This window comes from Perca fluviatilis, chromosome 12, assembly GCF_010015445.1.
Source record: "Perca fluviatilis chromosome 12, GENO_Pfluv_1.0, whole genome shotgun sequence".
Lineage (NCBI taxonomy): Eukaryota > Metazoa > Chordata > Actinopteri > Perciformes > Percidae > Perca > Perca fluviatilis.
The window spans coordinates 5,847,092-5,919,180 of record NC_053123.1 but is presented as its reverse complement, the minus strand read 5'-3'; positions in this window follow the sequence as shown (position 1 = coordinate 5,919,180).

Sequence of the window (72,089 nt, the reverse complement as noted above, 5' to 3'; positions counted from 1 at the left end):
ATGATTGTAAAGATTTACAAATAATATGTTTACAGCATTTCCTCTCTTACTGGGACGTTTTGGGACTGATTGGTGGGATTGCTGTGGACGAAGTACACACAGAGATACACTGGTAAGAGCTAATGAGGTTTAACCATGTTTCAGCTAAATTAAATAGCTCACGGTACTGGATTGTGTGAACAGTTAACTTCTGTTAATATTAGATGTGGCGTTTTCTTTTGCCGGGTGCAGATGTTCCACCAAAACAAGTGTTGCTGCGTCTGGAGCTTAGCGCTGCCCAAGGCGATTTGGATTGGTTTAAAGAAATGCAAACATCCCAGAGCGTTTTAGTTTTTTTTCTCCTATCCCAGAATGTATGTGTGGTGTAGCCAGACCTTACTCCACAGCGTTGTGGACATAGGTCTGGCAATGCGAGACTAACACAAACGGTACAAGATGAACTGGCACAGGTCTGAGGAATAGGAGCAGGTATATAAGTATACACAGACACAGGGGAGACATTTGATTACAGGTGCAGCACATTAGGGGAGGGGCAGTAATCACAAATGGCTCTAAGGCAGAAAAAGACCAGGAAGTGAAGTGACCTGAGACAAGGCAAAATGGTGATTATCAAAATAAAACAGGAAGTTGCATAACGTACAGAATACCACATGAAAAAAACATCCTTATGCGCAGAATCAGAATCAGAAAAGGTTTTATTGTCACAATAAGTACACTTATGTGGAATTTGCCTTGATGAAAGGTGCATACAGGAGCTAGACAAGTCCAGTGTCACAATATATCTCACACCAAAAACACACTGGCTGTTACAGGCCTCTTTTTTTTCATTTATTCTTTTACTTTTGGTCGGACTCAGAGACATTTGAAATTAATTATGTAAAAACCATAGTTATTTGGAAAGCTGCAGGAGGCTCGTGCAGCCCTCGTTTCTCTGACTCTCTACAATAGAGCCACAATAGCCGCATTCACAGGAAACACGCCGGGCTGAAATTAAACTGAATGAACATTTAAGGCACATAATGCATACAGTCAGTATTGTTCGACACTCTCTGCTTCTTATTTAACTAAATACCAGCAGTCATGATTTGCATGTTGCTTACCAAACACATAAACTACTGATTTTATTATGACAATGTCAGCAATATCTGCCAAACATGCTACACTCTCATATGTGCCAATATACAAACTTGTGTGCATGTGTGATGTACTTGCTCTGTGCATATTGTATGTATTTTTAATTGCATGTCAAAGTAGGTGTATGTTCGAATGTGCTGTAAATTGTGTGTTTGTGTGGCCAGGTGTATTTGTGTTTTACATCCTTTGCATTCCCCGTAGATGGAAAATAACGAACACCAGAGAATGCAGCTTGTAATCTTTCTTGTTCCCCTTCGCCAAGTCGTCGACTCTACGTATACACAAGAGGAGCGCGTGATACACAAACACTCCTCGGCATACAAACAGTCCCCTTTCCAAGGACACACAGAAAGGTGTTGTTGTGTATATCTGTTGAGACCAGACAGCACGGCTCCAGCAATGAACCTGTTAGCACTCTGCATTCATTTAAACTGTGGAATAAAACTCTGTCCGCTGTGGAGCCAATAACGTGCATGGATGTATGAGAAAGACCAGGGCCGGCCTGTGGTATTGGCATTATAGGCCAATGCTAGGGGCGCCAACACTTCAAATGAGTAAAGAAAAGTTAATAATAATAAAAAAAAAACAGCCAAAAATGTTTAAAAAAAAGCGTCAAAAACGATTAAAGAAAGGCAACAAACACCTCAACAAAGTGCCAAAAAATGTTAGAAAAAGCGTCAAAATAAGACAAGAACCTTGAAAAACGACAAAAAGATCGAAGTAAGCGACAGACTGAAGTGCCAAAAAAAAAAAAAAAAAAGGAGGCCTGTGGGGAAAAAAAACATTGAAATCTTGCCTAGAGCACCAAATTGGTTAGGGCTGGCTCTGAGAAAGACACAAGTGCGTGTGAATATGAGTGTGCAGGATAGAGAGGAAGGAAGGAAGGAAGGAAGGAAGGAAGGAAGGAAGGAAGGAAGGAAGGAAGGAAGGAAGGAAGGAAGGAAGGAAGGAAGGAAGAGATTTGACCAGATTTACAGAAATAATGGACGAGGTTAGTTTTATGCTGCGTGAAAGCAGTGGATCTCTCTGCTGCGAGGAGCTGCTAAACCTAAAATTATTTCATTTATCTGGGTTTCACTTGGGCGCTTTAATATCTTATTATGGCATAAATGCTGTTTCAGTCTTTAGCTCATGGTCAGGAATAAAAATATTGAGTTTTTGAGGCCTGACTATGGTTGAAACTTGAATGAACCGTATTGAATAGCAGTGCAAAATATGAGCTACTGACAGCTCTGCTACAAAAACACTGATATCAGTATCAGCCTTGAAACATTTGAAATCCACATTACTGGACTCAAACTCATTTGGTAAATGACTGGGAAGAGAAGTCGGTGGTGAAAGCTGTATACGGGTGCATTGGCTCAATGAAAGCAAACCTTTAAATCGCTTAAATAAAATAAATAAAATAAAATATAATCTCTTGGTCATTTGGAAGCGTGCACAAAGCTTTTCATTTACTAAATAGTGAGAAATATTCAACTCGCTCCCGCTTGGATTGCATCTCCCTGCAGTTGACAGTGTTGCTATAGAGGCATTGTCAACACGGCGGTGAACTTTTTGGTGATGAGCGCCCTGCGGGTTTCCATTAACGTGAAATCGCCTCGATGTGACCATGAGAAGACCTGCATGGTCTTGTAACGTTAGACGGTGGGAAGGCTTATCTGAGCGCTGCAATGGAAACTCTGCAGATGGAGATAAGCTGGCTGTTAAGTGTAAAACCGTACACAAGTGGTAGTCTTTTTATAGTCTATTACTGTAATGTATGGTTGGCCTAAAGCATTTCCAAAACAAAAGCCCATTTTTTTTTGTTCCAGTTTCTCCTCACCATGCCAACGCCACGAATGATTTACTTGAGGCTACATATTTCTCTATCTTATTCCTCATGCTTGTAATTGACAGGCCACTTTATGCAATTAATCTGGCAAAAGAAATGTCTTTTTGTTAATGTGTGTGTGTGTGTGTGTGTGTGTGTGTGTGTGTGTGTGTGTGTGTGTGCGCCTGGAGGCGGCAGGCCGGGTCAAAAGTGACTAATCATACTTACAAATATTTGAGTTTGTACATCAAGTGCTCCTCATGTATTCTTTAAACACTTCCAAACAATGTCTTCAATTTGTCAGTTTAGGTATTAAGCTAACGCTCTTATCCATAATGTCCAACCCTAAGATCAACATTAGAGCTCCTCCGCCATAAATTAAACTAAATTCCTCTACTGACAACATTCCAAGAGAGCACGGAGTGCAAAACAGCTATACAGTCACACTGTTAAACAAAACCAAACATTCTCATTACTCGTCAGTATTTGAGAAACTGAAATTAAGAGCTAAACAAAAATAAAATATCAAAATTGAGCAGACATGACCTCTAGTTTATTCTACGTAACAGAGCTGTTTTGTTAGAATAGCTGACAGCAAATGTCAAGGTGGAAGTTGAGAACAAGCAGTCAATTGCATTTATATAAAAATATCAAATGAATGTACATTATTCAAATGTCTACGGTCTAGGGAAAAAGAAAACAAGGTTCCTGTCATTCCTTTTCATGTCATGCCCTTTTCAGTGCCAGCTGCTGCATGGTACGCTAACAGCTCAGGGGTAAGACTTTGATACCGGGCAGCCCAGGTATGTGCCAACCTTTGGGTATGAATGGCATTTTGGATGGTAGGAGCCTCTAGCAGGCCAGAGGCCGAACCTTAGTACCAGGACTCTGAGAGCAGATCAAGCAGATTAACATACGAGCACGATATGCAAGGCTCAGTGTGCGTGCGTGGGAGTAAGTTAAAGCCGGGCACAGGGAGACAGTTTGGCAGGTGGCAAGTCAATCGAAATAACATTATGGACCAAGAATTTAGAAGAAACATGATTAAGCGTGAGGTTGTACTTGAGCACAGCGGTGCTTTGACCTTAATGCTTATGCTAGCATGGAAACATGCTCACAATGGCAGGCTCACAATGCTAACATTCATCAAGCGCACAGCAGCAAAGGAGTAACGCCAGAAACACACTGCACACGGCTCGCGCGTGGTGGTGGTCACTAGTTGCAGTCTTCTCCTGAACAGAGGTTTCGTAACTGAGGAAAGGCTACCGACTTTGCTATTTCTACGGACCAGAAGAAGAAGAAAAAGGTAAACAATGGCGAAAAGAAGAAGAGAAGCACTTTGAATACTTCAGAATGTCTGCACAATGATTCGATGACCTACTTCATCGGATCAAGCCTTTCATTCGCCATAAAAGAACTCATCTTAACCCTAGTTTACAAGAGAGACTTGGGCTGTGCCTTATCCGGCATACTTCTGTCAGTACACCGCTAATGTGCACTGACCACTCACTGCCGTAGTGCCCACTTTCAATGGTTAGTATTGTCCCAAAAGGAACACTTATGTTAAAACACTTACTGGAAATGACGAGCGGCAGGCTCGGCTCGCCGCCTCTCAAAATCTAACGAAAATCTATTAAACTGACCTTTGTCGATCAAAAAAACAGACAGATTCAGCAACTGTATGGCCTATTTCCTCGCTTAAAATGTTTTCAAAAACACGTTTCGGTGAACTATTTTTAAATAAAATACTAGCCATTATGCTCTGTTGTGAAATCCGGGATAAGCCAGACCCACGTGACGCGTTCGTCCAATCAGCTTCCGGTCGACGTCCCTGTTCCCTCCCCTTTCCGCTTTGTAGTCAAGATGGCGCCCGTTTAGTGCGCGTAGCGTCCATCGTTCCACACTGAACTTTTTGACCGTTTTTGGGGGTCATCCGGGTACTTTCAGTGCGCTGACTTTTTGCGTTATCTACACTAGATACTTAAAACTAAGTGTTTGAAGTGTGCAAGTAGGCGGTTTGAGACACAGCCTTGCAGTCACTCCGAGAGTCCTGGCATCCGGTTGCCCTCGAACTAGTCCATGCTTCCTGTTTTCTGTGCTTTGTCGCCATTTTGACGCACAATGGGAACGGCGACTGTAAAGAGGCCCTGAAGCGGAGCTATTTTAATTTCGGCGCCCATGTTATCCAATCTGTCCGGGCCCACATCGGCTGCGATGAGGAGCGGAGCGGCCGCGCCGGCCCGCGCACTGCAGCGATCGTTTTGTCGTCTTCTCCATTTAATCCCGCGAGCCACGAGCGAATATGTCAAGCCAGGTAGGTAATCACATACAGGAACTTTCTAAAATGAAATAAAAATTCAAATTGAAACACCCAAGTTTATTGTGATTTGGGCTGTCTACAGCGAGACACGCGATCAGTCGAAGGGAAAGAGACTGACGCACGGACAGACAGACACACACACACACACACACACAAAACCAAACGCTCTACAGACGTTCTGTAAAGTGGGCGTGGAGAAATGTGCGGCTGGTATGAACAGCCAGGCGCGTGATTGGGCACGAATGTACACTTCACAGCGCCTCCCCGGCAGTGCGTTCCTGGTGTAACACTTTTCTAATAAGAAAGTAACGACATAAATAAAAAACAAATACAATTTTTTATATTTAGTGTGTGTTGATGATCAATTGACTATATTTTACTGGGTGCATTTGTATGCTTACTTTGTCACTTACAAGTCAGGTAGCCTATGGTTATTGCAGAAGGTTTATCTTGGGCGTGGGGGCAGGGCATTCAGCTGTTTTGAGCACCCACCGGCACAAACATGAATTGTCACCTGTGTGCAGACTACAAACATATTGGAGTCATTTTCCTGTTTTGCTAAGGGAGCAGCCATCTGTTTTACTGACTGGGTGTCATTTTTGTAGTTTTTGACATCATTCGTAGGCATTACTTTAACATTTTACTTGGCCAGTTTAAATGATGAGATATGAGGATACAATGACATCAATAGAGAGCCAATGGGGCAATCACATGAGTACTCACACGGGTGTATAACTTGACCCTTTTTATCCACTTTTCCCCTTTTATGTTCCCTTAAATGGATTTAAGATGTTTTAAATCATGTTAATCGGCACTGACTGAGTATAATATATATTGTGTGTCAGCTTGTTCCAGCTATTCATTGAAGCTATATTTTACACTGAAATATTTAAAGAGGCTGTACTCAAAAGCTACAGAGCATGTGTTTATAATGATTGATCCACCAGCAGATCAGTGGGGTTCAAGAGGTTACAGCTGGCCAGTTGTATCTAAACTAAAGCTTAGATCGGGCCCAAAAAATCAAGCATTTGTTAATACGTGGGCCGTTATAACTGACGTTCTCAACTACAATTCCGAGTTGTTTGAACTACAGAAATCGGTTTAGAATTTTCTTAATGAATAATGCAACAAGGACGAAGCATGTAGACTAAACTGCGTTGTTGGTTTATTCAGAATGGAATGGATCGCAAATGGATCCGAATGAAGAAACGACCTCAACCCTGGCTCCCTCAGCCGAACAGTGTGGGTAACAGATCAAGGTAGCAACATAGTCAAAGCCCTGGAACCATTTAGGAGACCATCTTGTCTCGATCACCTAATTAATACTGTCCTTCGCCATGGTCTGCATGCTGACGCACTGGCCGACAACGCGCCGGATATAGGAGAGACCATATCTGCTGCTAAAGGACTCGTGAGATATCTGAAACAATCTGGCCTGGTTGCGCAATTATCGAATACAGTGCTACAGATGGGGGAGAGGCGTAGCTTTCTACCCACCCAAATAGGCTAATAAAGTGATGATTAAAAAAAACACAAATGCTTGATCAAGGGCCCGGCCGGTCAAGTTCGGGCTCCTGCTCGGGCAGAGAATCTAAACTCTAATCTAAACCACCTATCTGCAGGCCACAATTGAGGTGAATATATAACTGTAATGTCTTGTATCCCTTAAACTCTGTGAGCACAACCATGGCAAGCGTTACACAGTCGGTCAAAGTAGAATCAGTACATCGCTGTGAAAAACAGTTTGGTTAAAAATGTAACTATCACTATCCTTCACACCCCCAACCGGCCCCGTCAGACACCGCCTACCAAGAGTCTGGGTCTGCTGAGGTTTCTTCCTAAAAGGGAGTTTTTCCTCGCCACTGTCGCGATAGCCACTGCTAATGCTTGCTCTTGATGGAATTACTGTAATTGTTGGGGTTTTGGAAATTATAGAGTGTGGTCTAGACCTACTCTATCTGTAAAGTGTCTCGAGATAACTTTTGTTATGATTTGATACTATAAATAAAATTGAATTGAATTGAATTGAATCCTTGGCTTGTAGGTGGAGGGGTTAGACCTGGGAGCTGCAGGCCAGGATTCTGAGGGATTTGCCAAACAAGCACTCGTTTTTATTTTTACAATGGGTAACGTGGTCAGTTCGCCCCAGGTTTACACAGTTTACTGACAAATCGACCACAGACTCATATTTCAAAGGGTCAAGTGATTGAGTGAGTGAAACACAGATCATCCAACAGCCTGTTATATTGAAGAAGAAAAAAATCAACAGCAATACAACTGGTATGTTTGTAATTTAAAATACATGTGCATCAGTGATGGTATAATTGAAACAGGCTGTGAACTACACTGTCATAAAACATTAATGTACCCCCTAGGGCTAATTATTGGACCTCAATGTAACTATGTGTACCCTTTTGATGGCAAAAAAAGTACATGTTCCGAAGCCAATGTCGAGGTAACAACAGCTGATAACGTCATCTCAGAACCTGAACGGGAAAGGCCTCTCTTCCTCCGGACAGCCGCCTGAATCGAGTCCGGAGAGCAGCGTGAAAGCAAGCGCTCACTCTGCAGCTACTTCTGGAGACCGAAATGTCCCCTGAAGTACATTGCACATTGATTGACTAAAAAAACAAAAACGACTGCTAGACTTGAAGAATCTCAGTTGACTGAGGGCTCTCAGACTGCTCTCAGACTACCATATTGTTGACAGCAGTTTTTTCCTGTCCTAAATTACAGAGTGCTTCCCATCAGCCACAGTGATAACTTTGCTGCAGCTTGCTGTCATTTTTCTCAGTGAAGCCTTACAACTGGGATGACGGGACATGTTTTGTAAAAGCAGTGTGCAGACTGCAGCGTCTCAACTGAACAAAAAAAGTTTGACAAAGCTGCATATCAGAAATTACACCCCGATTGTTGGTGTAAACTGCAAACTGCAGACATAAAACTTTGCCTCTGGATGTGAGTTTTCCAGTTTTTTGATTAGAGAGTGGGTTTGAGTTTTGATTTGGTCAAGGCTCTGGTTGTGACTGCAATGCTACGGAGAATCCCAAATGGGCCCGAGTGGACACAGAGGCTTTTGCAGAGTATGTAATTACATAGTAAATTATTCAGTGGGTCCAAACCAAAACATAAAGGCATTCATTTTCAAAACCAGCTTACAAGGAAGCCTCTGGCAGTGCAGAGCCACACTGTTTAAAAAAAAGAAAAGGTCTGTAGAAGGTCTCCTTTTTTTTTTCGCTGGAACCTTGTACCTGGAAGTGGTTTGTTGTTTTTGTAAAGAAGAAGGATGAAGTTTTGCATTTCTTTATTCACTTGGCCACAGTGAAATATTTTCAACAAATGAAATAAACACTTCATATGTGCAGGAGGGAACAGTGAGCCTTATCTTGGCTTTAGGAATCAAAACAAGGGTGTGAAACATTTCTTAACGCAGCAATATGTCACCGTAAAAGTGACAGCAGAAAGTCATGCTGTGTCATAAATTGCGCTGCGCACTTCTGTAATTACACTTGCTATTTTGAGTACATAGTGCGTTCACACTGACCAAGTGTGGCCAACTGCAGAGTACCCGGATGGTGCACTCAAAGTAGTCAAAATGTTGAGTGTGTAACGCTCATAGACAGTATATAAACCGGACCAACAGACCCCGTGTCTCTGGACGGAGATCAGTGAAGGATATTAGAAGCACTTTTCCGGTGATGGCTGAGCGTTACTGCACAGCCTCCAACTGAGAGAGATGACGTAGATGTGACGTGAGCAACCTGTCTGAAAGTGTGAAGTCTTCTGGTAGCTGTTCCAAGAGAAATCTCAATCATTCCCAATCTTACAGAGACGGACAGCGTAGGTATATGTAAGGAGATAACATGGGCACAGGCTAATTATTGCTAACTAACATGCTAGTTAACATTAGTAATTAAACTTCAACAGCTAATGTAAGTCGAAACTGCCTGCGAGCTTCTCCTGTACTATACGGTAATTCCTCTACTATGCGACAGTAAATTGCGTGGTTATGACACAATCGTTAGCCTATTTTTACAAAAACGTCTGCTACCAAGCCATCACATGAGGTACAAGGTAGTGGAGCCTTTTATACATTGTCGTGTTTCTTAAGAAATAAACAATAGACAAATAGAGTCTTTAAACGCTTCAGATGTAAAGTTATTCGCTGTCAATGTGACGTCAAAATGAATGGGAGTCAATGGGATGCTAACGGGAGGTGATCGTTTGGTAGCATCAAAACAGGAGGTTCGAGTTCTGAATGGAGGCTTACCGTCTTGGTAACGCTGGACACTACTCGCACCGGAGCACGAACATATTTCCAAACTTGTGAATGTGGCGGGCGAGGAAGCTGCAGGGGTTATCACTGAAACAGCGAAACACTGACTGTACATGTTTTTTTTTTCCCGATAAGTACCACTTTACTGCCGTCAGTTAGTGAGAAAACAAGCTGGGCGGACGACAGTAGTTGGGAGTAACGCTCCGCCCAGCTGCAACGTACCATTAAACAGGAAGAAGAAGAGTCATTTCCGGTCAGTGCATGATGGCCGTGTGCGATTTGAGACAACACTACCCTGTCGAAATTTACGCAATACACCAAAGTGAGTACATAGTGTCCACAGTGTACTACATGTAAGTGTACTAATTAAGACACACTATCAGTGATGACAGAAAGCAAAAGAGAGAGAAAGAGATACTGTATATTGTGTGAGTCTGATGGGATTGGCAATGAATTAAATCTGTGTAAGCAGATCCAAGCAGAGTGTTTGTTCAGGCAGAGTATCCATGTGTGTCTATGTGTCTGAAGGATGTTATTCAAAGCACAATTGACTGCTGCAGTGAGTTCAGCATTCCTCTTCGAGTTGAACACGCTCTTCCTCACGCAATAATTAAGGCATGATGAAGTTGCTGGGTTTCAAGACTGCCAAAATATGACACGCGATTTGAGATTCATATGACTATTGGTCCGTGGTTATACTTCTAATTACTGACTTTTGAGATGACATCTACTGCTCCAATCATTTTTTTTTTCCCCTGTGCAATATCGCTTTGCTTAAATTTATTAAACATCTGACCAAAAAAAAAAAAATGATAAAAGGGGATTGCTGCTTGCAGAGGTTAAACTCAATACGGTTTTAACGTGGAAAAAAAGCCTACTGGTTCTGACTGACTTACTTTTGTTAGGCTTGTGGGCCTTCCTTTATAGTTATGGTGAGGACATGTGGAAAGATAACAGTTTAGGTTTATGTGGCAGGCTCCGGGGCGGATTGATTTTTTTTTACCGTACTGTCCATTCTACAATGATTTATGAGAAGTACTCTTTGATAAAATACCAACTCAGGTAGGAATGTTACAGGATAGCGCTAGAATTAAATGGCTTTACAACCACATATTTGCAATATCTAATTATATTCATAAAGCCTGGAATAGAAGAAAACATACAACTTATGCACAGTAGCGGGCTCATAGAGGGGATCTTGCGGAGCATCATTTTGCCTATTGTATGAAGGTCCAGTCTCTCTCTCTCTCTCTCTGTCTCTCTCTGTCTCTCTTTCCTTCTCGCTCTTGCTCTTTCTCTTTAGTTTTTCTGCCCGTAGTACTTATTTGGATAGGGTACCCAACTGGTACTTATCAGGTTTTTTGGGTTGAATTGTATACTTTATATTTGTACCCTTTATGTACGTATTTTGTTTTGTGTCAACAACAGGAAAGTCATTATTTAAAATGTGTCTGAATAGTCCTATAATGGTAATTGTAAGCAGCCAGACATGAAAATAAACCATTCATTCATTTGTCGGAAGGTTCAGGGAGATATCCCAGTGGGCCAGTACCGTTCCATCTCTGACTCATACAAGCACACACCCGCACTCTTTAATGCCCATGAAACTGTAAGAAAATTTAAAACGTTGTTTCTCATGTTTCTCACATTTGTTGATATAATTCCGGTTATTTTTTCCTTGTCTATTTTAAATGCCATTGGCTAGTAATGTCCACATTGCTAGTAAGATACTATACTGTTATGTCAGTTTTATGCATGTATCGTAGAAAATGAGATCACTCTGACAATATGGTTTTGTATTGCTGAGGAGCGGAGGTGCAGAACAATAGACCAGAACCCAATTAATGGAATATTGTCTTCTGCAAGAGTAAATAAATTCTGGACAACTGTCAGTTGTAGTTGTCTCCTTCCATAGCCTGTCCACATCCGTTACACCCACACCAAGTCTACAGTAGGGGAGTAAATGAATGGCCAACCCCACTTTATTCTAAAGTGTGGACAGTGCGTGTCCTGGTTAAATTCAGCAGTATTTCACACACCAATGATATTCCGTTCATATATTACTCAACTGTTTTCTCAATTACGCTGTGGTGACTGTCAAAACAGGCCTCTTGGGCCATGTAAAATATGAGACTGAAAATAAATAAAAACTAAATTGAAAACTAAAACGATATTACCTGATTTAAAAACTACTAAAATAGTGAATGCAAATGTATCCCAGTTGCAGTTTTTTAGCTATAAGGCAGCATGAATTTGTTTCAACTCTCGTGACACTGAACCACAGTAACATCGGACTTGACATTTCAGGAGATGGGGCTGTGCCATAATTGCTTCAAATCGGACACTAAAGTAGTACAATGATTCAACATTCTCCATTCATGTAGTTTGCATGTATATATGGCTACATACGGCTGAGACAGTATACCTGGCCCCAACTAAAAAAACAAAAAATTATGAAAACTAAATATATAAAAAGTAAAACTAAACTAAAACTAGCCAACACACTCTGAAAAGTAACTAAGCTAAACTAGAATAAAATAAAAAACTAATTGAAAATTCAGCCTGTTTAGCCATTGCTCTGTATCAGATAAATGGCAGCAGGCTTCACAGTCTACCTTCCAAAGTAAGAAAGAGTGCTAAACAAGGTTGTGGAGACCAGACTTACTGCAAAAGCTCATGTTGTACATAGCAGAGTATCTGTTTGTAATGATTGTCTTTAGGTTACAGACTGCAGAGACCCATTAACTTAGAAGTAATTTTTTCCATAAACTGTTTTTCAGCCTATTTCCAATTGTCAATTGGAAATGTTTGTGTTGGTTTGGAGTGATGTCAAATACAAAGCTTTGTTGTATGTGTTTGTGGTTTTATTGAAACTGCTCAATCTTTTCTTCAACTTTCCAAAAACAAATATAAAACATTAAAATGTATTAACAATCATATTAAAAAATCTTAAATCTTTGTGCTCCTGTAGCAGTTGTGTAGTATGTGTATGCAACAGTCAAGCCTTCTCCTGACCACCCCACATTGACCCCACTCAGCATTTCTTTCATGAGCTGAAAGGGAGTCCCACTCTGCTCTTAGCAATGCATGGTATTGCACTCATTAGCTTTAAGGTTGACTTGAGAATTTCCCCCCCAAAAAACAGGATAAAGTATGTAAATTACTCCCTGTGGGCCACATGTCTCAGATCTGTCAACATGTAGTCTGACTCACCGGATGTAGGCATTGGCTGCCTATTTCAGCATCCGGAGCTTAGCACCGTCCATGACGATTGTGATTGGTTTAAAAAATAATCTAGACAAGCAAGAAAGTTTTTTCCCCCTATATCAGAATGTTAACTCGAGCAGCCAGGCTTTCTTTTTTCCAGTGCTGTGGAGATAGATCTGGCAATATGAGACTACGGAATAAGTAAAAGTACTAATAACACAGTGTAAAAATACTCCATTACATACGTTGGCACTGAAGTGCAAACCAAAACAGCAAATCCCACAACATGCCAGCAAAACCCACAACAGTAAATCCCACAACATGCCAGCAAAACCTACAACAGCAAATCCCACAACATGCCAGCAAAACCTACAACAGCAAATCCCACAACATGCCAGCAAAACCTACAACAGCAAATCCCACAACATGCCAGCAAAACCCACAACAGTAAATCCCACAACATGCCAGCAAAACCCACGACAGCAAATCCCACAACATGCCAGCAAAACCCACGACAGCAAATCCCACAACATGCCAGCAAAACCCACAACAGCAAATCCCACAACATGCCAGCAAAACCCACAACAGCAAATCCCACGACAGCAAAACCCACAACACGACAGCAAATCCCATGACAGCAAATCCCAAAACGCAACAGCAAAACCCACAACACAACAGCAAAACCCACAACAGCAAATCCCACGACAGCAAATCCCATGACAGCAAATCCCAAAACGCAACAGCAAAACCCACAACACGACAGCAAATCCCATGACAGCAAATCCCAAAACGCAACAGCAAAACCCACAACACAACAGCAAATCCCACGACAGCAAAACCCACAACACGACGTGGTGGTTTGCACTTCTGGGCCACCGTAATTACAAGTAAAAGTCATGAATTCAAAAGTGGCAGAGTATCAGTATTATAAGATTGTTAAAACTAATGCATCAGTGCATACGTAGCATTTAACTTTTGTACCGTTGCTAGTCCAGGTAGAGCTAGTTAACTTATCGGCTTGTCGGTTTGTTTGTCTGTCTGTCAGCAGGATTAGGGTAAAACTCCTGGCCCGAGTTTCATGAAAATTGGGGGAAGGGTGTAGCATTGGCCAAGGAAGAACCCATTCCATTTTGGAGAATAACTGAATCACGCAGCAGACACAAATTATTTCTCACTTTCGTTAACATTGCAAGATAGGGCATTTGGGCTGCATTCATGAGTTCAAATGAGTTCCTGTCTGGTAAAATTGACATTGAGTTAACATTGTGAGATAGGGCATGCCTTGACAGAGGTCTGCGCTGTCCAAGTGCCTTTATACACAGTTAGGTAGTTTAGTCCCGTGGTTCCCAACATAGGTTTATTGCCCCTCCAAAGGGTCACACGATAAATCTGAAGGGTCGTGAGATGATTAATGGGAAGGGGGGAAATGGGACATGTCTCGTTGCTGGAACTGCAAACAATCATAGACTCATAGACATCTGAAACAGGAAAATGGGGCTGCAAGCAGTCACTGCTTTTTCTATTGTACTTATTAAGCTTATATGTGTTTTAATGTGCAATCTTAATTTTAAAAAGTAACTACAGCTGTCAGATAAATGCAGTGGAGTACAAGTATACAGTCACATAAAATATAAATACTCCAAAAAGAAAAGTACAAGTTTTTTTTTAAACTTCTGAAAAGGAAATGAAAAAAAGAAAACAATACATACTGCAGGTTCAAATGATCCCAACTGTCATTCTTGGTGAAACATGTGAGCTTTATGCACCTTAATAATCATTCTTTCATGTGTTTCCACTCAGAGAGAGAGAGAGAGAGAGAAGTGGCCTCATATGTTAAGATTTATGCAGTGTTGTCTGATGTTGTTATCATGCATTTATGTGCTTTGTTACACAGAACGTTGTGGCAACCCTGCTTTTGAAAGCACTTCATAAATTACAACACTGACTGGACCAGACATCTCTTCTTTCGCTGCTATGTGAACGGCTGGAGATAAACTTGAGTAGGCGCAATCAGTCCAACAAATAAAGTGGCTCCATCTGGTTTTGTGAAGGCTCTGGTGTTGACATTATTAAGTCAGAAAAACCTCCAGTGTGGTGGAGCTATTTTGGACTCTCCACAGTGCATCTGCTCTACTTCAGCTTAAAAAGCGATGCAATAGATTTGTCACAAGACACCAAACATTTATCATACGTCATCTCTGAGTCCCTAATTAGTGGTTAGTATCATTCCACCTTAATTAATGCATAATATGAGAGTTTAGAACACTCAACCAAACTACCAAAGTAATTGTGAGTGGGGCCAATACTCTAATTCAAACATTACAGCAATTTTAATATGGTGGAAGCCAAATAGACGTCTCTAAAGAAATATTATTAGGTATGGTCAGAAACCACACCAGATCCAGTATGTCTCCTTGTTTGCAACAGTGGTAGTTGAGCTCAATAAACGTACCAGTCTATTCCCTTGACAATGCAATCGAACGGCGTAAAACGAAAACAATTTGAAAAACCAAAGACCATAATGAGAGGTAGGATGACTGTCTTTCAGTTTCTGGTACAGCAATGAAACGAGATACGGACATATCGTATCGAAGGATGGTGCTTTAACCTGGTAAAGTATTTATCCTCCACTACTTACTTAAAGTATATTGAAAAGAGTCATGAAATAGTATGTTGAAAAAAGGTAATAAAAAATCCATAAAAGGAAAAAAGTCATAGTAGAGTATGTCGACAAAAGGGATAAAAAAAGTCATAGAATATTATTTTGAAATAGTCACAGTATAGAATGTTGAAAAGAGTCAGTATATATTAAAAAAAAGTATGTATGTATGTTGTTCATCAGTATGTTGAAAAAAGTGGTAAGACTGTCATAAAAGTGATGAAAAAATAACAGTATAGTTCATCAAAAAAGTTCTAAAACGTCACAGTATAGTATGTCGAAAAAGTTATGGTATAGTGTGACGAAAAAAGTTCTAAAAAGTATGTATGTATAGTATGTCGAAAATAGCCATAGTATATTGTGTTGATAAAAGTGATAGATAGAATGTTTTGCTCATTTAACTTATTTGTACATTTCTTTGATATTTTGTTTGGTTTATTGTTGAAAGGTCTGAAATAAATTTCTTCATTCATTCATTCTTTTTTTTTCATTCGTTCATTCATTCATAATATAGTAGGTCGAAAATAGCTATAGTATAGTATGTCGAAAAAGGTGATAAAAAATCATAGTATAGCGTGTCGATAAAAGTGACAAATTTATAGTACAGTATGTCAAAAATAGCCATAGTTGAGTATGTTGATAAAAGTGATAAAAAGTCATAGTATACAATGTTGAAAAAAGTCATAGTATAGTATGTCGAAAAGTCATAGTATAGCATGTCGATACAAGTGACAAAAAAGTCATAGTATAGTATGTCAAAAATAGCCATAGTATAACATGTCAAAAACAATGAAAAAAAAGCCATAGTATAGTATGTAGAAAATAGTCATAGTGTATAATATGTCGAAACAAGTGATAAAAAAGTCATAGTATAGTATGTCAAAAATAGCCATAGTATAGCATGTCGAAAAAAGTGATAAAATGTCATAGTATACCATGTAGAAAATAGAGATAGTATAGTATGTTGAAATAACTGATAAAAAAGTCTTAGTATAGTATGTCGATAGTGATAAAAAGTCAAAGTATAGCATGTTGAAAAGTCATAGTATAGTATGTAGAAAATAGCCATAGCATAGCATGTCGAAACAAGTGATACAAAAGTCAGAATCAGAATCAGAATCAGAAAAAGCTTTATTGCCAAGTACGTTTTTTTACACATATAAGGAATTTGTTTTGGTGTTGCAGGTGCATGTCACAAATTCTCTAAATATAAGAAGTATTACTATATAAACAATATAAGTATAAATATACTGTATATACACAGTATGTATTAAAAAGAGCAGTACAGCAGAGTAAGTACAGTGGCATGTAGAGCCAGTGGTGGGGTGTGGAGAGTGTCAGGGTGGGTTCCGGGCCTTGTTGATAAGGCTAGTGGCGGATGGGAAAAACTGTTCTTGTGGTGTGAGGTTTTGGTCCTGATGGACCTCAGCCTCCTACTCAGAGGGGAGTGACTCAATGAGTTTGTGGCCGGGGTGGGAGGGATCAGCCACAATCTTTCCAGCGCGCTTCAGAGTCCTGGTGGCGTACAGGTCCTGGAGTAAGTAAGTAAGTAAGTAAGTAAGTAAAATTTATTTGTACAGCGCTTTTCACAGACAAGGTCACAAAGTGCTTCACAATGTGCATAGACATTGTTAATAAAAATAATAAAACAGTCAATAATATAAAATACAAATACAACAAATGCAATTATCAAATAAATAAAAGACATAGGCTACCCAAAGGCTAGCCTAAACAAGTGAGTCTTCACTTGTCCCTTAAAAAAGTCCACATTCTCAGCAAACCTAATGCTGGTTGGTAGAGCATTCCAGAGTGTAGGTGCCATGGCTTCAAAAGCTCTATCCCCACGTGTCTTCAGACGAGTGCGTGGCGTGGATAGCAGATTTTGATTGACAGACCTGAGAGACCGGGACGGGGTATGTAAGTGAATTATGTTGGCAAGATAGTCAGGGGCCTGACCATGTAGAGCCCTATAGGTTATGGTGAGAATTTTGAATTGGATCCTGTAGGTTACAGGAAGCCAGTGAAGGGGGTGATATGGTTGTGCCTGTTTGATCTAGTAAGAAGCCTAGCAGAACTATATATTATATCCAAACAAGCCTTAGTGATGAAGTTGAAGATTATATATAATATTTATTTAAAAAAAAAAAACACTTAGCGGTCTGACATTTCCCTCTGGAAACAGCCGGTTTCCCCAAGAGTGGCGAGGACCTGTATTTGGACCGGGATGGACCAGGATGGCACGGTTCCAACGTATTGCCCTACTGGACCCAATTCAGTACATAGATCCAAGAGCACAGCTTTAAGGAATCTATATCAGCATATTAGCCAGCTATCGTCATGGTCCCTGAAGTCTCTTTCTCTCCTGATTCTTCCATTAGTGTAGTCCTCCTGCAGGGCCAGCAGTGCCATCATGCAGCATTATGCATGGGTTCATCGCAGTATTTATGTTTACAACAATTTGTGATTGTTAACATCTTGCTAAAATCACAGCATCAATTAGTGGTATATCCCATCCTGAGATACAATTTGAAGACGAAAGAAAGTGTAATAGGCAAACTATTCTTCATGCAGGTTTTGTCACAGTATTAAAGTTTGGACCGATAACGAGGACATTAAGGGTAACGATTGTGCGAGAGCTTAATGGCTGTATTTACAGACTTTGACATTTGATGATATATGCACTGTTTTAAAGACAGATATTTAGTTATTTACACTGTGTTCTGCCATTATCTAATGCTAGGGTATTTGATGCTATCCTGTATTCCATGCAGTCGGGCCATCCCCTCCTTCTGCGCTCTGTAGCAGACAATGTGACGGCGAGACAGCACCGATTAAACATTAAGAACAAATTTTTATTGAAGATTTGAGTTGGAGGTGTTTATAGAACAAGAATCACTCAGTACAAGCGCAAATAACACTGCTGGAGTTCATCTTCATGGTAACGTGGATGATATGGAATGAAAGAATGTGTGTGAGGCATCAATACTTGAAAATATTACGAGTAATTGTTATTCCCATTTACTTTCTGCAGTCTGACTTTAGTTCACCACCTCACCATCTGCATCGCCAATTCCTAGTTTGTCTCCAAAATGTGTGTATGCATGGGTCAGAGTTTACGTGAAGGACCGCACATTCTCCCGTCAAGTTTGTTTGCATGCACATTTTCAGCCCCATTTTGTGCGTACACCACGTTTATAAATGACATCCCAGGTGCCGGAGGATGTAGTGGAGGGCCAGGTTGACTGCATTGTCTACAGACCTATTGGCTCTGTAGGCAAACTGCAGGGGGTCCAGGAGGGGTCGGTGATGTCTTTGACGTGTGAAAGCACAAGGCGCTCAAAGGACTTCATAACCGCAGAGGTAAGGCGACGGGTCTAAAGTTGTTACCTGTGGTCCTTGACTTCTTGGGAACAGGGATGATAGTAGAGGACTTGAAGCAGGCTGGCACGTGACATGTCGTCAGTGAGGTAGCATTGTAAGTAGCAGAGGATGGTTTTGCTCTATCAACCTCTGGGTTTTGGGCCCACAACGCTTCCGCTGCGCCACTCTGCTCTGCGTCATAGTATATCATGTCGAAAAAAGTCATAGTATAGCATGTCGAAAAAAGTGTTAAAAATTTCATAGTATAGTATGTTGGAAATGGCCACAGCATAGTATGTCGATAAAGGTAAAAAAAAGTCATATTATAGCATGTCGAAAATAGCCATATTTATAGCATATCGAAAAAAGTGATAAAATGTCATTGTATAGTATGGTGAAAAAAGTGATAAAAAAGTCATAGTATAGTATGTCGAAAATAGCCATAGTATAGTATGTCGAAAAAGGTGATAAAAAGTCATTGTATAGTATGTTGAAAAGTATGAGTATAGTATGTCTGAAAAAGTCATAGTATAACATGTCGAAAAGTCATAGTATAGTATGTCTAAAAAAGTCATGAGATAGCATTTCGAAAAGTCATGTATGTTGAAAAAAGTTATGAAAAGTCATAGTATAACATGTTGAGAAAAATTATGAAAAGTCATAGTATAGCATGTCGAAAAAAGTGATAAAAAGTCATAGTATAGTATGTAGAAAATAGCCTTAGTATAGTATGTCGAAAAAGGTGATAAAAAGTCATTGTATAGTATGTCGAAAAAAGTCATAGTATAGTATGTCAAAAAGTCATAGTATAGTATGTAGAAAAAAGTCATAGTATAGTATGTAGAAAATAGACATAGTATAGCATGTCTTAAAGTCATAGTATAGTATGTTGAAAAAAATTATGAAAAGTCATAGTATAGCATGTCAAAAAAAAGTCATAATATAGTATGCTGAAAAAAGTCATTATGTAGTATATAAAAAATGTATGAAACATATACAAAGTCCACAAAAGAAAGAATCGCCCAGACTGAGGATTGAACCTTGTCAGACTCTATCTACTTGGGTCCTACTATGCCTACTTCATGCAGCTGTGCTAACCACTGAGGTACCACACAAGCAATTAGTGGAGGTTGAAAACAGTCACAGTATAGTATGTTGAAAAAAGTGATAAAAAAGTCATAGTATAGTATGTCGAAAGTAGCCTTAGTATAGTATGTCGAAAAAGGTGATAAAAAGTAATTATAATAATAATAATAGTATGTAGAAAAAAGTCATAGTATAACATGTCTAAAAATGTCATACTATAGCATGTCGAAAAGTCAGAGTATAGTATGTAGAAAATAGTCATAGTATAGCATGTCGAAAAAAGTGATAAAAAAGTGATAGTATAATATGTAGAAAAAAGTCATAGTATAGTATGTAGAAAATAGTCATAGTATAGTATGACGAAAAAAGTGATACAAAAGTCATAGTATAGTATGTAGAAAATAGTCATAGTATAGTATGTCGAAAAAGGTGATAAAAAGTAATAGTATGTCCTTGGCCGCTCTCTTTTTCCCTCTCACTCACTTTCACACACACGCTTGTTTACATGCCGGTTTTCTCTGTAACACAGGCTTTGTTTCGGTTATATTGCCTTATTGTATTTAACAGTGACATTGTTGAGATAAACGTTTTCTTGTTTTCTATTTTTACAGATCCTTGTGGTGTGAGGATGCTGTGGAAATGTAAGTATTGTGAGTTTGTGTGAAAAAAGGGGTAACCTTTTAAAACATTATCGGTTTAAACACGGAAACTATGGTAGAACTGTCCCATTTCCCTGCTTACACCAACAATGTGTGTGCACATTCAACTCCATTAATGCACTTAAGGTCCACTTAGCAAAGATTCACCAGAAAACCCAGGGTGAGTGAAACTGCCCAAGTAACCTTTCACTGTCAGTCATGTGATTTTTCTGCACGCTGCACAGAAGCCGTCTTTCTCACCTGCGCAGTACACATTTACTCTTGTCCTCTTTAATAAAACATTGTTATTTTTAATTTGGGGCATGATGTTTTTTTAATTTAAACAACATTTCAAATCATATACTACTTTGCAGATGGCTTAGCTGCCTTGTATAGTTCATTTGCTCTAAGTTCACTTTGTTTTTGTTCTCTGTATTTTTCAGGTGTTCATGGAGTTCAGCAGGATTGTGGGCAAGAACCTCTAGCAGGAATTCTATGAGAGCATCGATCGGCACAGTCCTCGTCTCCTAGAGTTATTTCGATCCAAGAGAGGTAATGTTGGACAGTTGTTGACACATATTTCACAACAGACCAATGTAGGTCCATACACATTATGTACTTGGCATTGTTTTTCACAGGTTTTGTAAAAACATCATATCACAATGCTACTCTATTAGTTGTATAATTCAATCCAAATATTGCTTGGTTTGTTTAAGCTTTCTTATAGATCATTATTTATTTTTCCTTTTTTTAGCTATCTAACTTGTAGTACTATGTTTAATTCCCAAAAGACTACAGAGCCAACTGTGATCTGGACACCAGTGCTCAGAGGGCTTCCTATCATCCATGGGGGACAACCCCACAAATTTCTTCAAATAAAAGCAAGTAAGTAAGTAAGCCTTGCTTTCTTATAATTTTCACCTTTATTTATTTTTCACCATGACACTCTCATATTGATTAAAGTTGTTTTTCAAATGAGAAATCTAATGTAATGATTGTGCTCTTCTGTTATTCTATATTTAGGAATCGGATGATGATGGTTCTTTTCGTGACCTTGACGTTGGGATACTTCTCATTCCCCGTGAGCGGAAGTGCTGGCCCATTCCCAGCATTCCGCATCTCGTCAACCTCAGTTTGAAAATCATCATTGAGGGAGAAGTCGTGATGGACAACATTCAAGATCTGCCAAAAGCAATGTGCATCTTGGTTCGCGCGCTCCGTAATGCACCCACCTAACACCCTCAAGACTCAAAAAGCTCACATTTCAGGTCATCCAACATGTCAGGCCACACTGACCTCAATCCGAAGCTACAGACTTTGAAAAACCAGCTCGCAATGTACATTTGAGTGGGGGTTTCTTGTGAATTTTGTTTTGTATATGGATTTACCACTTTAATCTCAGGGGACATCCATGTTTTTTTCTTGTAAATTTGTGATACATTCAACACCCAAACAACACAGACACGGACAACACCCACACACACACAACACCCACAAACACATACAACACCCACAAACAACACAGACACGGACAACACCTGGACACACGGACAACACCCACACACAACACACGGACAACACCCACACACAAACAACACACACGGACAACACCCACACGGACAATACCCACGGACAATACACACACAGACAACACCCACACACAACACACACGGACAACACCCACACGGACACACCACACACGTACAACACAGACACGGACAACACCCACACACACAACACACGGACACACCACACACGTACAACACAGACACGGACAACACCCACACACACAACACACACGGACACACCACACACGTACAACACAGACACGGACAACACACACACAACACACACGGACACACCACACACGTACCACACAGACACGGACAACACACACACACACAAGACACACACAACACTCACACAATTGTTTCAATGATTTGAAATGACTTTTTTCAGATTAATCATTTTAGGTTAGACGTGTTGATGTTGACCTGTTTTGCCATTTTTCTTAAAAATAAAATGCATTGGAGCATTTAGAGGTGTTTCTTTTTTTCCATCCAATTTATTTGAAACAATGTTTTATACCATATTTAATTTAATTAAATTAGAGGAAAATATAGTAATTGTAATAAATGATGAGTAGCAATAACAAGTCATAATAGCTAGTTTTATCTAATGATTTGAGTACACACTACTAATAAATATAAATACTAAACTTAAGGTTCCATGTTAATACAACTCGACATATTTAATTTTAGCTTGTGTAAAAACTAAAGTGGGATAGGGCAACGGGTTTCCACGCAATTTGCGAGTAAAGTCAACTAATTCAGGTTTACAGTGTAGTATAGCATGTCTAAAAATGTCATACTATAGCATGTTGAAAAGTCAGAGTATAGTATGTCTAAAAAAGTCATAGCATAGCATGTCGAAACGTCATAGTATAGTATGTTGAAAAAAGTCATAGTATAGGATGTAGAAAATAGTCATGGTATAGCATGTCGAAAAAAGTTATAAAAAAGTCATAGTATAATATGTAGAAAAAAGTCATAGTATTGTATGTAGAAAATAGTCATAGTATAGCATGACGAAAAAAGTGATACAAAAGTCATAGTATAGTATGTAGAAAATAGTCATAGTATAGTATGTCGAAAAAGGTGATAAAAAGTCATTGTATAGTATGTCTAAAAAAGTCATAGTATAGCATGTCGAAAAAAACTCATAGTATAGTATGTCGAAAAAAGTCATAGTATAACATGTCGAAAAGTCATAGTATAGTATTTTGAAAAAAGTCATAGTATATCATGTAGAAAATAGACATTGTACAGCATGTCGAAAAGTCAGAGTATAGTATGTCTAAAAAAGTCTATAGTGTCTCAAAATGTCATAGTATAGTATGTCGAAAAGTAATAGCATAGTATGTTGAAAAAAGTTATGAAAAGTCATAGTATAGTATGTTGAAAAAAAATTATGAAAAGTCATAGTATAGCATGTCGAAAAAAGTGATAAAAAAGTCATAGTATAGTATGTACAAAATAGCCTTAGTATAGTATGTCGAAAAAGGTGATAACAAGTCATAGTATAGTATGTCGAAAAAAGTCATATTATAGTATGTTGAAAAGTCATAGTATAGCATGTCGAAAAAAGTGATAAAAAAAGTCATAGTATAAGTATGTCGAAAATAGCTTTAGTATAGTATGTCGAAAAACGTGATAAAAAGTCATAGTATAGTATGTCTAAAAAAGTCATAGTATAACATGTCGAAAAGTCATAGTATAGTATGTTGAAAAAAGTCATAGTATATCATGTAGAAAATAGACATAGTATAGGATGTCGAAAAAAGAGATAAAAAAGTCATAGTATAGTTTGTACAAAATAGCCTTAATATAGTATGTCGAAAAAGGTGATAAGTCATAGTATAGTATGTCGAAAAAAGTCATAGTATAATATGTAGAAAAAAGTCATAGTATAGTATGTACAAAATAGCCTTAGTATAGTATGACGAAAAAAGTGATACAAAAGTCATAGTATAAGTGTGTCGAAAATAGCAATAGTATAGTATGTCGAAAAAGGTGATAAAAAGTCATAGTATAGCATGTCGAAAAGTCATAGTATAGCATGTCGAAAAGTCATAGTATAGTGTCTAAAAAAGTCATAGTATAGTATGTCGAAGGCAGCTCTAGCGCATAGTATAGTATGGGACGGAAAAGTGATAAAATAAAAAGTCATAGTATAGTATGTCGAAAAAAGTCATAGTATAAGTATGTTGAAAGTAGCCATAGTATAGTATGTCGAAAAAGGTGATAAAAAGTCATAGTATAGTGTCTAAAAAAGTCATAGTATAGTATGTCGAAAATAGCCATATGTCGAAAAGTAATATGTTGAAAAAAGTTATGAAAAGTCATAGTATAGTATGTTGAAAAAAAATTATGAAAATTCATAGTATAGCATGTCGAAAAAAGTGATAAAAAAGTCATAGTATAAGTATGTCAAAAATAGCCTTAGTATAGTATGTCGAAAAAGGTGATAAAAATACTATACTATGACTTTTTTAGACATTATACTATGACTTTTCGACATGCTATACTATGACTTTTTGACATGCTATACTATGACATAGTATTGTATGTCGAAAAAGGTGATAAAAATTCATAGTATAGTATGTCGAAAAAAGTCATAGTATAGTATGTCGAAAAGTCATAGTACAGTGTAATGGGAAAATTACATTTAAGCACAATTCCTTATATTTTTATGTTTTATTTCTACTTTAATTCTCTCACAAATGCTGAAAGAGTCTATCTCATTCCCACATGCAGATTTTGATTCTAAACTTTGTGAGACATGCAGTCTGGAACATTATGTGAGCACTGTTAGCCTGAACCGATAAAGGTACAAGGTCACCCTAAAACTATCTCATGTTTTCCCATGCCAGTTAAGATGTAACTGGGGGTGAAAGTCGATTACGGGGAGGAGGAGGTGAGATGACTCCAAGATGTCTCTTGTATTCCTCTGATTGTCTTCATGTGTATCAGATTGCCTGTCAAAATTGTAAGCGTCATAATAATCCAAGTGCGTATGTGCTGTCACTCTGAAGATGCATATAAGCCTGGTGTTCTTGTTCACTCATTTGAGAAACTGACTCCACACTGGGCTGCGGCCTTTTGTGAAATCATGTTGATCCTATTTGCAAATATATCTTTTTTAATAAAATACAAAAACCCAACTTGGTTTTAGTCTCAGTCTGTCTTATTTGTTTCAATTTACTAAACTGTCAAACTCTACCCCCTGCTGCAAAGGAAACTTCCACGACAATAGTAGGTTGAAAAAAATTATGAAAAGTCATAGTATAGCATGTCGAAAAAGTGATAAAAAAGTGATAGTATATTATGTAGAAAATAGCCATAGTATAGTGTGTCGAAAAAAGTGATTTTTTTGCAGCTGTGCTAACCATTGGGCTACCACTCCAGCAAACAATGGATGTTGAAAACATATAGTATAGTATGTAGAAAATAGACATCGTATAGTATGTTGAAAAGGTGACAAAAAGTCATTGTATAGTATGTCGAAAAAAGTCATTGTATAGCATGTCGAAAAGTCAGAGTATAGTATGTCTAAAAAAGTCTATAGTGTCTCAAAATGTCATAGTATAGCATGTCGAAAAGTAATAGCATAGTATGTTGAAAAAAATTATGAAAAGTCATAGTATAGTATGTTGAAAAAAAATTATGAAAAGTCATAGTATAGCATGTCGAAAAAAGTGATAAAAAAGTCATAGTATAATATGTAGAAAAAAGTCATAGTATAGTATGTACAAAATAGCTTTAGTATAGTATGTCGAAAAAGGTGATAACAAGTCATAGTATAGTATGTCGAAAAAAGTGATATTATAGTATGTCAAAAAGTCATAGTATAGCATGTTGAAAAAAATTATGAAAAGTCATAGTATAGCATGTCGAAAAAAGTGATAAAAAGTCATAGTATAGTATGTCTAAAAAAGTCATAGTATAAAATGTCGAAAAAAGTCATAATATAGTATGTTGAAAAAAATCATTATATAGTATATAAAAAATTGATGAAACATATGCAAAGTCCACAAAAGAAAGAATCGCCCAGACTGAGGATTGAACCTTGTCAGACTCTATCTACTTGGGTCCTACTCTGCCTACTTCATGCAGCTGTGCTAACCACTGAGGTACCACACCGGCAATTAGTGGAGGTTGAAAACAGTCACAGTATAGTATGTTGAAAAAAGTGATAAAAAAGTCATAGTATAGTATGTTGAAAAAAGTGATAAAAAGTCATAATATAGTATGTTGAAAAAAGTGAAAAAAAAGTCATAGTATGTCGAAAGTAGCCATAGTATAGTATGTTGAAAAAGGTGATAAAAAGTAATTGTATAGTATGTCGAAAACAGTCATAGTATAGTATGTTGAAAAAAGTCATAGTATAGTATGTAGAAAATAGTCATAGTATAGCATGTCGAAAAAAGTGATAAAAAAGTCATAGTATAATATGTAGAAAAAAGTCATAGTATAGTATGTACAAAATAGCCTTAGTATAGTATGACGAAAAAAGTGATACAAAAGTCATAGTATAAGTGTGTCGAAAATAGCAATAGTATAGTATGTCGAAAAAGGTGATAAAAAGTCATAGTATAGCATGTCGAAAAGTCATAGTATAGCATGTCGAAAAGACATAGTATAGTGTCTAAAAAAGTCATAGTATAGTATGTCGAAAGTAGCCATAGTATAGTATGTCGAAAAAGGTGATAAAAAGTCCTAGTATAGTATGTCGAAAAAAGTCATAGTATAACTTGTTGAAAAGTCATAGTATAGTATGTAGAAAATAGCCATAATATGTCGAAAAAAGTGATAAAAAAGTCATAGTATAGTATGTCAAAAAAAGTCATAATATAGTATGTCCAAAAAAGTGATAAAAAAGTCATAGTATAGTATGTCAAAAAACAGTCATAGTATAGTATGTCGAAAAAAGTGACAAAAAAGTCATAGTATAGTATGTCGAAAAAAGTCATAGTATAAGTATGTCGAAAGTAGCCATAGTATAGTATGTCAAAAAAGGTGATAAAAAGTCATAGTATAGTATGTCGAAAATAGCCATAATATGTCGAAAAGTAATATGTTGAAAAAAGTTATGAAAAGTCATAGTATAGTATGTTGAAAAAAATTATGAAAATTCATAGTATAGCATATCGAAAAAAGTGATAAAAAAGTCATAGTATAAGTATGTCAAAAATAGCCTTAGTATAGTATGTCGAAAAAGGTGATAAAAAGTCATTGTATAGTATGTTGAAAAAAGTCATATTATAGTATGTCGAAAAGTCATAGTATACTATGTTGAAAAAAGTAATTATAGTATCTAAAAAAATTATAATAAAGTCATGGTATAGTATGTCAAAGAAAGTCTAGCATCAAACTCAACATGAAAAAAAAATGCCCAGACTGAGGATTGAACCTTGTGCGTTACTCTCCTTGTGTCCTACCCGCTACTTTCTGCATTAACATTTGATTTTCGTAACACAATAAATATTGATATGTATGTCATAGCATAGTATGTTGAAAAAAAGTGATAAAAAAGTCATATAGAGCATGCCGAAAAGTGATAGTATAGTATGTCGAAAATAGCCATAGTATAGTATGCCGGAAAAAGTAATAGTATAGCATATGGAAAAGTCATAGTATGGCACATCGTTAAATCGTATCGTATAGTATGTCAACAAAAGTGATAAAAAGTCATAGTATATTATGTCGAAAAAAGTTATAGTTAGAATATTTTGCTTATTTAACTTGTTTGTACATTTCTTTGCTGTTTTGTTTGGTTCATTTTTAATGTCTGAAATAAATTTCTTCATTCATTCATTCATTCATTCATCCATTCATTCATAGTATAGTATGTCGAAAAAAGAGATAAAAAAGTCATAGTATAGTATGTCTAAAAAAGTCATAGTATAACATGTCGAAAAGTCATAGTATAGTATGTTGAAAAAAGTCATAGTATATCATGTAGAAAATAGACATAGTATAGGATGTCGAAAAAAGAGATAAAAAAGTCATAGTATAGTATGTAGAAAATAGCCATAGTATAGTATGTCGAAAAAAGTGATAAAAAAGTCATAGTATAGTATGTCAAAAAACAGTCATAGTATAGTATGTCAAAAAAAAGTGATAAAAAGTCATAGTATAGTATGTCAAAAAAAATCATAGTATAGTATGTTGAAAAAAATCATTATATAGTATATAAGAAATTCATGAAACATATGCAAAGTCCACAAAAGAAAGCATCGCCCAGACTGAGGATTGAACCTTGTCATCTACTTGGGTCCTACTCTGCCTACTTCATGCAGCTGTGCTAACCACTGAGGTACCACACCGGCAATTAGTGGAGGTTGAAAACAGTCACAGTATAGTATGTTGAAAAAAGTGATAAAAAGTCATAATATAGTATGTTGAAAAAAGTGATAAAAAAGTCATAGTATAGTATGTCAAAAGTAGCAATAGTATAGTATGTCGAAAAAGGTGATAAAAAGTAATTGTATAGTATGTCGAAAAGTCATAGTATAGTGTCTAAAAAAGTCATAGTATAGTATGTCGAAAGTAGCCATAGTATAGTATGTCGAAAAAGGTGATAAAAAGTCCTAGTATAGTATGTCGAAAAAAGTCATAGTATAACATGTCGAAAAGTCATAGTATAGTATGTAGAAAATAGCCATAATATGTCGAAAAAAGTGATAAAAAAGTGATAATATAGTATGTCAAAAAAAGTCATAGTATAGTATGTCAAAAAAAGTCATAGTATAGTATGTCGAAAAAAGTGATAAAAAAGTGATAATATAGTATGTCGAAAAAAGTCATAGTATAGTATGTCGAAAAAGGTGATAAAAAGTCATGTATGTCTAAAAAAGTCATAGTATAGTGTCTAAAAAAGTCATGTATAGTATGTAGAAAATAGCCATAATATGTCGAAAAATAGCTATAGTATAGTATGTCGAAAAAGGTGATAAAAAGTCATAGTATAGCATGTTGAAAAGTCATAGTATAGTATGTCTAAAAAAGTCATAGAATAGCATGTCGGAAAGTCAAAGTATAGTAGGTTGAAAAAAATTATGAAAAGTCATAGTATAAGTATGTCGAAAAAGGTGATAAAAAGTCAGAGTATAGTATGTCGAAAAAGGTCATAGTATAACATGTCAAAAAGTCATAGTATAGTGTCTAAAAATGTCATAGTATAGTATGTCGAAAAAAGTCATAGTATAGTATGTTGAAAGAAGTCATTACACAGCATATAAGCAAATGATGATAAAGTCATGGGATAGTATGTCAAAGAAAGTCTGGAAACAGATGCAAACTCCACATGAAAAAATAAATGCCCAGACTGGGGACTGAACCTTGTCAGACTCTGCCTTATTGGGTCCTAGTCTGCTTACTTTTTGCAGCTGTGCTAACCATTGGGCTACCACACCACCAAACAAGTGATGTTGAAAACAGTCATAGCATAATATGTTGAAAAAGAGAGAGAAAAAAAAAAAATCATACTACAGAATTTCAAAAATAACCATAGCATAGTATTTCAATACAAGTGATAAAAAGTCATAGTATAGCATGTCGAAAAAAGTGATAAAAAAGTCATTGTATAGTATGTTGAAAAGTATGAGTATAGTATGTCTAAAAATGTCATAGTATAGTATGTCGAAAAGTCATAGTATAGTATGTCGAAAAGCCATAGTATAGTATGTCGAAAAAGGTGATAAAAAGTCATAGTATAGTATGTTGAAAAACTTCATGCAGCTGTGCTAACCACTGAGGTACCACACCAGCAATTAGTGGAGGTTGAAAACAGTCATAGTATAGTATGTTGAAAAAAGTGATAAAAAGTCATAGTATAGTATGTTGAAAAAAGTGATAAAAAGTCATAGTATAGTATGTCGAAAGTAGCCATAGTATAGTATGTCGAAAAAGGTGATAAAAAGTAATTGTATAGTATGTAGAAAAAAGTCATAGTATAGTATGTCGAAAAAAGTCATTACACAGTATATAAGCAAATGATGATAAAGTCATGGGATAGTATGTCAAAGAAAGTCTGGAAACAGATGCAAACTCCACATGAAAAAATAAATGCCCAGACTGGGGACTGAACCTTGTCAGACTCTGCCTTATTGGGTCCTAGTCTGCCTACTTTTTGCAGCTGTGCTAACCATTGGGCTACCACACCAGCAAACAATTGATGTTGAAAACAGTCATAGTATAAAATGTTGAAAAAGACATAAAAAAAAACATACTATAGAATTTCGAAAATAGCCATAGTATAGTTTTTCAATACAAGTGATAAAAAGTCATAGTTTAGCATGTTGAAAATAGCCGTAGTATATTGTGTTGATAAAAGTGATAAAAGGTTATAGTATAGTATGTTGAAAAAAGCCATAGTTAGAATATTTTGCTTATTTAACTTCTTTGTAAATTTCTTTGATGTTTTGTTTGATTTATTTTTGATATGTCTGAAATAAATTTCTTCATTCATTCATTCATTCATTCATTCATTCATAGTACAGTATGTCGAAAAAACGTCATAGTATAGCATGTCAAAAATAATAATTGTATAACATGTTGAAAAGTCATAGTATAGTATGTCGAAAATGGCCACAGTATAGTATGTCGATAAAAGTGATAAAAAAGTCAAAGTTTAGCATGTCCAAAAGTCATAGCATAGCATGTCAAAAAAAGTCATAGGATAGTATGTAGCAAATAGCCACAGTATAGTATTGCGATAAAAGTTATAAAAAGTCATACTATACTATGTTGAAAAAAGTAATTATAGTATCTAAAAAAATTATAATAAAGTCATGGTATAGTATGTCAAAGAAAGTCTGCAAACTCAACATGAAAAAGAAATGCCCAGACTGAGGATTGAACCTTGTCAGACTCTGCCTTATTGGGTCCTACCCTGCCTACTTTCTACAGGTGTGCTAACCATTGAGGTACCACACCAGTAAATAATGAATGTTGATATGTATGTCATAGCATAGTATGTTGAAAAAAGTGATAAAAAAAGTCATATAGAGCATGCCGAAAAGTGATAGTATAGTATGTCGAAAATAGCCATAGTATAGTATGCCGGAAAAAGTAATAGTATAGCATATGGAAAAGTCATAGTATGGCACATCGTTAAATCGTATCGTATAGTATGTCAACAAAAGTGATAAAAAGTCATAGTATATTATGTCGAAAAAAGTTATAGTTAGAATATTTTGCTTATTTAACTTGTTTGTACATTTCTTTGCTGTTTTGTTTGGTTCATTTTTAATGTCTGAAATAAATTTCTTCATTCATTCATTCATTCATTCATCCATTCATTCATAGTATAGTATGTCGAAAAAAGTGATAAAAAGTCATACTATAGTATGTCGAAAAAAGTCATAGTATAGTATTTCGAAAATAGCGATAAAATACCAAAAAGTGATAAAAAGTCATAGTATAGTATGTCGAAAAAAGTCATAGTATAGTATTTCGAAAATAGCCATAGTAAATTATGTCGACAAAAGTGATAAAAAGTCATAGTATAGCACGTCGAAAAGTCATGTCGAAAAAAGTCATAGTATAGTATTTCGAAAATAGCCATAGTAAATTATGTCAAAAAAGTGATAAAAAGTCATAGTATAGTATGTCGACAAAAGTGATCAAAACGTCAAAGTATAGCATGTCGAAAAGTTGTGGTATAGTATGTCAAAAAAAGTTATAGTATAGTATGTCGATAAAAGTGATAAAAAGTCATAGTTTAGCATGTCGGGAAAAAAAATCATTACACGGTATATAAACAATTGATGATAAAGTCATGGGATAGTATGTCAAAGAAAGTCTGGAAACAGATGCAAACTCCACATGAAAAAATAAATGCCCAGACTGGGGACTGAACCCTGTCAGACTCTTATCTACTTAGGTCCTACTTTACCTATTTCTTGCAGTTGTGCTAACCATTGGATTACCACAACAGCACTTATAGGTGGAAAATAGTGATAGTAAAAAGTGCTGAAAAAGTGATAAAAACGTCTCAGTGTAGTATTTCGGAAATAGCCGTAGAATAGTATGTCGAAAAAAATCATTACACAGTATATGTCGAAAACAGTCATAGTATAGCATGTTGAAAAGTCATAGTATAGTATGTCAAAGAAAGTGATAAAAAGTCATAGTATAGCATGTCGATAAAAGTCATAGTATAGCATGTCAAGAAAAGTCAATATATAGCATATAAAAAATATTATAATAAAGTCATTATGGTATATAAAGTGTAAAGTCATGGTATAGTATGTCAAAGAAAGTCTGGAAACATATGCAAAGTCCACAAAAAAACAGAATAGCCCAGACTGGAACCTTGTCAGACTATGCCTAATTGGGTCCTACTCTGCCTACTTTTTGCAGCTGTGCTAACCACTGAGCCACCACACAAGCAATTAGTGGAGGTTGAAAACAGTCATAGTATAGTATGTGGAAAAAAGTGATAAAAAAGTCATAGGATGGCATGTCAAAAAGTCTAATCTTGAAAAAGTCATAGGATGGCATGTCAAAAAGTCTAATCTTGAAAAAGTCATACTATAGCATGTTGAAAAAAGTCATAGTATAGCATGTCGAAAATAGCCATAGTATAGTATGTCATAAAAGTGATAAAGTCATAGTATAGTATATTGAAAAAAACGTATATAGTATAGTATAGTATAAAAGTATAGTATTCCGAAATTTTTTTGTATAGTATCATTGTATATTATGTCAAAAAAGGTGATTAAAAAAGTAATTGTATAGTATATCGAAAAAAGTCATAGTATAGTATGTCAAAGAAAGTCTTAGAGCATATGCAAACTCCACACAAAAAGGCTCCTCCCGGACTGGGGATCGAACCATTGTATACATATATATAAATATATATATATATATATGTGTGTGTATAGTATTTCGAAAAAAGTGAAAAAATTCATCATACTGTATGTTAAAAACGTTATAGTCGAAAAAAGTGATATAAAGTATAGTATGTCAACAATATTCATAGTATATTATCTTAAAAAAGTGATTAAAAAAAGTCTAGTATAGTATGTCGAATAAAGTGATAAAAAAAAGTCACAGTATTGTATGCCCAAAACGTGACAAAAAAGTCATACTCATAGTATAGAATGTTGAAAAAGTCACAGTCATAGAAAATAGTCACAAAATAGTATGCTGAAAAAAGTGATACAAAAGTCAGAGCCATTTTTGGCCATTAAAAACTTCAAGATGCAAAACATACAAGCCTCATAATGAAAGCAATTAACACATCAACATTACTAATATGAGCATTCCTGGCCAGGCCCTGGGCTTGCTTGATTGGGTCCCCTAATTACACCATATGCCTCAAGGGGTTGTTATAGCCACACCTCATGGCTGGTGCTTGGTTGGGCCAGTGGGGGTCAGAGGGTCTTCGTCAACATGTGGGCCTACTTTCAGCACTGCTGACCCATGCATTGTATCACATTGCACTCAATTAAAAGGTCAAGACTGGTGGAACTTGGTGGCTTTTGCCTAACCCGACCCTCGACCTGGTGTGGACACTTGCTCCGTTTTAATTCCCAACAATAGGTCCCATTCAGAGCGGGGCGACCTGTACAGCATCTGTTTCTGTGGTCTAGAGGAGACCAGAGATCAGCAGTTAGACTGTAGGTGCTTCTTTATCACAAACATTAACCTTTTCATCAGAGGGCTGACAGAAAATAGACCAGCAGACTTTGAGTGCAAGGTGCTAAAAGGTGTTCAGAATTGTATCTGATTAAATGTGATTTATAAAAAAAACAAAAAAAAAACAGTTTGAATTTGAAATAATTTATTGAGATTACATTACATACATTTAGCTGACGTTTTTATCCAAAGAGAAATTACAATAACTGCATTCAAACATTAAGATATCACCCAAAAATGCAAGAATCATGTGAGTACATACAATTCATCAAATAAGCATCATGCGCAATAAACATTCTGTTTGTAATCCTTCAAACCAATGCAGCAATGGTGCCCTTGCAAAATAGTTTGAGGACGTGTGTGTGTGTGTGTGTGTGTGTGTGTGTGTGTGGTTGGGAGGTGCAGGTTAATCAGTTTTCTTCAACTGTTAATGTTTTTTGTACTTTCTGTCATCATTTGAATTGAGCAATAAAAAGCAATACAAAATGTATCAATGTTAATTGTTTTGCATATTTTGTGTTTAGAGAATTATCTATTTATCTTTGCTGATTCTTTCCCAGTAAAATAATTTCGTGACCAAACATATCCAGGCTGCTGCTACTGGTCTGTCTTACATTATTTATCTTTTGCAGTAAAATTGTTTTATTGGTCCAGTTAATATGATGTGTTTACCAGTGAAAGATGACCACCTAGACACAAACGTTGTCATATGTTTTTCCCAACTTTATGATTATTTATTTATTGTCTGGTGTGGGGGAAGCTTGCTGCAAGATATACAGCAGCTGTGTCCTGTAACGTCGCAAACCTGCAGCATTTCTCAACCAGCACAGTCAACAAAAATAGTGATTTTTATTTCTTTTCTGCACATTTATATAAGGAATGACATTCATGAGTTTGCACTCAATGCAATATTTAAACCAGTCTCAAATTATTCTTTACAGTTTTTTTATATGAAACAGATGTTTCTACGTGCTATCCTTAAGTAGATGCAGATCTCTAGTCTACAAATCTTAAGTCTTGTCATAATATTTTACCAGATATTGAAATATATTTGGTTGTTGATCCAAAGAAGCACAGCTGTATCTATAAAAAGTCCAAAAGTGTACCCATCACTTACACAACAACTTTGAATGCTACATTTATCATAATTAACAGGTAGAGTCTCTTCCATGGTGTTTTATACTTTGAGTTCACCTGCTGAACCTGTCTTTGATTGATACATGTCCGTTAGTGAAGAAAAAAAAGGCATTCTTTTCTCATTCTTAACAAACGTGCCGTTGCAGATGCATGTTTTTACCCAGCAGCACTACTTGCAGACTCTGTGCCATGCAGATCCAGTTACACATGTGAGCCACTATCTGCTCCTCTCGTGACAGGCTCCTAGCACCTCAGGCGCTGCAATGTTGGCAAGCCACAACAAGATGTGATGAGCCGCTCTAACAAAACTGCTGACACGCTTACTTCTCTCTGCCTTTGACAGTCAACATAAAAATGCCTTTTTCTACAAAATTACTTTGTTGTGTTTTTAGTATTCCTAGGTCATGTTTCTGTGGGTGCTTGATTTCTTTCGGGATTGTTTCTTCTTTTTAAATTGCAGCAATGGTTGAGGAGCTGGCTGCTTGACTGATGCAAAGGGCATGAAAAATAGGAATATATGTATTTCCCCCCAGCAATTATAGTAGAAATAACAAGTATACCGTCAACCAGTTTTACTTTGTCTTTTTCCGTGCATTCAGGACCATGGCCACAATCAATCAAGCCACATTGGAACTAATCAAATGTCACAAATTATTTTAAGCATGGAGTTTCTCGTCAAACTTCGTAACCATCCTATATTTGCGTCTTTCCGTCAGTTGTATTAAGTCTTTTGCAATAGTCAAATTAAAAATAAATAGCATTTTACTGGAGGAGTAAATAAAACAACTCAAACTAATGATAAATCATTGGTTTATTTCAGAAACAAATATCCAAATATTAATGAAAAAGGACAGTTAAAATGTATATATGTACAGTATGTTTGTGGCGGTGTGAGAGACTGTGCATTTGTAGAGTGTGTTTTGTTTGCGTGTGAGAAAGCCAACATGAGGTAATACCAGTACTGCATGCCTGCTAAGTATAAGCATATTCCACTGTCTTTGCTATGGGCCTCTGAATGGTAAGATGTTCCATGTGTTGGGAGTTTCATAGAGCATTTCATCGAGTAAAATGATGCACAGGTACTCTGAGGTAATGACATAGTGATGCTAATCTGATTAGCCGTAATGATAGCCCCAAGAGGGTAGACATATCGTGATGACGTGCTAATGATACTTGCAGAGATTGCCTCATGAATAATTGGATAGGTTTTCCCTCTAGCTGAGATCAAGTTTTGATAAACAATAATTCTAAAATGTGTATGGAAGAAGGGGTGAGTGGTTTATTTCTCTTTCCCTTTTTACAGTAACCCAAACCTTCATGGTTTTCTGGATATACTCAACATTCTTACTGGGTCGTTTTTGGATGATGTGATGCATGCAGTAGAAGTTTTACAACGCTGATCCAAATTTTCCTGATTTAATCTAATACAAATCTAAATGTATGGACTTGCTGAGCAAGCATGATGCTTTCCAACAGCATCCTGCTTAATTCACATTGATACAATTATATGCATGCATTCATACCTGGGCGTCATGCAGTAAAACTGCAGTGCACAAATACTTAACACTAAGCAGTTGCAATGCTGCATCTGGAGGTTAAAGGCCTTTCAGCAACCCTCACCATAAGGTTTTATCCATTAACTTCACTGCTATTAAGCCCACGTGTTCCATTCCTTTTCAATATTCATGTATTGTTGTTATGTCGAAGTGTCCTTGGGCAACACACTGAACCCCAAATTGCTCCCGATGCTGCGCCATCGGTGTGTAAATGTGTGTGAATGTTTATCTGATGAGCAGGTTGCACCTTGTACAGCAGCCCGAATTTGTGTGAATGGTGCCTATGAATGTGTGTCAATGGTGTCTGTACTATGTAAAAGCGCTTTCAGTAGGCGTTAAGACTAGAAAAGCACTATGTAAATACAGTCCATTTACTTATTTCTTCCTATATGGCTTGCGCCCTCAATGACCGCCAATGTACTAGGGCTGCTCCCTGAAAGTAGAATATTCGAATCATCAGTCGGTGACGCCTCAGTGGACTGAGATTCTTCAAGTTGAGCAGTCGGTTTTTATTCTAGTCAGTCAGAGTGGGAGCTCCTGGCTTTCAAGCTGCTCTCTGGGGCAAAATACGTCAAGTCGTCCCGTCCACGCGGTGAAGATGTCAGCGACGGGAACAGGCAGCTGTGGAACCAGAACCAGGGTGAGATGGAGGCAGCTGCCCTGAGAAAGAGAGGCCTTGAACGGTCAGGCTCCAATAACGTTACTTTCTGCCTTCAGCTTAGAAGTGGCGAGTTTACAACTCACAGCAACTGCAGTCTGCAAAAAAATGTATTAGCATAGTGTAAGCTATTTTATTGGGTTACCTCTTTGCAAAATGCTTTTAGTGAATTTACGTTGGGCTGATGGTCTGAGACCGAAACGTTGTATTTTTCTAATAAATTATTGCTTGCGTAATGGTCAGTGTGCGGGATTTTCTCTCTACTATTTTTGATCTGTTGCCTTTGATCATATCCTACGCACCTGCCCGACAAAAGAGGTGTGCAAAAAAGTTTTTTTCACATTGTGAAGGGTAAAAAAGTGTGTTGGCCTTCTTTGTTCACACTGATTTAGATTATGGAGCCTGCATGTTTTTATTGTATTACCTTTGGCTACAGTAGTTAGCATGCATTAGCTCGGAAGTGTAACATGGCTTGTTTTCTTAACCCTGTTAAAAAAGTCTGGCTTGATATTGAATACCTGGTAAACAAAGGAACAAATTGCTGAAAATTCGTATTGAACAGCCAATCTATTTTCTGCTGCTTATCTGGGTCTAAGGCGCATGTAGCAAGCTGAGAAAAAAAAAGTACCATCAACGCACCTCGACCTGGCTACTTCTCCAGCTTCTACTGCGAGTATTCCAAGGTAATCCAAGGCCAGATGGATAATCCCTCTATGGTTTGGGCCTACCCCAGGTTCTCCTTATAGTTGGACATGCCTGAAGTATTTCCACAGAGAAGAGTCACAGGTAGTCTATATCGACAATGTTTCCAGGATTGTTTGGGTGCCGCTAGAAATTTTGCCGGATGTCCCTCTTTTCTGTCCAATCTGAGTTTTCTGTTGCACGACTAAAACAACCATTGAACGTACTTAGTTCCACTAAAAGAAGTTCCTTCCCAAGGCTATTTTACAGAGGCCACCCAAGACGATTGTGATTGGTTTAAAGAAATGTCAATAAACCAGAGCATGTTTTTCTTCCATCCCGGAATGCTGTGTAGACTAGCCAGACCCTCCTTTGCAGCGCTGTGGAGGAAGGTCTGGCCATGTGAGATTAAGTCAAGGGGAATTCCTAGTCAACTGACTCTGTTCAGTGTGAAGGAGCAGCATTTCTACTACGAGGGTCCGCTGTGTGCCATAGGTCATCTTCGTCCCTGGGGGGCAAGCCCGAATAACCCTGCAGAGCAAACTTGTTTTGGAAGGACTGTATATTAATTTGTTCAATCCAGAACTTCACTTTTGTGCTTAGCTCCCTCTTTGTTATGACAAGAGATCATTACAGTTGTCAAGCCTACTTAAGATAAAACCACGGGGATGTTTTTCTAAGTCTTTCTGAGATATAAGTCCTTTCATTCTTGCTCCATTTAAAGATGACAGTATGCTGATGTTATTAATTGTCTTAATCTGGATGTTTAAATGTAGTTGAGTCAACAACTAAATCAAGATTAGGAATTAAAGGCCACTTAACACTGACTTTTATTAATTCTGAAACAACATTTCTATTTATCTTTGTTTAACTGGAGGACATTTTGACACATCCAATCATCAATGTGTTTAACACACTTATATAGGATTATGGTTACTTGCTAGATTGCACGAGAACATTGACACATAGATGCCCAACAGTGTAAGAGAAACTGTATACATCATACTGTAAATACTAATCATCATCATATCAAGTACTGCTACATGATCTATTAACCATTCATAAAGCCATTTGTTACATCTTAGAGGTGCCTTGTAAGAAAGTGTTACAGGTGCAAATGCACTCTAAGTCACTGAAGTGACAACCCTGGATCCTTCAAGAAACAAAGGGCGGTTGTTTCCTCCCCAAACTCAACTACGTAAACGTACTTCCAACAAAATGGAGGAAAAGCTAATTGCAGAAAGTAAGTGTCAAATCAGAGGTGAGTATGTAGATTACTAAATAACTAATACTTAACAAGTATGCAAGCTTCATGCTTGAGGGAAGAATGAGGGAGTCTGATACTTTCAGTCTATAAGGACTACATCATCTGCAAAAAGAGAGATGCAGTCCTAAGGTCACCAAACTGGATGCTTGCTACTCCTCAGTTGACCATTAACAACAGACTATATAATGCACAGTACATATAGGTTATTTAAGGAGAAAATAAGGACATTTCCTTAAGCACAGTACATATAGGTTTCCTTAAGCATCTAAGAAACATAACTTTTTGTGTTGTCTTTGCTTGACAAAAGGGATGCACTATTTGATTATAAAGGCTGTGGACACATTAATATAAACAATCATGAGGATTCATACTTTGAAACTTATTTTCTATGACTGGATGGACAGGTAACGTGCATTATCCTCTCATGTCTCGGAAAATGTAAAGAACAGGCTAAAACACGCTCTGGATGCAATCTTTTCACCATGTTGTTAGGATAGAACGATTGAGCCATGACGATAAGCCAACACATCGCTGAAAACACTGGCCCTTACTGTTTCTCTGCTTCCTAGTTAAGGGAAATAACAGAAAGGAATGGGACGGTTGGTGGCAGTAAAGTTGATAGTAGGGGGGATGTGGGGGCCAGTGTGAAAGGAAACAGCTGGGGATGGATGGTAATCTAAATCTGATAATCTGTACATCTGATAATGTACCATGCAACTGAGCATGGTAAGGTAAAACATGATGCCACAGACCCCACTCCCTTTTCCATATCTGGGTTTCACTGGCTTCCCTCTCACTGCATGCTTCACTAAGATGCAGACTACAGTATAGTTCTACACTAACATGCCCAGCATGGGAAATCATGTTTCTTGACACATTTATTTGGTAGTACAGACACACAGGTCTAGTGCTGCAGGTTTAAGGAAAAACGTTTTTTTATAAATTGCAGAACTTTCACTTGAATTAAGACATTTTCTGTCTCTTGTTCCTTTCACCACGTCAGACATTCCAGGATTGTGTTACTGCGTTTGAGGGCAAATGTGTCTCTGCAAACCAATCTTTCATTGTGTGGTGCAAAATCATGCCACATAAAGAGAGAACATGATACACATTGAATTCAGATAGTGGGAACAATGTGTGTAAAACATAAGACAAAGGATTTCTTTTTCTTTCTGTTTTTTCTCTCATTACAATTGTGATATAATGACTGTCAGACACGTTGACAGGTTTATGAACACTGCTACACAGTTGGCACTTTAAAAATGATTACTCATTTTTATTACTAAGGTATGGACGGTTCTAAAAGATTAAAAATAGGATTACCCTAGCATAGATTTCAGTATTCTAAGCCTATGTTGAATATTTCTACTCTTGTATGCCATCAGAACAGGCACATATTAAAATAAATTGCTCATCATTTTAATATGTATCAAGGGTCAAAATAGCAATCGTTCAGTGAAACATTTAATTATTTTTATTTAACAAAGCAATGCTCAAAAAAATGGGTTTCCACAGCAACCATTTCATTGCCTGATATATGACAGAACTGTCAACTCGTTACACTCCGTTTCCATCTTCAGTCTCACATTGCCTCCACTCTAGGCAAGGCAAGGCAAGGCAATTTATTTGTAGAGCACAGTTCAGCAGCAGTGCAATTCATGTAAGTGCTTTACATAAGACATAAAAACGAAGTAAAAAATTCATACAAATTGATAACAGATAGAAAGCAGTTAATAAGAAAATATAAACGATGGAAAGAAAAAACAAATAAAAGTAGATTGAATACAAAAGTATATTCACAATGGAGTGCCATGAATTAAGAAAAGGCAGTGTTGAAAAGAAAGGTCTTCAGCCTTGATTTAAAAGAGCTGAGATTAGGTGCCGAACTACAGTTTAGCAGTAGTTTGTTCCAGATGTACGGACCATAGAAGCTGAACGCAGCTTCCCCCTTTTTTGTTCCGACTCTGGGGATGGCAAGCAGACCTGTCCCTGATGATTTCAAAGATCTCTGCAGATTCGAAAGGTAAATTGGTCCTAAACTGTTTTGTGATTTATAAACTAACATGAGTATTTTGAAATCTATTCTTTGGTGCATGGGAAGCCAGTGTAAGGACTTCAGAACTGTAGTGATGTGAGCTACTTTCTTGGTGTTGGTAAGGACTCGTGCAGCCAGCTCTAACTGATTTCAGTGGGGGAGGGGGATTTGATATTCCCTGGCCCAATCACTAGGGACCGAAGTATCTGCCTGATTCTTACGTCATTTTAAGTCGACTGATGCGTAGCCATGCCAACATAATGGTTTTGCTGGGGTTTTTAGAATGTAGCGGAAAAGATAAAAACAAACTACGGTGCTGGGCGATATTGAGACAGCTTGACAAAAACTTGACAACGGCGTTAGTCTCGCCTGTGGTTCTGATTGGCTAATTGTCTTTCCATTTCTTGCCATTCAAGACAATGCTTGTTATTCCACCAGTGGCGATGCAGCGCATCCCAGAAGCGCGCGAGAAGCAGCTTTCCACTCCGCTTAAAATACGAGCCAGGTCTATTTTTCACGCTGGCCGCAAGGTCTTCAAATGCCAGGCGGGATGTTTTAGGATTAGAGCATCCAGTCAATTTATCAAAAGACACCCCAATATCGTATGTATGTCTCCTCTACAATACCATGGAAGACGAGAGATTCATCTCGGAGGTGAAAAAACACAAGATATTAATGTTATACGACACCACAGATCCAACGCCAGAAAAGAGAAGTCATGGAATTTAATTGCAGGAGTGCTTGGAGTGGAAGGTAGACACAAGCTATTAAACACATAATTGTTCTTTTAAGTACTTGTAGAGAGTCTTTTCAGTGACACTTGGGCAGGCAAGATCTCACACCGAGAGCATCTCAGAAGCGAAGCGCTTCTGAGATGCTCTCGGTGTGGTATGGCGTGTGGCGGAGGACCGGACACGCTTGGATCAATCGATTTTCAACCGAGAAAATCTTTGTATATGTCATGATTCTAGACGAATCAGTCGTCTCGGTGAGTTGGCAGATTCAAAGGTCTGGACCCAGACAAACCATTTTAACAATCAGGACAAGAAACCAGTGAGAGGTTTCGCCCAGAACACATAATGCACATGGAGGTTCACGTTATCCCCACTAGACACTAATGCAGTGACAATATTGTGATCCCTTACTGGCTTCCCACCCACATAAAAGGCCAACTGTGTTTGTTGAAGCAAAGCCAAAAGCACTGCAGCTGGACTTTGAACCCTCTTTCCTGTTGTGGTGATTTCTTTTTACACTGTTCCACATGGACACCCAAGTGTGCTACCGGTCCCTAATTATTTTATTAATTGATTTTGATGGGGATGCAGTTAAATTCAGATTTAACATTAAATGTAACACATTGATGAAATAGGAAACTTGTTCTTTACAAAGTTTACTAAGGCAGGGCTTTTCGCTGATAGGCACCAACAATTATCCATTTCCTCTATATTAATCTTTTGCAACAAAATATAATACAATAGTCATCATCAAGTCTCTACCAAATATCTTCAAAAAATTTTTTTATTTTTTTTTTTTTTTTTTTTTTAAAAATTTAAAAATTACTAAATGAATCGAAATATTTTTTTTTTACTTTAAGCCTCCAGACTGTTCAGGGACACATTGTGCTGTGACAAACCACACACAAGTGACACAGCAGAGAAAATACAGCGTCATGGTCCGTAGCCTTGATGTCCCACTAACCTGAAACGATAAGACTGGCGCTATTCTAGATTTTTGTTATTGTTAACAAATCCCATGGACCAAAACCATGTTTAGACAAATGGTGTATTTCCTGGGACTATATTCAGATGTGGATTAATATACAGTATATTTGGGGCACTAGTGAGTACAGCAGTATAGTGTTAGGATTATAGACTTTTTATGAGCCCATGTTCACAGAAACAAAGAACTTTGTCACTATAAAGTGTTATATACGGCTTTGCGGGCGATACCTGAATCAATTCTTGGTGGATAAGACTTTTCATTGGATTGTAGATAGTAGATTTGTTTGAAACATTTGTTTAAACTGTCTGAGTATTGCAAGCTTGCTACTATCTGAAGGTCTCCCTTATGTTTTTGAAAAGACAGTAGTTCTGCAAACAAAACTTTCTGGTTGAAATTTTCAAAGCATTATGTTCACATTGGTTGCTTTTGGAATGGTTAGACCGTTAGACAACAAGGCACACATGACTGATGAAACTGTAACTTGTAAATAGAAGACCAGTGGTTTCTAAATCAAAAAAAGTTCAAAACTCTGAGGATGGTTACAATTCCTAGGCTCTTGGTTGTAGGAATGCAAACAAAATTAAACGAATTATATGGTGATCTAAGGGATTACTCAATTTACAACACCAGTTCTTCTAGCAGCTCTTTTGTTTATGACTCTAACACTTTTGTTTCCTACTGACGGAAGCAGGATCCTCTAGGTTCAGGGAAAAGTTACACCTCAATGAGGTTAGAAGCCTGATACTCCCTGTGGGTATGATGACGAGCACAGACACAGTATAGGAGATAAGGAAGGTGGGGCGGGGGGGCCGACAAGAAATCATCACAACAGAGTGAAAAAAAAAAAGACGTAGGCTGACAAGAATGGATATTTGGACAACATAGAGATAAAGTAGCATGGCGGTAAGGCCCTGTCTGTCACTGCCAAGCAGATGACAACGCTGACACCCTCGAACCACTGTTAGTCATCAGAACTTGTAATGGAAACACTGAGTGGAAATATGTACTACAACATTCTCTTAAGAGTACGCACCCACCAGAGCTTAAGAGAAAAGGCTGTGTTTTTCTTTATCATGGTAAATGAAGCTGACTGCTCCTCAGTATTGTTTTAGGAGAGCACGCGTCTGCATGCCGCCGAAGCGGGGCGAGAAACCATGTTGTCTTTCCTTGAAGTCAAGTTGGGCATTCACACATGTGCTCCCTTGGGGAGACTGCCTCAAAGATATACAGCCCAAGGCCCATCGTTTCCCCTTTGGAATTTGTGTTCAAGTTAATCCAGCAATCACGTTTTCACAACAACAAAAACAAGGGTATATAACTGTAAGACAAACAAATCCTGGCAATATAGAAGAAAAGACCTGTCATACCATGGCCTTTTAGTCATTACTTCTCAAATTCTTGCAGGCACTTAAAAAAGTCATATAGTCTATGTAAGTAGTACGTATGCATTTGAACTTGTGCAGAGTAGACTGTGTCCAGCATAAATATGAACATTTGTGCTCACTTGGAATGATAAAAATACATAAACACGGGAGTTGCACATAAAAGACGCTTCCTACATTTTGCTTATTGTGATTCCAGGCCACAACATGGGCCCTAAGTGCCTACATCTCTGCCATAGTTTCCTACTGCAGCCTCGCTCCAGCTCACTTTGATCACGGTTCTGGGTATTCTCTGCGGCAAACATCTGGTCACAAGCCGATTTTGTAGACATTTAGGTTTACCACTATTCCATTCGGAAGGGTAGCTTCTGTGCATTTCTCTGTAATGGTGTCAGTGTATTTTTGGTAAGATGCAACTTCAAAATGATCCTTTAGTCCTTTTTAACATTTGACATGGCTGTAGTATCAGTTGGGATCATTTACATGTAGGCTGCATGCTAATAAGTGTATGTATGAGCAACTCATTCCTTCATTCCAGAGTGGACTGCTTATACATACTGCAAGTCTTTAAAAATAAGCCAAAAGGCATGAACATTAGAATAACAAGCAGTAAATAAGATTTAGAGCTGACATCTTTGAGTGTGAATTAGTCTTGCCATCCGCTGGACAGAGCCTGAGTCCTGATTGCGTGGCTCGCTTTGTGCATGACACATTGTGCATACCAGACTGAGAGCAAATCAAGTGATGGAGCAAAGACAAACAGGTGGTTACAAGATCACCATTATCAAGGAGTGAGGAAGGTTTGTGTGTGCATTGGGAGGACCGCATTGTGATGAGCGCAAATGGTAATGCAGACCTAATCGGAAGCGTCAGCATCAAAAAAGAGCTGCCAAGGCCTGAATTCCTTGTACCCAAACAACGCCTTGAAGGACAAGGAAAAGCCACAGTGATTCATAGGTTTACAGTTCTGGGGATGTGACTCAAAAAGGGCTATTGTTTGACATGTATGCTCACCACAATGTGGCAACAGAGCCTGACAAAGCAACTGGCAAACGCCATGGCTACAATTTGGCCGTTAAGGCAGCGGCATAGCGTTGCTTTTCTTTAGAAACGACAATACAAAGGACTATGAACACAATAAGGTCTGGTTGTAAAAAGTTGCTGACCATTTCTAAATGTTGGTAAAAGGAAGGGTGCCAGGCTGAACTAGATAACTGGCCCACACACATACTTCCAAAAATGTCCTTAGATTGAACAATGCCTTACTGTTTTTGTGTTAGACTGATGGTGTGGCAATGTGGAACCAGCCTGCAAGAATTAACAAGCTCTCACTGAGGGAGGAGTTGGAGGACACAAAGCTCAGAGACAGCAGGGGAGCCACAAAGTCAAATATTCTGCATGTCATTGACCACTGTTAACTGGGGACCATGTTAAGACTCACTGGACTCTTAAGGCTTTCCCCCCATTAGACTTCAGTTGATGTGTTGTTACACTTGAAGTCTGAATTGCTGTGTGGTGAGGGCATGGCTATGTAGTCCTTCTGATCCGCCCTTCGATGTTAATATAAAGCCTCCCACTCATTTGAACATTGTCAGCTCAAGAAAAGCAAGAGAAGTTCCTTGAATTCCTCCAATGTGGTATCCCTGTCTGGCAAATAGCAACCAGGAAACAGTCACTGTTGTCAAATGTTCTGCTTTATTTAAAGTGATGGTTCGGAGTAATTTCACCCTAGGGTCCTTTGCACCATCACCTCGAGCCAAACACCCCCCCAGAAGCTTTTTTCACCTGGGTCTAACATTGGGAGAGTTAGCGTAGAGTAGCGTTATCAGCTGAATAGCTTAGCGCAGAGGCTAATGGACCCACGTTTGTATCTCGTAAATGACCCCACTAATAATGCCCAAAATGATACCAAACTTCTACACTAGTACAAATAGGTTATGTACTCATAAAACGATGGATTGGAAAGTTTGTAAGTACACCAGAAGTTTATGAACACTTACCTGCTCTCTTCTGCTCTCTGTTGTTGTTGCTGCTGCTGCTACCTGCAGTTAGACGAGTGCTTAGGGCCGTCTACAAATTACTACACCGAAAAATATTTATTAATTTAATGATTAAATATGGTAATGTCTCCAAACTTACCTCAATTATTAATTGTCTCCTGCTAGTTATACTACAGAACTTACTTAAAAAAAAAGTTAAATAAAAAAATATTTTTGTAACATCTCTTTTCGGTGTTGTAATTTGTAGACGGCCCGTATACCACGTCTTACTGCAACGCAACAACAAACAGAAGAGAGCCAAGCAGCAGGCGAAAGTGTTATTTACATAAACTTCTGGTGTACTTACAAACTTTCCAATCCATCGTTTTATGAGTGCGACGTTCGACATCATTTCGGGCATTATTAGTGGGGTCATTTACGTGAGATACAAACGGTATAGCCGCTACCCCGCCCTACGCTATTCAGCTAATAACGCTACTCTTACTCAATACAGTGTTCAGGTGAAAAAACTTTTTTTGGGGTCTTGTCGAGGTCATGGTGCACAGGACCCTAGGGTGAAATTACTCCGAACCATCACTTTAATTTAAAGGGGTGATAGAATGATTATATAGGGTATTTCACACTGTTCCTTATGGTCTCCTAATGGGGTATGTAACATTAGTTGGGCTGAAAATGGCCCGGTTGATATTTTATTGGCCCTTATGCATCCCTGTGTTTTGGCCCTATTTGTAACAAGAGCTTTTCTTCCAAATATGGTATGGTCATGAATATTTAGATGAGCTGCGCGCTGCTTGGTTGAGCCTTAGCCCCGCATACACATATAGACGGGCTGATTGGTTGAGCGACTTCGCCATACACACGCATTAGAGGTCGGTGTGCTGATTGGTTGAGCGAATCCCCAATACACAGACATTAGAAACGCGACAGAATCTCATATTCCAGACACTGCAATGTTTCCTTACCAAATTCACTTCTGAGACTTTTTGTGCGAAATCAACTATATAAAGCTCAAATATGGGCCGTTTTACGAAAATGGATGGCTAATTGCAAATTTGGTAAAACTGTGTGTCGGAGTTCAGCTGCCTGTGTTGCTGGCTCGCCGCCGGCCTGCCTTCCTCCACAGACCCCGGCTTGCTGTGAGCTCGATTGAGCTCGGCACGCTGCTGCAGCCCACAGCACCTCATACCCGCGAAACACACCGTTTGGGCTGGTGGACTACTACCAAACGCCGCTGCCCTGACAAAGATCCAGGGCCTGCATCTCCTCTCTTCCTGCTAGCTAAATGGCCGTGGTGTGAGCGCGGTCAGCGAGCTTGTTACACCAGCAATCTCTTACCACATGTTACACATATGCACCGCCACTTAGCTATACAACATATAACTATATGTTTTATAAAGCTAACAACGGTGTCCGATTTCAAGTTAATGAATATTTGTGAGCTGTAAGGGTTTCGTTAGCTGCGACTGTCCCTGCAATCCTATGTGTACAGATTGCCGCGGTAGTTAGCTTCATTTTTGGTCATAATTCGAGTATATTTACAGTTTGAATGGTCCCCACCACTTATACAACATCTAACTATATGTTTTATAAAGCTAACAACGGTGTCCGATTTCAAGTTAATGAATATTTGTGAGCTGTAAGGGTTTCGTTAGCTGCGACTGTCCCTTCAATCCTATGTGTACAGATTGCGGCTAGTTAGCTTCATTTTTGGTCGTAATTCGAGTATATTTACAGTTAGAATTTTGTCACGCCACTTATACAACAACTAACTATATGTTTTATAAAGCTAACAACGGTGTCCGATTTCAAGTTAATGAATATTTGTGAGCTGTAAGGGTTTCGTTAGCTGCGACTGTCCCTGCAATACTATGTGTACAGATTGCGGCTAGTTAGCTTCATTTTTGGTCGTAATTCGAGTATATTTACAGTTTGAATTTCGTCACGCCACTTATACAACATCTAACTATATGTTTTATAAAGCTAACATCGGTGTCCGATTTCAAGTTAATGAATATTTGTGAGCTGTACGGGTTTCGTTAGCTGTGACTGTGCCTGCAATCCTATGTGTACAGATTGCGGCTAGTTAGCTTCATTTTTGGTCGTAATTCGAGTATATTTACAGTTTGAATTTCGTCACGCCACTTACCATCTAACTATATGTTTTTATAAAGCTAACAACGGTGTTCGATTTCAAGTTAATGAATATTTGTGAATTCCAGAGGAATTCTAAGAGGAGGCTAGCTAGCTCTCATTGATAGAGCTCCATCCAGCCGCAGGTTCTATCAATGAGACTCATGGACAAGCGGCGTTTATTTTCCCAATCGTTTGTTTAAATAACTCAACACATTATAATTACACACATTATAAGATTAACTAGAATCTGTGGTAAGAGAATGCTGGCGTAACAAGCTCGCTGACCGCGCTTTCACTCACATACACCGGGCATTTAGCTAGCTAGCTGGAAGAGGGGAGTTGCAGGCCCTGGAGCTCTGTCAGAGCAGCGGCGTTTGGTAGTAGTCCACCAGCCCAAACGGTGACTTTGCGCGGGTATGAGGTGCTGTGGGCTGCAGCAGCCGTGCCGGAGCTCAATCGGGCTCACAGCAAGCCGGGGTCTGTGGAGGAAGGCAGGCCAGGCGGCGAGGCAGCAACACAGGCAGCACCAACCTCTGAAGTCCGACACACAGTCGAACAAAATTTGCAATTAGACATCAATTTTCGTAAAACGGCCCATATTTGACCTCTAAGTAGTTGATTTCTCGCATAAAAAAGTCTCAGAAGTGAATTTAATGGTAAAATAGCATATGAACAATGTATACATTTTCTGAGATCTGCACGACCTAGATTCAGAAGACTAACTGATCTCAGGTCAGTTGTGTAGCCTATGTAAATGTTGGGGCGTGACCGTTCTCTTAATACACCCATGGGCTGACAAAGGTTCCGGTTTTTGGAAGGTTGACGTCAACTTCCAGCTTTGTTGGGATTCGCCCGTTTTCAGCGGCAGTTTCAAAATATGAAATTTTCATAGTAAAAGGGTGTCAATGGGATTTTGAGCTTATATGTATGTCCTATTTACCCACCGAACTGTCGTTATTCAACTATGACAGGGTAAAATCGGTTTTGCATTCTATCACCCCTTTAAAAACCCTTTATTAAAAGGAGTGGTCCACAGAAATAAGATAACATTCAAAATGTGATTTTATTTTTTTACCCTTGTCCAATTGTCACATTTACACCGAGGGGTAATTTGTTCACAAGCTGAAATGTTTATTTTTGAAAAGACATTTTCTTCATCTCTTGTGTTTGTGTTTTGTTTTCCCTTCCCCCCCAGATGTTCATGTAACACAACTCTGTCATAACAAAAAATACAGATGTGGCTCAGTTTATTGTGTTCTTTCTAAGAATGAAGAACCCAAGCGATATTTCCCAGAACACTTGTAAAATGCCATCTGTGTAGCATCAATCTCCACTTTGATTTGTCCCATTTTTTTTGCATCGGTGTCAACATGTCAGCTTTAGAGTCCAGACCACTTCCTTCTACAGGTGTCACATGATTGATTGCTGGTTTTTGTGTGTTGAGCCAGTTGACATAACATCAATGAGGGAGAGGACACACTCATAAAACATTTACTAGAAACAGGGTTATGACTGCAGCATGAGGCATTTTGTCCATTCGCTCTCATCCATCATCGGATCCTCCAGAAAGGCCTGCTGAATGTGACAGAACACGAAGAAGGCCACTGACAGATAATGGGCAGCAGATAATAACAAATAATATTTGGTCTGTAAAGGCAATGTGGGGGAGAAATTAAAGTAAATCAAAGTAAATGAGACAGTAAATCTATCTTTTCCAATCGATTTTGAACCAAAGAAAGATTCCTCTTCATAAGAAAACGACAAGAATAATAAAAAAAACTGTAACAGAGCTTTGGTGCAGAAACGTTTTAGCAATGTCATGAGTGCAACGCCTCTGTGACCAGCCAACACGGTCTCACGGCAGGTGGCCAGCACGAAATGGTCTATACGGAGATTGCGGGGGAGGATGCCTCACATGCTGGGAGACGGGGGCCTCATACGCCGGGAGACGGTCACGGGGGGAGCGCGACAATAACAGGATGGCGGAGGTTGGGTTAAGGAAAAAAACAACGGGGACAGGCCGCCTCACACGCCAGGAGATGGCCGCAGGTAACGCGCGACAACAACGGGACGGTTAACGGGGAAACATAACGCCACACGCGGGATATGATCCCCGGCCTCCGGGGTGAAAGTCCGGAATTGTTTGACCCATCCACCACCCCAACCAACCTCCTTATGGGGATTTTCGGAATTTCATACTACTCACTACCGTAGTCGTGCTGTGACCACGACATATGCTTCCCATTTAAAAAGTTTACATTTTCGTGCTGGCCACCACGAAAAAAAACTATAAAAACGTCCCCGCGAACACGAATCAATAGATTAAATAACGTGACCATTTCACGAACTGCCATGAGACTGAGTTGGAGTGGAGAGAGAGGATGTTTGTTAGGAGCCACACTACACATTTAAACTCCTAAGACTAAAGTCCATCCACCTTTTTAAGTGCAGCAAAAGGACTGGGCTCCAAAGATCCAAACAGAGACAAATTATATAATGTGTACTTCAAGCCAAGTATATGACACTTTTTTGCCCACAGTTTGTATTCTTTCATGGTCCGAATGACTCTAATTCTCACAACTGGCTAATCTTAAAGCCAAAGTTGCACAAGTAAAAATTGGTCCTCTTCCTCTAACTATTGAGGTTGGCAGGAGCAAAGTCGTTTGTGTAAGTAAGTAAGTGGTTTGATTTGGCAGAGGTGAAAAGTAAGGGCCATTTTGTGCGTTGACTGAAAAAATAACAGGCGTAGAAGAAGGAATGTCACCCATTGGTTTGGGGACTACCTATTTGAAGCCTTGAGTTTAACAATTTGGCCGTTGCCATCTTGGTTTTTTGAAACCAGACGTAAAGATTGTTGGATGAAGGGGGAGGATGACACAGCTAAGCCTAAGTGTTGTCTATGGTTTCAATTGGTATTGGTCTTCTCATTTAACCCTTGTTGAGACAGCAAATACGAACATTTCCCAAAATGCCAAACTACTGCTTTAAAAGGACAATTCAGGTGCAAAATGAACCTAGGGGTTAATAACACACATGTCCGAGTTCGACTGTTCTCTGGGATTTGTTTTCATGCTAATCCAATGTGACCAGTTTTATCGCAAACTGCTAATTAGCTTGTAACGCTAGTCGTCGGGGCACGGCTAAAGTAAAAAGAAATCGCTATTTCTATACCACTAACAAGGCTCAAAATAGCACCACACTTCCACGGTAGCATAATGAGGGTTCCTACATGTAAACCGAAGCATTGAGAACTTTGTAAATGTACAGACAGTTTATTAAAAATATAGTTTAGAAAGACAGTACTGTTCACGTATACAGGTGGGTGCCATCTTGGGAAAACAGTCACGACCAGTCGAATGACGAACGACGTGCAACGTGAGCTGAACTGTCACGTGGTCCGTGGTTTCCCAATGGGTCGATAGGAATTACATTTGTGAAATTTAATTACATTACAACAATTATATCTGTTTATTAAAAATATATGCACAGCGTTCAGCGTTCGACTGGTCGGACTGTTTACCCAAGATGGCACCTGCCTGTATACGTAAGAGGTTTCTTAGCCTGGACCTCTGACACACACACATCCACACACAGTGCTGCCAACTTGGCAACTCTCTCACTGAAATTTTCAGACTATATTAGCTGCTGAGTGACACGTTTTAGTAGAGGAAAAATGGCAGAGTGTAACCTATATATATTTATATATTCTTACATGACAATTCATAATCTGGAAAGTAAATTACAGCTTTTTAGTATTTAGTTTTGTTTCCCTGACCAAACGCTGGTAAGCTACATATTATTGCCTTATTTGGTTGCTAGAAGTGTTTAATGCTTTTTATGATGAGGAAATAAATATGACAATTTTGGAGTCGTTATTTCAGTGTGTCATCTAACAACAACATGTAGTTCCAGCTGTGTTACCCCTAATTTCCACCAGGCTGCGGTCGTATATAAAATAAGTTTGTAGTAAAAAACAAAACACGTGAGGGTTAAGGGGTGTCAGGGGGTGCAGCGTTCCTGTGGAAGCAATTGCTGCCATTTAAGAATTCAAATTCCACCAGCCATGATGAGTGCATCCCAGAAATACGGAAGAGGTCTATTTTTGACAGAGCCAAGGCGTTGCACAAGCCGAGCAGGAAGTGGAACGGCTAGAGCGTCCAGTCGTCAATTTTCTGACTCCCGATCGTATATATCACAACACTACAACTATTTTAACAACTAAAACACAGCAAATCTTTGATCCTTGTCGTTCATAAGTGGACTAGACTAAAATCAGCTGTTTGAATTGAAAAACATGGGCAGGGATTCAGATGTGTGGAACCTGGCTAAGGTGTGTCCACCATGTATAGAGTATTAAAGATTTTCTTTTGCCGAGCTGACAGACTTCCTCCTTCCAATCTCAACACATCTATGGGACCATAAACAAAAAAAGTTACTCTAGAATGTTTGTGATGATCCGAAAAATGAGTTTGGCCTGGCACATGAGTTTTTTTTCTTTTAATGGTGTTTGGGAAAACATCTCTTTGGACCAGTGTGCGACCAGTATCATGTAACCTCCAATTCCAACAGTGGCCACTACGCTAAAATTGACTCAAAGTCAAGCACTGTCCCTGGTACCTGCAACCGTGCCATTCTCAACGTAATCATGTAATCAGATTCCTACAGGTACAGGTAATAAATCTCCAAGCTGTAGAAACAGTTCCATATCTCATTTTCTTTATGATTGAAAGTGATGGAAACTAAGTTACATTAACAAAATTCATGTTTTTCTATGAATTAGCTGACTGTTGAACTAGGACCAAGGTCTTTGTGATTGCTAGTTCCAACATTCTGGGTGTTGTTCTTCGCAGCCTAGCCTGTGATGTTCCAGTCAACCTTTTGTTTCTGGCTGAATATGCACAGGGAGAAAGGTATTTGCTTTTGAAATCAGAAATTTGCCAAAAACTCCTGCACCTATCTATCGTCCTCTTGCGAGCTCTTAGTTACATTGTATGCACATAATGATTTGACATCTTATGAAATATTGCTAGATTGTTCAAATATTTTCCCAACAATGAGCCCAATGCTGTGCTTGAGATGAACCTGTTACTTGCAACAATATTCCTCTTGGTCTTCAGGAATGTTTGCAGCCTTATAGATTCAGGTGTGGTTATGAGTCCCACTTGGAGAAAAATAAAAAAATAAATAGGCCTTCACATACATGCATTCCGTCATAAACTTCGTTGATGTCAGAAGGTTGTCGGGAAGATTGCACGGGGCAGGCAAGGTCAGGACATTTTAGTGCACACATGAGACTAGGACTAATGCACTCACTTATGCACTCATTGGAGACACAGACTACTATATTGCCAGGCTGGTGTTGCACAAGCAGACAATTAATTCCCTGTCTGCTGTGTTGAAATTCAGGGATTATCTGAATTTGTGTAATATGTATTAAGCTGACCTCCAGATATGAATGTGGTTCATCACACCAAACAAAAAGGCCCTGGAACAAGTCAACTAGTTCATGTTGTCGGGGTCTGTTTATACGCATGCCCCGCTTGAAAAATGACCAGGAAAACCGCAACAATAATCCAAAGTGATCAAATCAAGTTAAAAAAAAAAAGCAAACATGCAGAACACATCATTCACGTCTTTTTAGTACTCCGTAGAACACACAATGCAGATGGATGCTTTGATTTTCCATGACCATGCACTGTACCAGAAATCTAACTGTGCATGTTGACAGGCAGACAAAGATTGTTCCAAGAGATTGTCATTTGGAGGTCCAAATTGGTTTGAGAAGAAAAACAAATACAACAGAACGACGTATTGTGTTATGGGCAGTTTTTTCTTGCAGTGGTAAGAAATAAGTTGATACAGCTCAGATTGTTATTTCATCACGTTTAGGAGATTTCTGGTGTTACAGAGTTAGAGATGATGGCTGAGGTCACCCTATGACGATCAGTAGCATGACTGTCGATCATGTAGTGGTTCATGAGCTCTGGTCCTGGCAAGCAAGGAGAAAATTAGGAATATTGGTGCCTTGACCCTTGAAGCCTTGAAAGTGAGACCCTGTTGGTTTGTGTCGAGTAACTGTGGCTACTTTAAGACTGCAGGCAAATCCGATTGGTTTCTCAAATCAGGTCTTTAAGACTGTCCGCACTGTTATTTGCAAGTGATCAGATCGGATGGTTGGCAGGTGGTTGGCCTTGTTCAACATTAACCCAGACACATCATTTTGACAGAATTGTCTTGTGGCCTGGTAGGTAGCAACTATAGACACATATGAACCTCCTGTCAATAATGTTTTCTTTAAACCACAGGCTGGAAATGTTAAAAAACCAAAATGAAACGTTGGCGTCCTCGAATTCCATATTTCTCAAATCCCAGCCACAGCTAGGATCTGTTTAAACAGTTTTTTACCCACAAATACCCAAAAGTCAGCCCGATTTCTGCCGCAAAAACACTGTTTACTGCAGTCAAAAGAAAGGTCCCCAGAAAAGGTTCCGTTGAAAGAACAATGTAGAGAAAATGAAAATGAGCTGCTGATTATGTGCCAGAGTCAGTCAGAGTCAGTCAGAGTAATTATACATAAAGAATCGATGCTTACACTACAGTGTTATATTGCACTGACTCACACAAGAGTAATGGGCTCACAAATGCACAACTTGTTCACAGGTGTCAAAGGGGCAGGAATATATACACAGACACAGGGGAGACAATTGGACACAGGTGCAGCACATTAGGGGAGGGGCAGTAATCACACATGACTGTAAGGCAGAAAAAGACCAGGAAGTGAAGTGACCTGAGACAAGACCAAGGGGGTAAGCTTCGCTTCAGAACTCGAACCTCCTATGGCGCCATTTTGATGCTACAAAGAGATCACCTCCCGTTAGCATTCTATTGAATACCATTCATTTTGACGTCACTTTGACAGCCAATAACTTTAAAGAAGCGTTTAAAGACTCTATTTTGCCATTGTTTATTTCTAAAGAAACACGACAATGTATAAAAGGCTCCATTACCTTGTACCTCACGTTATGGCTCCGTAGCAGACGTTTTTATAAAAATAGGCTAACGATTGTGTCACATAGTAGAGGAATTACCGTACAGTACAGGAGAAGTTTTGACTTACATGAGCGGTTTAGGTTTAATTACTAATGTTAACTAGCATTTTAGTTAGCAATAATTAACCTGTGCCCATGTTATCTCCTTACATATACCTACGCTCTCTGTCTCTGCAAGATTGGGAATGATTGAGATTTCTCTCGGCACAGCTACCAGAAGACTTCACACTTTCAGACACATTGCTCACGTCACATTTATGTCGTCTCTCTCAGTTGGAGGCTGCGCAGCACTCGGAAAAGTGCTTCAAATATCCTTCACTGGTCTCCGTCCAGAGCAACGGGATCTGTTGGTCCAGTTTATATATACTGTCTATGGACAAGACAATATGGTGAGTATTCAAATAAAACAGGAAGTGGCAAAAACCCACCGAAATACACATGAAACAAAACATGCTCTTACGAGCAGCAGCTAGACACGACATGCACATTTTGTTCCTCGTCTGAATTGTTGTATTGTTAATGATTTAATCCAATTGTTGTGATGTTTTTCAGACAGTGTTACAGGGTCATCACCTTTTCCCTGATGTGTAGGCTTCATTTAAAATACTATCCTGTGCTCGAAAGGGCCTGAGTCATCATTGTCAAAATGATATCTCTTGCACACACTAGAAAACAACACAAAGATTCCTTTTTTCTCCACATAGCTGCAAGATGCCTAGATAAAAAAATTTCCCCTTTTTTTTTTTTTTTAGGTTTGCTGCTTACCAGCACGTTCAGCAGCACCACATGCATCTCCTAACTCCAACTGTTTAAGCACTCATCCCCCTCCCTGGGAAAAGCTGAATGTGCACTTTCTCCCCTCACATCTGACATCTTGTGCCTCAGTGACTGCTGTCTGCTCCCTCTATCTCCATCTTAAGCACACACACACACACGCACACACACACACACGCACGCACACAAGCATGCACACACATGCAAACATACTTCTTTCTGCGTTTGCTTTCCACAGCCTGCGTGTCACACACACACAAATGCACATGCACACTCCTCAACCTTAAAACTTGGTCTTCCCTTCCCCCCATGCTCTACCACTCCGTGGTTTCAATTTGAACCTGTTTCATATGAGTCTTAAGGGCCATTTTCCAAATGCAGCAGCAACAGCCTGGGAGTTAAGCCGCTCCGTTCCTGCCTGAAATTAAACATGACGATTATTTGTTAATAAAATTAGATTTGGAAGTGAAGTTCATCATCTGCCATGTGTCTTGTTTAAATCTTTGAATTTATGTGTGTTCTTATGTGTTCGGTCAGGCACAGCATACGTGCAATTACAATTCCAGAACTCCCCTCCCTTGTTTGGATGAGGTCCGAAGCCACAATGTGTTTTCCACAACAGAGATTAATCCAGAATTGACCGAATATAAATCCTTAAATATACTGTTGCATATCAAATAAATGGTTATAAATAGCACCCGTATGCAAACGAATGCAGATGTTTCTACCACAAGTATTGCGGTTTGACTTTGCTCCTTTAAATCTTGCACTTTTGCACTTTGCGGCATGCAAGCGCCACTTTAATTAGGACCCAGTAAGATATCCAAACTTTAAACCTTCATTTCCCCTTTTGACAGCAACTTGATCTTAAATTAACATTGTTTTATTCATGAATGTGTCTGTATTAATTTGAAGAATGCATAATACTGCATGTAATTATTCAAGCTAATTTCCAGCCGGCTCTGTAAGAAAATCTAACCAATAAAATAAAGGGTGAGCAAAGAAATATAATCAAAATAATGACTGCTGTTAATCAGCCAAATGTCAAGTCTTGGATGTTGAAGGAACCACAACACGACTAGAGCAGCTACAGCTGCCTGCAGCAAACCTTTCAGCCTGATCCCTGAACCTGGCACAGTGGAGGATACAGGCCGACTAGACCAGTGAAACAATGCAACTTGCAAACAAAGGGAGATGCAAACCTGAAGGCACACTAGTTGCTGCCAGAGTAGTCTGGATCAACGGAATTACATTGCCAGGATAATTTCATATCGCCTTCCGCTCGCTGTGTGTTGCCGTTCTCAAACTCCCTTTGCTTCGGGAAACAACAACAAACTTTGAGCTAGTGTATGGCAAGTTTTGAAGAAAATTTTGATCGTTCAGCAAGGCAGGCCCGCTTGGTTCTTTCGGGGAATGATTATAAAGATTTACAAAGAATATGTTTACGGCATTTACTCTCTAACTGGGGATGTTTTGGGACCGATTGGAAAGAATTGCTGTGGACAAAATTCACTGGTATGAGCTAATGACGTTTAACCATGTATCCAGCCGATTTAAATAGCTCACGTTACTGTATTGTGTGAACAGTTAACTTCCTATAATATTATATGTGGCGTTTTGTTTTCCACCAAAACAACTTCCTTCCCAAGACCCTTTTGCTGAGTCACCGTTGTTGCATCTAGAGCTAAGCGTCATCCAAGACGATTGTGATTGGTTTAAAGAAATGCCAACCACCTAGAGCGTTAGGGTCACAATGTTGACGATGACATTAGTTAGTGAAAGCATGTTCCTGTTCACTCTCACAAAAGGATTTGATTAGACGCAGTGGAACTTAAAAATGACCTCACTGACGTATTGTTGAAGTATAACCTTTCAGATGTCTGAAGAGAGAAGTGCAGGACTGGACCTTATCTTCTCATTCTAGCTGCTTATAAAAAAACTGCTTATAAAAAAAACACTTTATTTTGACAACAATCATCTAAATAAATCAGAATAATGACTAATAATGAATAATGTTCATTCTTCAATTTCATATTTACCCCATGGCTTTACTGCATAGTGTACTTGTTTCAGTAGAGCAGTAAAAAGAAAGTGTATGTATACATAACAAATGAGTACAATAAGTTCCAAACTGTCAAATATCAAAGGTTTTAACTTTTGACAAAATATGCAAAAGAACTCTGATGTTTCAACCTATACAGTAAGTTACACATAACAATCTTCTGAAATATTGCCTGTTAAACACTGCTCCTTCCCTTCGGCTTACTTGACTAAAGCAATTATTTCAAGAAACACCTAGATATTCCTTCAGACAGGGAATAATTTGCCATCTGTCAAAGGTTTAGGTCATTGTTGGAGGGTGGGGGTCATGCATGAAAGTCAGTAGTTTAAATTAAGGAGGGTGTTTTAGTTAAGGTGCACTATAACGTGTCACAATGCAACGTTAAGGATCTACACACAGCTTTGTAGCAGCACAAAGTAATAATGGAACTGTGAAATGATGTCATCGCCCATAGCTCAAACTGAAGTCGAACTCTTGACTCAGTACCATCTGCAGGTTGGAAGTTCATTTCACAGGGGAGCGTTATCTCATTAGCTACTTCTTGCTACACTAACAGTGAAACACACAACGCTCTGCACAACTGGATTTTACTAACAGCTTAAAACTAATCGTGCCATGGCAGGTAGCCTGATTTTGCTCTTCCTCCGGTAATATGAACTCCCTGAAGTGGGAAACCAGAAGTCAGTAGATCTCTGTGTCTGTTCGCTAAATGACCAACAGTAAAATTATGTATTTGTGCAGGGCAGCTCACAGGTGTGAATGTAAAGGAGGATATTGAATTATATGGATAATAGCAAAGAACATGTCTCTGATTAACAGGGGTGGAGCGGGAGGGGGGTACTGCAGCCCATAATGTTTTCTCAAAAGACCAGAATCTTTTAGATTTTTAAACAACATGCCCTTACACCTTAATGACATTATAGGTCCATTTCCAAAGACCCCAAAAACGACACATTCGAACGTTTTATTTACTGCCGCACGGTGGCAGTTTAATCATGTGCCTGTTCCTACTACACAACACGTTGTAAACGTGAAACTAAACTAGTTAAGTTTAGGTAAAAACTAATCTAAATTAGGGCTATGAGCTGCTTGTTTAATCGACCCATATGGCTGTTTTCTGACTGTTTTTCTGTTTTCTGTTTTTAAAATACAACTAAAACTTAACACAAAAAGTAAGGAAATTTGTGTTTGGTACATTATTTCTCTGTGGTAACAATGCTTTTTGGCAATAAATCGTATACCGTTGGAAAGCCTGTTTCGTTCCCTTTCAAATGGTGCCCCATTTGTAAGGAACATGCATTTGTGGGATGAGCAGCAGCGCTGAGTATGTTGGTTGCACCCATGAAAAATTTGCCAAATCTTCTCTGCCAATGCCAAACAGCTTATTCTGCCATTGACTCGTTTGGTGTTTGGTGGATTGGATGATTGAAGTTTGAAGAAACAAGAAATATTGGCAATTTAACAATTTATTCATTTCACAAACAGGAGCCTCAGTAGCGTGTGGAAGAACCATACACAGCCACAACATCCTGGCACCTCCTCTTCATGCTGGTCACACACTGCTGTGGGATGGCATCCCATTCTTCAACCAGCAGTCCTGACCTCAACCCCATTGAACACTTGTGGAATCAGCTTGGGTGTGCTGTTCATGCCAGAGTGACCAGCACAACCACGTTGGCTGACTTGCGACAAAAAGTCTGAGCTAATGGCTCCTAGTAGTCAGGTGTGCTTAGCAATCTGTGATGCGGCAGAACATGCAAACTGTAGCAGCTTCAATGTTTCTCTAAGAAATAAACTGCAGTCAAGCCAGCCGTCCGTCACTCGCATCTCCGTGGTCAAACCAGCCGCCGCTAAAGTTGGAGACAGACGCCAGAAGAGCAGAGCGAAGTCTCGGTGACCAGAGCAGACGTGGTAACATCACTCCCCAAACAATGTCTGATTATTTAAATGAAATGAGCTGGTTTGACCATTGTGATGCAAGAAATATGCACTAGTCCACACAGGACCTTCTTCCTGTATTTACTTTCTTGCTCCCACCACAGACACATCCGACCAATAAGAAGAGAAAATGTTCTTAAGTGGTTTGTAATGACGCATTTTGGTTCGCTTGGATTTTTCCAGGTGTGAAAGGAACCCGAACCAAGGCAAAGCAAGGCAGCTTTATTTGTATAGCACATTTCAGCAACAGGGCAATTCAAAGTGCTTTACATAAAACATTAAAGAGCAGTTAAAAACGATTAAAAAAATGTAAACATTAAAAACAGATAAAAGACGAGAATTATATTTACAGTGTAGTATAAGAACTAACAATAATTAGAATAAGTTAACCGAGTCCAACTCGACCTCCCAGAGGACTTGTACTTTAACTCTTTTTCTGTTGCAACTCAGGTTCCAAACCTGGCCTCCCAGAGGACTTTACCAGTTCCAAACTGGGCCTTCCAAAGGACTTGACAAGTTTACAGAGTCCAACTCGGGCCTCCCGGAGGACTTATACTTTAACTCTTTTTCTGTTGCAACACAGGTTCCAAACCTGGCCTCCCAGAGGACTTATACATTAACAATTATCTAAAGAAAGGCAACATCAAAAAGAAAGGTCTTCAGCCTTAATTTGAAAGAAGTGAGAGTTGCGGCGGACCTGCAGTTTTCTGGGAGTTTGTTCCAGATATGTGGAGCATAAAAACATAAAACCAACGGGAATTTTCTCTAAGTTTACAAACTCATCGACTGATTCGGAAGAGAGCAAACAAACTATAGGTGTGAAAACGCCCTAAGTGGTTTTACTTTATTCAGGTCTTGTAACAACCATCATTTACCCCATCGTCAGCTTTGAGTATCATCTCCAAAATCTTGGAATGTAACTCTACCAATAGAACTAATCCTCTGGTAAACAAAGTGTCACTGACATGAATAATGATATAGAAAAGAGAAAACATCAGGAAGCTTCTGTGGTTTCAGAACATAAGTCATCTGGGGGAAATAAATTAATATGCTGTTACAACCTGCTGGCCAGTCCATCTATGTTTTAGACCCAAAGGAAAATGTGAGAGGTGGCATTCTCTGTTCCAGACTGATATTGTTTGTGGACTGAGTGCATCCTTGCCAGATCTCCCCCATTATCCAAGGGCTGCACAATGCTACATAGCAGGGCAAAGTCCCAGAAAATGATGTCATCCACTAAGAACCTAATCCATGACCAGGATGTTGAAGGGTCTTCCCCTCCTCCTTCCTTTGCAATAGAATAAAATGAACAAGGGCCAACACCGAAACCAACTTGAAGAAAAAGAGATTTTCTTCTGAACGGGATGAACTTAAATGAACTGCTTTACGAATCCCTGACTCAAACAAGGGGACTTCCAAGGACAAGTAAGGGTTGCATTCCATTTTTGCATACAAACAGAGCCATACCACTGAGCCGCCTCACTCTAAGTTTGTTCAAATAATACAAGGTTATTGCTCACAAAGCGGACTCTTCATCTTTACTGCCATAAGTAATGGTCAGTAGCAATATGACATGTGCTGGTGGAGTGGCGTATGTACTTCCAAGGGGCAAAGTCAACAAATACAAGTACCGTGGATGAAAATGTGAGGTCCTAATGTAAGCTATGCATTACCGAGAAATGTATCTATGCAATGTGGCACAAGAGACAGGCTTTTTATGGAATATTGTGATGTGACATTAAAACATTTTACGTTCCAAGGATACAACATTGTCAAATAACCAGGGACAGACATTAGTATAATAGCTTTTTAAAGTGATTTTTAGAGTTTGTTTTAACCTGATAGGTGGGTTTATTATTTCTTTTATCTGCTGGCACGGGTCACTTTCTGTCAAACGGAAAAATCGCCTGCAAGGCATTGTAAAGGTGTGCAGCAACAACAACCTTCATGACCTGTATCAGGACTGGTCCTTAAAGAAAGCAAAATCCATCTTGGCTGATCCATGCCATCCACTGGGATGCAAATTGATGCTGCTACCAACAGGGCGCAGATACAATCTGTCGCATTGCAGAACTAATGGGTTCAAGAGGTCATTTATTCCTACTCAGGGTTTCCGCGGGGTCTTAGAAAGTCTAAAAAGTCTAAAATTTCGAAATAAAAATGTTAGGCCTTATAAAGTCAATTCACTGAAGTATTGCATTCTAGGTCTTAAATAGTTTTAAACAGGTCTTCATTTTCCAAAATTTTTTCTTTGACTCCGTGGTGTTGCAGTTCTTTCTTTCGCTAGTCCAAATATTATTTCGCTGTATTACGACTACAAATGAGATCAACATGCAACTTAATTGCAGCCAATCAGCTTTCCTATTACTGGCGCAAGTCTGTTTCTGATGGTACAAAAGAATTGATTTTTTTAAATTTTAATAATTTTGTTGTGCTTTTTATTTACTGGTTGTGTTTGTTGTGTATTTGTTACTGCTGGCTGTAAACCAAATTGTAACCCATTTGTGTAGACTGAAATATCTCAACAACTGTTGGATGGATTACAATAACATTTTGCACATTCACGGACATTTAGAGAGACAAATTGAAACCGGAACTTCCGGGTTCTGTTCCAAGAATAACAAAACCTTTTTCAGAATCCCACTGTAACAACGCTAAATAAAAATCCAACACTGGAAGTTACAGTTAAGAAAAAGGAGAATGTTAATATCAGGTCTGACACGGGTTTATGTATGCATGCACCACCACCCCAACCTCCACACTCTTATTTTCTGGCTTGTTACATAACAGGACACACACCTTCCTGCATTGCATTGAACACTGGAAGTAAATCGTGAGGTGCGGAATCGTTCACTATGGATGTTGATATTACAACTTTAACTGACACATTTACTGACACATCTGAATTCTAATATGAGTGATTAAAACGTGTTTCCCAACTTTTTGTCTGTCTAATAACTCCGACGCTGCAGGCACAATTGTAAAAAAAGAGCTCTGAATGTGTGAAAATGTAATGTATGTGAAATATAACTGCTCAGTAAAAAGAAAGAAAAAAACGTGTTTCCCTATGTAGATCATTATTAAATCACCTTCTCGTATTAACATCCAGTGCAGTTTTTGACCCTGACCTAAACACAATCCAATTGCTAGACTCCATCCTCACAGCACGCTATGTTAATGTTAATTTCAGATGCTGTGTATGCAGAGATGGGGTATTGTCCAGCCGTTTCCTGCCTTGGAGTGAGAGGGCTAAGAGTACAGAAAGGTGAGACTAAGATAGCAAAACTATTAGGAATTATTAATGGTGGTATGCGTGTGTGAGGAGCCTGAGGAACAAACACAAGTTTGAAAACAGGGAGCTTTATATAAGTCTGAACTGTGTTTGTGGATCTGTTGCTGGGCTGGAAGCTCTTACATAACCATTATCAATAAACCTGAGATATTTGTGTATGAAAACAACAGCTCCCAAGAGTTATTATTTTCCGCATGACATATTGCAAAACATTTTTATTAGATGCCTTGGTGTACTGATGTCTACTTATAGAACATATGACATCTACTTATAGGACATGTTTACCCACATTCTTTTTGGGAGTACTTCCAGTCTGTGTCTACGTTTGAGGCTTCAGAGTCTCAATCTGTGTGTGTGTGTGTGTGTGTGTGTGTGTGTGTGTGTGTGTGTGTGTGTGTGTGTGTGTGTGTGTGTGTGTGTGTGTGTGTGTGTGTGTGCGTGTGTGTGTGTGTGTGTGTGTGTGTATAAAGGGAGAAGGTACGCAAATTAGAGATTATGCACAAGTTTTGTGGGGTTGTGGGGTTAACCTCTGATTAATTGCACAGCTCCAGTCGGTTGCGGTGAGGGCACGCTACTGTAATTTTGCAGCTGCTTGATTTCAGCATATGACACATGCAGTCCAATTGGCCTTCCGACCACATACCAAAGCACTTAAAATAGTGTTCGTTTCTCATGGCTCTTTGCCGTCAACAAAACAATATGGGGAGTTATTAATAATGTGTTTTCCTCTCGATTGGTATAGCATGCACTAACAATAAAAACTCTAAGCTCTGGAGTTTTTCATGTTTTGGTTTTGCTTTTTTGTCTCCTGTCTTTTCCAATTGTTTTTCCCTGTCGCATGTTAAGACTTGCTTCTAATCTTATCATTTTAAAAGATGGGATAAAGAGTGTGTGCTTGTGTCTAAGAGTGAGTGGAAAGAAAGATCGTCAAATGGCACGGCAGAGTATCGATGACTCAGTAAGCAATAAGGCCATAATCCTGAGTCAACGCAAGGTCTTTAGCCTTCATTTTGTCTTATTTTCACACTGTCAGTATTTCAGCACATTTGCCAAAACACTCTCCTCTCCTCCTACGTCTAATTACTGGAATTGTTGGAATTGTTGGGGCTTTGTAAAATATAGAGTGTGGTCTAGACCTACTCTATCTGTAAAGTGTCTCGAGATAACTTATGTTATGATTTGATACTATAAATAAATGAATTGAAAATGAATTGAACTGCACAAGAGGCATCTCTCATGAGGGCATTACTCCTGTACCAAAGAGTTTGTTTTCTCACCTAGATTGAAGCCATAGACACACAAAGATCACTGAGACGTACTCCTACGTAGCTGCATCTGCATAACTTTGCCCTAAGTCAGACTTGTTTGCCGTGACACAAGATGCGTTTAATCAACTTCAGATTCTACAAAGTTGGAACTCGCTGGGTTGCATAAAACACAACAGATGGAGATGTCTGTTTGATAGTTTGATAGTAGACAGATACAGAGGAGTGTCACAAGCCTGACTGACTGAACTGAATATGTTGCCTAATGACCATGGCGCCCTGACAGTAGCGCTGCGGTTAAAATGTCAGGTTACATATCACACCATAAATCAACGTACAAGTTTTACTCCAACATTCTTCTTTAAGAGCAACATAATGTCCATCCAAGCACAGGGAGCTGAGACAGTCTTGTTTTTGAAAACTTTAGGAGTATTGTACCTTTTAAAATGAGCGTCTCATAACCCTGAACCCTGAACCTTACGCAGACAAGGATGTCACGAAGTCGGATTTGGGAGACTCATTCAAGGTGACCAATGGAGAGGGTTAAGGGATAAAAACCTGCAGAAGGTTTTGACACTGTGCGTCTGGACTTCCTCAGAGTGCGTTTGACTTAAGAGATAATTAAAAGTGAACTGGTGGGCAGGGAGCCACTGCAGGCATGGAGACAGGCTGTCAGGAGGCTGGAGCCCGGCCAAGGATCCTGACCCGCCACACGGCAACAGCTCCGTGACGTGGCAAGGCCACACCATGCTAAGAGGTGCGCAGTAATGGAAACCTCAGGCCTTTTTCATTTCTCCCTCTATCTTTCCATCTCATTCTCTCCCACGTATAGACTCAACACAAAGTCACAGGAAGACAAATGTAGATGTTCACACACGTCCACACCTGGATTAAATCACACATCTTCCCTCATGTGTGACTGTATTGACATGCAGTCTGGATACTGACAAAGTGTTGAAAAGTTTGTTTTAGTTTTTTATACGGCTAAAACTTAAGTGTGGGATTCAGTATCTTTTACATCTGATTGATTCAGATTCCGATGCTGCTTATAATTTTTAATGCATATTTATCCTGCTTTTTTTTTTTTTTTTGCATTTTAATGAAATTTGAAGCGAAATACATTCCATTTTCAGCTGATTTAGGCAGCCAAAAAAGAAAGGTATAACGTTGTACTTTTCAATAACCGAGTGCTGTCCTTCTCAAAGGCTTCTCCTTGATCTACTTGCAGCTTTGATTGTACCTCAGTTGTACATTGCTTTGGATAAAATTGTCAGCCAAATGAATAAATGTAGATTAAAAAAAAGGTAAAAATGGAGAAACATTTACACTTGCATGCAACAGGCACACAAGTTGAATGTATACATTTTGCTTTTACTTGAGATGGACACCATGTTGTAAACACTACACAGGTGTGTTGATACAATGCAAAACCATAGGAATCGGAAAGTATGTTTCTGGATAAATCCTTCATGGTTCGAAAACTGGAACTAGTTCCAATTCAGTTGTTGATACTTAAACCTATTGAGTGTAAGTTATGTCTTTGTTAGACTTGAAGGGTCTCTTGACATATGTTGCCCTGCATTATATTCACATTGAAGCCATTTTACTTCTTACAGACAGTGCTACTAAGCCAATGAAAACAGTTGTTTTGCATAATGTCTTCTGTGGCTCTGTCGGGAGCTTACCTTTCTCTTTTTTAGAACATTACTTAAGGGACATCTCTCAAGTAATCTCAGTTTGGGTCAAATATTACAGACCCATTTAGTTATGTCCACTTATTTCTTATTTTTAACTGAACGAGCTTATACAAGTTGTGGATTTTGAACTCAACTTTATGAGTTTTTGAAAGTTAAACTTGCATTTATTCATTGGGTCGACTATTTAAAAAAATGTATGTGTTGATTGAACTTGGGTATGTAAGTTAAGTTATCAGTTGAAAAAGAAGCGCTTGTGTGTTGCAGCAAAAAAGAGTTGCCTTTCGAGTTTCAACCTGTCTTTTCCACGGCAAAGTTAAAGCATGGACACAATAAATTAATTATACACCGCCGATAAGTGATGTATTCTATTCAAATTTCTACTAAAATATAACACGTGTTGTGGCAAACAAGAAAGCACTGGTGCCCGGCGGAGGGAGTACCTGTCAACAACTTGTGAATTTCACTCTTCTCAAATTGAAAAGGAAAGTTCTTTTCAAAAATCTAACGTTTAGCTCCGCCCACATTTAGCCCAACCCCGATCTGTGTACTGCAGTCAGGACTGCAGTTGGTTCATTGGCTGGCCAATTCCCATGATGCAAGGCGGTAAATAGAGTTGTGTTAAAATTTGCTGAAAAGTTAGCAGTTTGTTTTAAATACAAATGTAACTTTATGGATTCCGTTTATTAAACGTGTGCTTAGAATGTAGTGTTTTGTTGCCTGGTAATTGTCATTGTTGTGCTGGTTTACATTTGTAACCATGAGTTAAGTGACTGCTACGTTTGATAAGAAGAACTGAAGAGTATTACAGTTAGACTTTGAGCCATAATAGGCTTCCTTCAGCCAGTAATCTGCATCGTGGTGGCCATTTTATGTCAAGTGATGCAAGATCAGCATCTTTAGAGAGTCCCCTATTTCGCACGGGCCCCTGGGGCGGACCTAGGGATGGGCGATACCATACTTTTAGGATTCGATACAATACCGATACTTTTTCTTGCATTTTCATCGATATCGATACTGATACTGTTAATTTCTTATTGGCAATTTTTGTCAGTAAAATTATTATTACATTTAAGACAAATCACCAGACAAATACAGACCATTTAGACAAAATGTATTATGGTCAATACATAATAAAATTAAAATTAAAATAAATAACATAAATATGAATGAAATAAATTAAATATGAACAAAAACATACACATTTTCACTTTTCTTATTTCTCAATAAAAGAAAAAAGACCAATCTTGGTAGAAAAAGCTAAAAGGAAAAAAAAAACTAATACATCATAATGTTATGTTTCGAACCTCTTTGTAGAAGTAAACATGTAACACTTCACTGAAGCAAAAACAAGACGTCATAAAGATCATAATAAACTAGGATTTCCTTATCCTACAAACCTGCAACAAAGACAGTTGTTCCCTGAGAAAATGAACTTGGAAGAATGAACTAGAAAAATGTCTGACACCATCACGCCTTTAGTGCACTCGAGATATGTCGTCACACTTTACTGAAGTTTCAGATTGCTGTTCAGAAAAAGTATCATATTCACATTTTTTGCATTTGTCGCCGTCAGCTGTGTCGCACGTTGGCGCCCTATGGTTGGCGCTCATTCGCTCGTCTCCTGTCACGTGACATGGGCCAGCTCAATACGCCGCCAGATACAGGGGTGTCCCGGCACATAGTAATTTAAGTAAGTAATCTAAAACAGCTGAAAGTGATGCATACACCCCCAATTATTATTTTTTAGTTTATATCGATATTTTTTAAGGAAATCAATGCCAAATGAGTAGCGTGAGTATATCGATCTATCGATACCACAGGATCGATACGCCCATCCCTAGGCGGACCCACCCAAGCACCCACGCTATCTCTGCTATAAATGTGGTTATGTTGTTTTAACTTGAAACTGTGAGTTAAAATATAGCAGAAAAGTATGTCTGTTGTACTAGGCAAGGAAGGTTTCTTGCATTATTAAAGAAAATAAATTATTTGTTTTAACTTAAAGTATGAAGTTAAACCAAGTAATAAAAAGTTAAATCAACTAAAAGAACAACTTTAACAAAAGTAGAACATTTCACACTGTTCCTTATGGTCTCCTAATGGCGTATGTAACATTGGTTGGGCTGAAAATGGCCTGGTTGATATTTTATTGGCCCTTATGCATCCCTGTGTTTTGGCCCTATTTGTAACAAGACCTTTTCTTCCAAATATGGTATGCTCATGAATATTTAGATGAGCTGCGCGCTGATTGGTTGAGCGAATTGCCATACGCACACATTAGAGACGCACGCTGATTGGTTGAGCGAATCCCCAATACACACACATTAGAGACGCGACAGAATCTCATATTTCAGACACTGCAATGTTTCGTTACCAAATTCAGTTCTGAGACTTTTTTTATGCGAGAAATCAACTATATAAAGCTCAAATATGGGCCGTTTTACGAAAATTGATGGCTAATTGCAAATTTTGTGTGTCGGAGTTCAGCGGCCGGAGCTGCCTGTGTTGCTGCCTCGCTGCCCGGCCTGCCTTCCTTCACAGACCCTGTGCTGTGAGCTCGTTTGAGCTCCGTTACGGCTGGCAGCCCACAGCACTCCATACCCGCGCAAAGTCACCGTTTTTTGGCTAATGGACTACCAAACGCCGCTGCCCTGACAGAGCTCCAGGGCCTGCAACTCCCCTCTTCCTGCTAGCTAGATGGCCCGTGTGTGAGAGTGAGAGCGCGATCAGCGAGCTTGTTACACCAGCAATCTCTTACCATATGTTACACACATGTCACGCCACTTATACAACATCTACCTAAATGTCTTATAAAGCTAACAACAGTGTCCGATTTCAAGTTAATGATTATTTGTGAAGATTAGCTAGGGGTTTCGTCAGCTGCAACTGTCCCTTCAATCCTAACTATGTGTAGCTACAAATCACATATAGTTAGCTTCATTTTCGGCGTAATTCATGTATATTTACAGTTTGAATTTCGCCACAGCTAAAGGTCTTATAAAGCTAACAACGGTGTCTGATTTCAAGTTAATGAATTTTTGTTTATTCCAGAGGAATTCTAAGACGAGGCTCGCTAGCTCTCATTGATAGAGCTACATCCAGCCGCAGGCTCTATCAATGAGACTTGCGGACAAGAGGCGTGTATTTCACCGATCGTTTCTTTAAATAACTCAACACATTATAATTACACACATTATAAGATTAACTGGAACTTGTGGTAAGAGGTTGCTGGCGTAGCAAGCTCGCTGACCGCGCTCTCACTCACACACACCTGGCATTAGGAAGAGGGGAACTGCAGGCCCTGGAGCTCCATCCAGGCAGCAGCGTTTGGTAGTCCATTAACCCATAAAATGGTGACTTTGCACTGGTATGGAGTGCCATGGGCTGCCAGACGTAATGGAGCTCAATCGAGCTCACAGCAGGCCGGGGTCTGTGAAGGAAGGCAGGCCGGGCAGCGAGACAGTAACCCAGGCAGCACCGGCCGCTGAAGTCCGACACACAGTCGGGCAAAATTTGCAATTAGACATACATTTTTGTAAAACGGCCCATATTTGAGCTTTACATAGTTGATTTCTCGCATTCAGAAGACTACCTGATCTCAGGTCAGTTGTGTGTAGCCTATGTAAATGTTGGGGCGTGACTGTTCTCTTAATACACCCATGGGCGTGACAAAGGAACAGGTCTTGAGATGCTTACGTAAGCTTTCAGCTTTGTTGAGATTCGCCCGTTTTCAGCGGCGGTTTCAAAATATGAGATTTTCATAGTAAAGGGGTGTCAATGGGATTTTGAGCTTCTATGTATGTCCTATTTACCCACCGAACTGTCGTTATTCAACTATGATAGGGTAAAATCGGTTTTGCACTCTATCACCCCTTTAACTTTAATTTGTAAGTTGAAACAAAGGCAGTCTTCAAGTTGAGTGAACTTCGATTTTCAAGGCAGCAGGTGAACTTGCATTTCCAAGTTAAACTAACATGAAATTTATTACAGTGTACAAATGTTTATCAGTCAGGGAGACAAAAGATGCAATTTGAGTTGCATTATGGGTAATGTAAGACCCTGTGTACTGACATGCTAGGGACTAAAATTAAGGATATCCTGGCCTCTGCTGCATTGATTTTTGATTATAAATAAATATTTATTTGTTTCACTCTGTTATTTTTACAGGCCCTGCATTTACAAGTGCCATACTACATTTCTGAAGTATTCTTTAGATAAAACCAATGTCTGTAAAAGCACCATTGGATAGATGGGAACATAACAGATTTTTCAACATGGCAGATCTGCTTGCTAAGCTGAAAATTCTAAAATATGCATGTAGAAAGATAAATGAACTGCCTGGTTTTACCAAGGGTCTTTGATCAACAATGGGTTAATAACATATAAAAAATATTTTTTATTACACAGTATACGTTTAGTATAGGGAATGAGCTCTGTTCTGATAATTTTATGTTCCTATTGTGACACTTACTTACACCAAAGAATTTAAAGTTGGCAGGTAAAGGAATTGATTGAATTGAATTGAAAATTGAATTGAATTGAATTGAATTGAATTGAAATTGAATTGCACAGTATCTCATGTGATGATAACAACCATTCAGAGATTAGCGCATCTGAAAAGATGGCCGTGCCACAACTTGTTTTCCGTAAAACATTGTGGATGTGTTTTACAAATTTATCAAGGAGGACGTGGAATGTACAGGGGCTCTGTTTTTTTCGCAACATAAACCTCATCTCCTCTTATTCCCATTTTGGTATTCCCCTGTGGAGATTCTTGCCACCCAGAGCTTGATACAGAACAGTAAATGAGGTTCCCCCTGACATTTCCAAAGGATCGGGGTGTGCCGAATGGTAGTGGCATGCAAAGTGAGTCTAAAGCAGAGCCTGAACTTTTGAACCTGTCACCTCGCCTTTCTTCACTGCAACTGCATGTGGACTCTGCCTTCCTTTGTGTTACAAGCTGACGATGAAATCAGGGAGGTTGGACTTTGTGTGAACTTTCCTCATTAGCCTAATTCCCCCCTTAATACACATGCACACAAACACATACTGTACATTTAACTATCTCCAATATCCATAATGTCAACCATGTTTTTTTTATTATAAAGTAGGTCGAGGTCCTATATAAATACTGTGAAAGTTGCATAACTCTCACAGACAAATGTAACATTGACATTTTCCAATGTTCTGTGTTGCATGGAAAGTTTCACTTAGGAGACAGAGTTATTGATTTCCAGTCATTGTAAACAACATGGCATCATGACTGTGCGTAAACATACACGCCACTTTCCTAAAGCCAAATGGCGTGTTATCTGGCGCCTAATCCTAGTGCCTACCAGGCAGCGCTGCCTGGAAGGCGCCGTTGGGGGCAAAAAACACTGATAAACTGTTATCTGTTCACATTTTGAGCCATCCACGTATATGTCTACGCTGTATACAGCGGATGTTAACATACACGCCAAAAACAAAAACATGACGGTGACCAATGTCACATGCTTAGGAAAACAATAAACGGTTGGGTTTAGGAAAGAAACATTGAGGAAGGCTTAAAATAAAAAAAATTATAATAAACGGTTGACAAACACCACACCCAGCTCTCCTGTGTGAAAATCCTGTGTTTTACCCATCCACCACCCCAACAAACCTCCATGGACTTACGTCCTTTCATACTACTTGCTACGGCGAAAATTCACACGTAATGTAGGTCAATGGCTGCCGAAAGACAAACACGCTAAAAAGC